This window comes from Ornithodoros turicata, chromosome 3 (assembly GCF_037126465.1).
Source record: "Ornithodoros turicata isolate Travis chromosome 3, ASM3712646v1, whole genome shotgun sequence".
In the NCBI taxonomy this organism is placed as follows: Eukaryota; Metazoa; Arthropoda; class Arachnida; order Ixodida; family Argasidae; genus Ornithodoros; species Ornithodoros turicata.
This window is the reverse complement of record NC_088203.1, coordinates 41,734,007-41,806,095: the sequence shown is the minus strand read 5'-3', so window position 1 is coordinate 41,806,095 and position 72,089 is coordinate 41,734,007. Positions and strand designations below refer to the sequence as shown.

The 72,089-nt window shown below is 45.3% G+C and overlaps 2 protein-coding genes and 1 long non-coding RNA gene across 8 annotated transcripts in view; all 3 read right to left on the bottom strand.

The window, feature by feature from the left end:
• LOC135386924 (uncharacterized) overlaps positions 1-91 on the bottom strand; it is a 1,492-nt gene extending 1,401 nt beyond the window's left edge. The window contains exon 1 of the long non-coding RNA XR_010420716.1: positions 1-91. This exon is cut by the window's left edge and continues 793 nt beyond it. This is a non-coding gene — a long non-coding RNA (uncharacterized LOC135386924).
• A 4,517-nt stretch (positions 92-4,608) lies between these two features.
• Positions 4,609-11,480, bottom strand: LOC135388441 (uncharacterized). Of its 6 annotated transcripts, XM_064618013.1 has the most exons (14): positions 11,370-11,480; positions 8,018-8,204; positions 7,804-7,959; positions 7,655-7,702; positions 7,540-7,593; positions 7,429-7,446; positions 7,184-7,222; positions 7,101-7,115; positions 6,962-7,036; positions 6,459-6,539; positions 6,189-6,385; positions 5,864-6,023; positions 5,616-5,735; positions 4,609-5,256 (listed from the first exon to the last, which is right to left on the bottom strand). In XM_064618013.1, exons 1-14 carry the CDS (start codon positions 11,388-11,390, stop codon positions 5,246-5,248), a joined length of 1,182 nt encoding a protein of 393 aa, XP_064474083.1. In that variant the 5' UTR covers positions 11,391-11,480; the 3' UTR covers positions 4,609-5,245. The 6 variants fall into 6 exon arrangements, 5 of the variants coding, with proteins under 5 accessions (XP_064474083.1, XP_064474079.1, XP_064474080.1 ...); XM_064618009.1 differs by having other exon boundaries at positions 8,018-11,480; XM_064618010.1 differs by having other exon boundaries at positions 4,609-5,253; positions 8,018-11,480.
• Positions 11,481-27,104: 15,624 nt separating this feature from the next.
• LOC135388440 (xaa-Arg dipeptidase-like) lies at positions 27,105-67,021 on the bottom strand. The gene is made up of 6 exons (XM_064618008.1): positions 66,766-67,021; positions 58,161-58,318; positions 45,779-45,928; positions 34,447-34,588; positions 33,196-33,438; positions 27,105-28,088 (listed from the first exon to the last, which is right to left on the bottom strand). Exons 1-6 carry the CDS (start codon positions 66,989-66,991, stop codon positions 27,784-27,786), a joined length of 1,224 nt encoding a protein of 407 aa, XP_064474078.1. The 5' UTR covers positions 66,992-67,021; the 3' UTR covers positions 27,105-27,783.
• Positions 67,022-72,089: the final 5,068 nt, after the last annotated feature.

Genomic DNA, 72,089 nt, shown 5'->3' with positions numbered 1-72,089 from the left:
GGTTTCGGCACCAAAATGTAGGAAAGGATGACTCCAATGCAGAACAAGTGGTTAATCCAACACGAACGAGCAACTGTACACGAGCTCGAGCTCTGACGATTAACTAAGCTGTACGCAGGTGGGGTCAGGTGATCCTCATCCTCTTCGCAATTTCTTATATCTATTATACGTACATTTAGTACGTTGGAAACAGTGGAGATCGATGGAACGTGCATTGTAGCCATGTTCTAGACGTCCCTTGTGCATCCATTTAGTAGGTGCAGTGAACCTATAATGGATGGCACAATCTTGTAAGACACTTATGAAACGTTGTTCCAACTGTCAATTTAATAGACATTTTTTCATAGACCTAAAAGCAAGCGAATATAACTTGTGAGGGCGTGAGGTATTGGGAACAAGTGAAGGAATTAAGTTTTTCCATCATTCGCGGGCTGCTCTGTGCAAAGTACTTACGTAGTAGTCTTCAAACAACACAGGAGACCTACCGGTTTTACAGCTCCGCTCAGCAGGTAACCTCATCATAGACGATAACCTGAATTAGAAACGCAGTGTTTGGCAAGAGAGGATGTCAGAAATGTTAGCAGGAAACTTGACTCGTTGCAGACCTATCAATTATTGCAGAGACGCATTCTCGTCACTGTTACAGACGTATTTGGTCCCCACAACACTTAACGAACGCGCCCAAACTATTGGTATTTTAGTATATGCTCCATCCGGAACGCCTGCAGAGGATACTGAGAAATGTTCATGCAGTTTTACCCCCACCTGCAGTGCGGTGGCGGGCGGGGGCTGTATCTGGGTATTCGCGCTGGTCACAGCGAGTTGCCGAACGACAAGCAGTGCTGCAGTTTAAGTTGGACGCTGGAAGCCCGTAGACGTGCTTACATATAATAGTACTGTATTCGTGCTCATGCAATGAAAAATATTTCCTATGTCATAATGCATGGCAACTACAGTATACAAAGGCAGACGTATACAGAACGTCCGATGGACATCCCAACTTGTGTTTCGCACGGTCATCCAATAGAGGGGAAAACATCCAGTCGGGATATCTCTGCAACGTACCAACAACGTGATCTGAACAAGTATTCGATCATCTATATATAGTACGACTTTTCAGCGTATTTTGGATATATCTGGATATCTAATAGACATACGAAATGTCCTAACTGAACCATCCTCTAGACGTCTAAAGGACATTTGCGGTTTATTGGGGAGAGGCGATGACGGGGGCCTATAGCCGCGCCGGCGAAACTGAGAAGTGGGTGCTCCGGCCCAGTAAACCATGGACGTCTAGGAGATGTCCACCTGATATCCCAAATTGGATGTTTGGATATCCCATGGATTATTGCAGAGAGCCAGTAGACGTCGCATGCACGTCCTGGCGACTATGGTTTGTCCCACTTTTTCCACATTCCACGAACATCCCAGAGACGCAACTTCGGGATATTTGGATATTCACAGGATGTTCTCAAATCTGCACATATTATTGCTATAAATGTGTTCTTTCAGAAATGTGCTATACTATGCCGTGGGGTGCCACACATTCTCATAAGATATGTAAGAATGTTTTATTTCAAGGCTACATTATGGCTAGGTTTTTGGCACTATAAGCGTATCATAGTGCGGTAAATGGCAGCCCAGGGACCTTTCGGCAATAATCCAAGACGAATGCAGACGGCGCGTTAATAAATGTGCTTTCGCCTTTCAGCATATGAGACGCAGGCTTCCTTTTTGGCCCCTCCACTGCGTACGCGGATTTCAAGAGATACCAGAGCGAGCATATACTGAAATACAAATAGTTGGAGTACGTTAATCAAGTGTAGCGTGGCGTATGACGTTTGCAACGGTGACAAAGTCTTAGCAGTTAGCTTGTGAGTCTGCAAACGACGTCAGCGTATACCCGTGAACGTTCCTGACACCCCATCCTGGCAAATGGCGTGTTTTTTAACTCAAGCTACCGTGTATAATGTGGTTACTTGGTAGTAAACCCAAAAATATTTTCCCTTTTGCTTACGTCATGCCACTAAGGGTCACGTGTCCTAGATGTCTCCGCAAAATAACGCGCGCTAATTGCTCCTTTCTTTTTACATCTATCAGATGTCCCAGAGGTATAGAAAGTAAGATATTTTTTAAAGTCACATTGTGGACGTCCAGGTAACGTCGCATAGACATGGCGGACATATGCGACGTGTGCGACCTTTGTGGGACGTACCTGGGATATTTCTGGTTTACTGGGCCAGGTGCGTGTCCATCCTTGTCGTTGTCCACCGGCCGCCACAACCCCTCCCAGTAAACAATATACGTCCCGGAGACGTCTCGGCAATATCTTGTTGTGGAGATTTGGACGTCCCATGGACTTTCGTACACAGCCCGTTCATGTCTTTTGTACGTTGAGGGGACTATGCTTTCAGTAGCCATTGTACATCCAGTAGACGTCCAGTAGATGTCACTTCCCAGACGTCTGGATATTAATGGGACGTGTACATTTCCATGCACATCCGTATTATATGTTATACTCTTTTGTATTTTTTCGTTTGCAATTTATCCCAGTTCATCCAGAACCATTAAATAAAATGATTACATGTCAAAACATTTATTTGTAACAGGTGCTTGAGCATAGTTTCACATGAGATATATGTATCACAACCTGGCTTGGCAGTGCCTTTGGTACTAGTGTTCTTCGCCTTCTCGTACAAATTCGGCTGGCGGTCCCATTCTTACATAAAATACAAAGTTGTAAAAAATACAAAAGTTTTACAGAACAGGTAAGCTTGCACTTAGACTAGTTGTATCACAGTTTGGCATGGAAATGCAATTCGTGCATAAAATTCACGTAAAAATAATTAACCATAAAATTACCTCTTTACACGCGACGGCGCTGAACAAGGCTAAGCAGGCTAAATCTTGCACAAAAACAAAAATATTTAGAAGTGTCCGCCTTTTACACTGAAGTTAGACTCTGCTAACACACCTTGCCTTATACGGGTTAGTTTTACAGTCCCTTTCTTATATGAAATACAAGTTATACAAAAGCTGTACAAAACAGGCAAACTTGCACTTATGCAAGTTGTATCACAGTTTGGCTTGAAAGTCCCATTCTTGTGTAAAATTCGCGTGAAAAAGTAATGTGAACCATAAAATTGCCCTACTACAGCAGAGCTGAGCAAGGCTATGCTGGCTAAATTTTACATCAAAACATTGAAGGTTTTACACTGGTGTTGATACCATAACACACTTAGAAACGTACAAAGTAGGTGAAAAAAAGTCAGCTTACTTAATCTGAGTTTAAATTATGCACAGTATGTATAGTACTGCCTATTTGAGCAAGAAAAATGGACCAATCTGTCTATTTCAAGAAAGAAAAAAAATGATTTCACGCTGGATCAGGCTGAGTGGTCCGGTTGACCTCCCCATTTTTTTCTTTCAAACATATATTAAAGCCTTGTCCCTAGGAGGCATATTGACGCTGAAAGTAGTTGAAAATAATTGGTGGTTATTTTTTAATGAATTATCATTCAGATGTGGGCATTTCGACCATTGTGCTTCCTACGAAGTTTGATGCCACGTATCTTAACTATTAGACATTCAGCTGAATTTTTTTCCACGTGTTGTCGGGGGTCGGTAGCATTGCATCCTTAGTTCTGAATATCCTAAGGTTTGCACTTGAGGAGATAAAAAATCATATTTGCATCATTTGTAAAATATGGTACATTTTGGGAACCTCACTTCTCGTCCCCCAGTTGCGATACCCGAAAATAATCTACATAATTGCCTTCGTCTGGAAATGCCCTTTCTTCTCGTAGCGAGTACATCGTATTGTGAATTAGGCCAACGCCCCCAACAGTCTTTGTAAGGGGTGTCTACAGAAAATGGGTAAATTTGACAGTGCGCATCTCTCGTGACATCGTTCATTTTACTCACGAAGGTTCTTCATGATGACTCAAAACAGCACATAAAAAAAAATCTGCTTCAGAGATGGTCGAAGTTACGTTCGTGACTCAACGTCATTCGCAACGTAAATTCGACCATCTCTGAAGCAAAAAGTTTTTTGATGTGCTGTTTTGAGTCGTCATGAACGTTTGTGAGTAAAATGAACGATGTCACGAGTGGGTATATACCGGGTGCGCGCTGTCGAATTTACGCATTTTCTGTAGGCACCCCTAAAAAAAAAAGACTGTTGAGGGCGTTGCCCTAATTCACAATACAATGTACTCGCTACGAGAAGAAAGGGCATTTCCAGACGAACACAATGATGTAGATTACTTTCGGGTATCGCAACTGGGGGACGAGAAGCGAGGTTCCAAAAATATACCATATTTTACAAATGAGGCAAATTTGTGATTTATCTCCTCACATGCAAACCTTAGGATGCAATGCTACCCACCCCAGACATGACGTGGAGTTTGGAGTTTTCTGGCGCAAGGATATCGAAGATTAAGCTGACATTACGTGGAAAAAAATTCAACTGAATATGTCAAATAGTTATGAAGATATGTGGAGTCAAACTGCGTAGGAAGCGCAATGGTCGAAATGCCCACATCTGAATGACAATTCATTCAAAAATAACGACCAATTATTTTCAACTACTTCCAGCGCCTATATGCCTCCTAGGGACAAGGCTTTAATATATATTTGAAAAAAAAAATGGGGAGGTCGACCATCTTATTAACACATTCAAAGGTATCCTTTGCTAGAATAAACACTGCAGTAAAAGTCCACAAGCAGATCATGCATTGGCAGTTATGTGGCACATATTGCTTTTTTCACGCAGCAGAATTATTTTGCAGTTGTAAATTATAAGGTGAGAGTTATACACTTCTAATCAGTGTTCATTCAAAAGCTTTTTGAAAAAAAAAAAAAATCAAGTACAGACAAGTTGGCGGAATTGGAGTCACCTTAGTGGTGTCTGTGAGCTGCAACTTTTCAATTGACAAGGCATTCAGGCCAATATCATTCAAAACACACAATGAGTACTAATTAGCCATATGTAACTGGTCAAAACAAGTAAGATACCACTGAATGTACTGAACCGCTGCAAACAACATTCAGCTGTGTTTTTAAGACCACTGCTTGTCCACTGTTCTTAGGGCACCACACATCCACTTATTCTTTGGTGATTTTCTCCACCTTGTCTCAGAACAGTAGGGCACCCCGCCTCTGTGGTGTGGCTAACAGTTTGTTCCTGGGGAAGTTCATGCGGTAGATTCCTGGGGCAGCCCACGCAGTAGCCTCCTGAGGCAGTTTACGCAACTGCTGGAAGGAAAGCAACGAAATTAGAAAACATTCAGTCGGAACTACCATGGGGGTCACACAAGGGGCACAAATTTGGGCTATGGTGCAGGGTAGAAGATTTGTCCTAGCACTACTCAAGGAACTGATGAAAACACAATTACACATCAGATGTTCCCCATGCATGTGGTTTTTTTCAGGATTTCGAACAAACAGACAGGCTCTGAGTCCACAACATATGAGGACACGGAAATGCAGCAAACACTGTTTTGCTAAATACAAAATTTCATTAGACAGACGTTAGTTACATAGAGGCTCAACTGTACTCGTCCAATCTAACATCTACGAAAGCAGCAAACACTTATGATTGTGTGCATCCGTACCAGACTCAATGCTTTTGGCTCTTTTACACCTGTCACCAGCATGCCTCAGCCATTCCTTGGCAACTACCTGCACCTCGAACTCTGTTACTTTCGAAAAATTTTTCTGTGCGTGAAGGGCACCTGCCAGGAAAAAGGGAAAAGAAATGATCACCCACACAATGCAGCATCTATTTATGGTGCATATATGCTACAAATAAACAGTTTGGAGGAATTGTTTAAATTTTGTACAAAGAATAAATCATACATACGCAAGATTAGACCTGGCAAAGTAAGGTCCACAAATTTAAATTTTCCTTTTCTTCCTTCCCAGCTGTAAAGCTGTGCAAGTTTGTCTGTGAACATGTGGGATAGAATCCTTTTGACTGCACATTTCAGGGAGCTTCCTCCCAGCAACATTAGCTCAGTCACCTGCAAGTAGTGTAGCAATCAACACAGTCATTGTCTCAGTGTAAGGACAATAATGCTGCCACAAGAACTGTAAAAATGGTGTGGAAGTTGCTGGAAGCAACTTTCGTTACTGCACACATTAACATAAGGTGGTCACACGGTTGCTAATGGCTGCCATATACCTACCAACTGTTTTTGACGATCAGGTGTGAGTTGCCGTTCGAAGTTGTCAACATCCTCTACAGAGTCAAGTGGCTCTGACAGGAGCAACGGAGCCTCAACGAGACTAGATTGCTGGGGAACTAGGCTTGATAGGAGTTCACCATGTTGCTGCATGGCCATACGGAGTATGTTGAGGCTCTTGAGGACCTGTCTTTGGAACTCTGTAAGCGCAAATTCAATACAAATTTCAACGCAAATTTAGGGCAGAATTGAATGAGCAATTGAGACACTCACCGCAGTCTGGCATTGCCTGCGTTTGTGAACGAGTAGTTGTACTGGCTGCCGGTAAAGTTCTTGCTCCACTATGTGCTGGTTCTGTAATATGTAAAGACCACAATATACTCGAGCTGAAACATACAAAACGCATGAGAATGTTATATCTTTAAAATAAGCGAACTCAAAAAGCAAGCTGATGGCACTGGTCTATAGCCAAGACTAGGTACACAAAAAGACATATCTTAATTATCAACGCCTCAACAGAGATGTTGGTCATGCCTTTTTTTTTTCGCCTTCCCAGTTTCAGGTCTATATTTTTACCTCAGCAAAATTACAGGATGGCACCTTTTTGAACACAAAACACATAAAACATTTGAGAACAGTCGTGCAGGGTGAAAATTTTCTTTTTTGTCCAAAATGACCATTGAACAAAACAGTTCACACAACTAACCTGAGAGCCACACACTTGATGCAAGAACAATTGAATTGAATGAATTCTCTTATCAGTTTTGTATGATTACCGGTATGTAGCTGTCGTTGTGGAACCTGGCTACTTCGTTGGTTACAAGTGATTGGTGGTGAATCGCCTGCACAACCTAAATAGCATAGCACATAAACAATACCACATAATACAAGTGAAAAATGGGGTAGAGGACTTACCAGTTCTGAACGAAGCTTCGGGTGTGCAAGAAGACGATGTCAGTGCATGGTTACATGAAACATAAAGAAAGAAGCACACATACCTCCCTCTAGTTCCGAATATTCTTCAAAGTCCGCTGGACCTGCAGTAGCAAGCAGTGATAGGATCATGTTTCATGTTTAATGGCACAACAACATCGAATGTCCAGTAGCAAGCAGTGACACCAAGGGCTATCCAACAACCCAAGCTAGACAACACTTATTTATAGCAGTGCATAACCACATACGCCATAACTTAAATATAAATACATACATACGAAAAGATACAGAAAAATTCAAGCATATTTACCTGGACAGTGCTCACGATCTGAAAAATGCAGCTTTCAGACATTAAAAAAGCTTCACCTAAAACTCTGGAAAATGGATGGCATGCTAATAATGGAAAATTAAATTCACTTACGTGTCCCTGTCATAGATGAATCCCTGTGATCAACAAGGGTAGAAGGTTCGGAGTCTAGTTGGAACGAAACCAAATATATTACATTGATGTTTCCTACGCATTAAAAATGTCATACCACCCAAGGTAACAGCATGCACTGGTGTGCGTTTGGGAAGCAACTTTTCTGTAAAATGAGAGTTCCATCTGTCAGTACCAAATACAAATAGCAAACGGGCATGGAGAGATTAATCACTCAACTAAATATGTTTTACTATTTGAATGTACCCCTGGCTGCAAAGCTTGGAGGAATCGAAGGAAAGTCGTCATCTGAAGAACTTTCGAACACCTTGGGACGTCTGATCCTCTTTGGGGGTAGTTCATCCACGAGGTCAGAGGTATATTCGGAAACGGAAAGCATCTTTCTGGCATCCTCGTAACATTCTGAAAGAAAGGAAGTTGGTAGCTGCTTTCCTTCTCATAGTAGGTTTGAAACACTTACTGAAGATTCCTTTCACTTCCACCTCAAGTTCTTGGCAGGAACTTCCAGGAGGACATCCTTTTCTTATGAGCTTTTCGACTTTGTGGCTTGGTAAGTTTGGCCACATGCATGTATTCCCGGACAGCCACGAGCACGGGATAACTTCGACTCCATTGCGCAACACAAAATGCACAATTGCAAAAGGCGGCTGCAGGTTGGAAGTAGCAAATCTTAAACCCAGGCACATATACAAAATTTGCATCATCAACACCCATCAGGTACCCCCTCCCTGTTCACTCATGCTCCCCGAGTTCTGTGGTGACTCCACTTACCGCTGCCTGTCCTCATTGTCACTCAGTTACTCATGGCCATTCAATTCCTGATCAGTTTTGCGCTGACTCACTCAAACTTACTAGTCCGCACACACTTCATTTGTCAACTCACGGTCATTCCATTGGGCTGAAATTTTTGCTCACGCACTCATGCTCATTCACTACGCCACCTGACCCACAATTTGCTCATTCATTTGTTTTCATTCACAGACTCGCACTCAGTTCATTCACTGATAGTGAGTATGAGCGAGCACAAGCGAGTGTAGTCATCAGTAAGTTTGACCAAAGCATGGCCTGCCCATTTTGTCAGCTCGGTACATTTAAATAAGGGTTAGCACACGATGACAAAATATGGCCGTACCAATCAAGTTACCAAGTTCAGTTTCTTAAATTTTGCACTCCAGGAACACTTGTTGCGGTGTGTAGCCATTCTGGTCAGACTAAAGTAAGCCACACCAAAGCTGAACCAAGCCAGTGCAAAAGCCCATCCATGCTACGTTACTAAGTGTTTTCTTTTTTTTCTCCTTTGCACTGCCCAGGGCAGAAATCAGTGAAACATAAGATGCAGAAATAGACAAATGTTATTTGAGATATTGACACTCTTATCTGCTACTCGCTTGTGCTCATTCACGCTCACTCACATTGCAAAAAAAAAAAAAAGAAATCAAACTCACTCAAGCTAGCTAGCTAGCTCACTAGCACTGTTTTCTGTATGCGCAATCACTCCGTTTGCTAACCTATACTCTAATTTCCACTGGACCTCTTGCTAACTCACATGCACTCCGTTACTCACTCATACTCACTCACATCCACACACAGGTCCTGATTACCACAATCATTCTCAGCTCACATGCATGTCCTACTGCAAGTGCAACAGGGGCATGGCAACCAATGCGGAGTTGTAGGGCAGGCAAATAGCTTTCTGTGGGTTTTGTAGTGGCCAGGCTCTCAGATTTGGTTCCTTTGACACGACATCCCAATTAATGATGAAGGAAAAGGTTTGGAGAACAAGTCATGCATAGGAGTCAGTTTTCTACCAACTGCACAGGGCTTTCCCGAGGACTGCAGTGTCGCAAAGTTTTCCACTTCAATTATGTCCCCATTGATCACGCAGTACCTGTCTGGGCCATTTGTTGTTAACAGAAAATTGGACGTTTTCAGGGTACCATACTGTGGTGAACTGCATGATTCAATTAGTGGACCATGACTGTGCGAGTTCCTAAGGCCAAGCTTTGCCTTTGCCTGTCGAACAGGTCCTATGTTTGCCAGCTGCTTTTCACTGAAGCGGTTAATGAGCTGAGTAAGTGTAGCTCCTGGTTTCCTGATCTGTCTTTTAAGAATTTTCATGTTATTTTCAAAAGGAAAAGCACTGAAGGAATCCAGGGGCCCCAGGTTTTCAACATCACGTGCCAGGTGTAGCAAACAATGCACGTTGTACGACACATATTCTTGACCATACAATTCCGCGAAGGCACGCACAAAATGAGAGAGAAGTGCCGAGGCGTACTGATTTTCCGACTGAGACAGGTACTCCCTTGCCAATATAGATATCGCAGAATGCAAGGTTAGAAAGTTTTCGAAAAGCGGTTTTGGAATCACTTGCTCCAAGATGATCGGGCCTGTGTAAAGCAAAAACAGTCTAAACTCTGTGGCTTTCCACCGGTCCACCTCATCTACTGCCCTAGGTTTGCGCGCAAACTCTCTTGGAATGCATTTTTCAATTCTTCGGGCATTCTCATTCATAATGGCTCTCTGCGATGGTCCAATGCGCACACTCAGCGGGCCTGAAACCCAAAGCAGGATCAGCTTTTTCATGACGCCTAAGCATACCAAATGCATGTAATCTAGTGGCGCTGTTTTAACAACGTCAATTGGTAATTCAGTTATTACTGAGAAGCTGCGATGGTGATCAGCATCTGACTGTGCGCGAATGGACTCATCGGTTCGCAAGGCCGAGCTAGTGGTAGAGTAATACGTGCGATGCGCGCCATAATCTCCCTCGTCTGTGCACTTGGGACATCCTGCATAACCCGTGTGACCTTTGGTTCCATATATGTAGGCACGTGCAGGGGCATCACAAATCATGGCATGAAATCCGGCAGTGACTACTGATCCCTTTACAGAAATACCTTCCTTGAGGAGGCAAGCGAGCTCATCAATAAATTTCCTGAGATACTCATTTGGCTGAAAAGGCTTTCCGCTTCCGCAGTACGTGCCAACTACAAATGGTGGGACATCTGGCAGGGACATAATCTTACACTGTATTGGCCACAATTCATTTTTCGTGCTTTTTGTGAGAGGAAGGCCATCAACGTTAAATGTCAACAAAATATGCTCTGGGACTTCATCGATTCCTTCCAGAATGTGCTGGAGACATTGAAATAAGCCAAAATGGTAGTACTGGCCAGGAGGCATATCAGTAACGTCTTTGGAGCTATTCCTGGGTGTCTGCAAGAGTGTCCGAGCATCCATGGGCAGGGTGCTGAAGCGCTCGTAACGTCGAAATATCTTTAGAAGCTTAGTCAATGACGTCTGCCTAATAGCTTCAGTAACAGCCCACTCTCGCAACTCCGCCGTGATATGAGATGCGTCTAGTTCATTTTCGCTAGCACTTGATATGTCTGAGGAACTGTCAGGCATGTACGTAGTAAAGCTTTCGTTACGTTCACTGACATATGCTACACTACCCCCGGGAGAATCACGATTTCGAATGCGTTCGCGTCTACTTGGACCGGCTGTCTCTTGGTCACTGCGGTGAGCTACCTCCCCTTCATTTCCTGGCGCGGGTACATTAGCGAGCACACGAGATAGCGTGCATTCCGTCGTATCACTTAACAAATCAATTGCAGCACGAGCTTCTGCGGAAGCCTTTTCACGCAAATATCGTTCTTTGTATTTTGGCATTGTGGACTTAGGACAAATCTTTAGGAACGCTCGACTGTTAGGCCTAACCGCAAACCCGCCCTACGCAAGAACGTTTTCCAAAAGCGCCTGAATTACAACATTGTCATTTCAAACGCACCACAGTGAGATATATTTACAGTGACAGTTGACGGCTTCATCTTGTTTTCAGACGCATGAACACGACGGACAACGTATACATTAGGTGATTTCTGCACGAAACAAAGGACAGAGCAAAGCACAACAGCCGCCAAAACCATCGCTACCGGATAGGCTTGGATATTTTATTTTCTGCAGCTTCCTTTACTTCGGCCCCCTCGTGGTGGCGCGCGGTAACACGAACAATGACGAAATCGACGAACCGTTCATAATAGCTAGCTTACACAAGCGAAGAATAAGGAGATGGGGTGGCCAAGGGTTCAAAGTAATTTTTGTGAAATAGTTGGCTTTGCTAATGTTCAGAAAGATGTCTGGTTGTGTCGGTCGATCGAGCGGCGCTCGAAAACGTGAATCATTTGTGGGGCGAAAGAATAAACGTGCGTTCATTTAAACAAATAATGTGATATGTATACCCGTGCATGACGTTTCTGAACTAGAAAATGTCATTATGCGCCGGCACGAAAAGTCTCAGATGCAATGTCTCGGGAACGTCCACGCGACGTACTGAATGTGATGAAAGCTCAACGTCATTTCCGATATATCCACTGGACATCCCCAAGACGTCTGGATATTTGTGACATTCGCGATCTTGTGTGGACGTCGCCTGGATATTACTGGTTTACTGGGCTTGTACGTCGGCGTCCCAAAAGAAGCAGCCTGAAGAACCCACAGGTATCCATGGGAGATCAAGGAGAAATGTATTGAATATCATAGAGGACGTGCGTGTAACAATTTGTGTTTCAGCATATGTTCCATCCAGCTGACAAATACGAGGGGTGTTCAAGTCAAACCGGGACTTTCTGTTTCCTGAGTGTACAAATGGCTCGCGCTACTTCTTTTTCGTCATTTTCACACGCAACAAGCCTCCGCGTTCACCACGTGGTGGTCCAAAGTTTGCGCAAAACAGAAGACACGTGCTGGACAAGATGGCCGACAACGAGGTGAGCGCGCACATCAAACAGCGAATAAACCTCTACCCGAGAAACGCCATCATGACATTGGTAGACAGACCGAAACAGGTCGGGAAGGGAGAGCTGGTTTCCACGAATGGGCACTTGTGTAGCGTCGCTCATTGCATCCCGTCTTGTTCTCGTCCACAGCTCGCATGCAGCTGTTCAGTTCTGTGCCACGCAGATTAAACCGGCCTAAGCTGACTCTCGGCCTTTGAGTCTCTTTCTCAGTAGGGCTTCAGCAACTACACTTGTTCGCTGCCTACTATTGAAAGAAAAGTTAAACCGAAGGTCGCGTCCCTTTCAGGATCATCGTAATCATCTCAGGACCGTGGTTTTCGGGCGCGGCCTTTGTTCGCCCCATAGCTTCGAGCATAGTTCAACTGTACCAAACCGGTAGCGCTGTCGAACACTAGAGAGAACAGAGAGAGTTGTCATGAAGTTTTCGTGAATGACTGCGTAAAGTCATCTGAAATTCACAGAAGACAGGCTCAGTATGGCCAGATACATTTAGCCGCAGCAAAGTGTTTGAGTGGTGCAAATGGTTCCGAGACGGCCGTACGTCAGTGCAGGACGATCCCGGCCAGGGCGGCTCAGAGCCCAGTGTCAGAGTTCCTGAGAACATCCAACTTGTGGAGCGCTGATCCTCAAGGACCGACGGATAGCATGTCTCGAACTGGCTCGAAAGACGGACCTTTTTGTGGGAACGTTGAACACTATCATTCATGAACACCTCCAGTTTTGGAAAGTTAGTGCCCGTTGGGTAACGAGGCAGCTCTCCGTGTTTGACCGGCAGAGAAGACTGGAAATCTCCCATTTGCCGGCGCAGTGAAGACAACCGTGATAACTAATGATTCCCGTGCAGGCGAGAATTCGAGTTATCCGTTCGGTTTTAGGTCTCAGAATATAGCCGCATTATCTCACGTATTTATCGCGACCATGCAACTTCACTGGACTGCTGCCTCGCACACATGTCCACTCTTGATGCGGGAAGGAACCGTTAGTGTACTAACATCCATGCCCCTGACGCGGATCCGCGTCGTCTGCTCCGCGTGCATTCGTACTGCACTTTGTATCCACCAAGTGCAGGGTAGCTGTGAACTCGTGCAGAACTAGTGCTGCACCATTACAAAACGAATACGGGAGTGCAGAGGGCGCGGCGGGCACTGCAAAAGGTATCTTCGATTTGGCCTGCACCTCCGGCACTAGTGCCGATGGGTGCCGGGGTGCCGATGTGGTGCCAGCGCTTGCGCCGCTGACTGAGACAGTGCAAGTATAAGTTCAGCATTAGCGCTGCACGGCCACTTCCAAAACGAAGAAGTGAGTGCAGGAGCATGGCTAGTCGTCTCCTGTCCGAACCGCGGCCACTGTCATGTTCCTTATGCTTGTTTTTCCTTTCGTGTATAATGTTTGTGTGTGTGTTGTGCTTCATTCGCTTTACTATATATAGTCATTGGAATATGTATTGTTATGGCATGTTACCTGTACGCGTGTAGCTAGAAAAGGAAGATCGTAATCCGGTTCCCGGCAATTACGAGAACATTGTGGGAGATACTATACGAACACTACTTCTTCCTGTTTTCCTAGTTCGTCATACATCTGTGTATATTTCTATAAAAATAATATTCCCAGCCGCTCCAAAGCTTGCGTCATTTGGCGGTGTAGCGAAGACAAGCGTGATAACTAATGTTTTACGTGCAGGCGAGAATTCGAGTTATCCTTTCGTTCTTAGGTTTCAAAATATAACCGCATTATCTCACGTATTTATCGCGACCACGCAACTTCACTAGACTGCTGCCTCGAGCACATGTCCGCTCTTGATACAGGAAGGAACCGTCAGCGTACCAACATCCATGCCGCTCACGCGGACCCGCGTCGTCTGCTCCGCGTGCACTCGTGCAGAACTAGTGTTGCGCCGAGTGCAGAGGGCACTCGTTACGAGAGTGCAGAGGGCACGAACGGCACTGCAAAACGGATACAGAAGTGCTGCACCGCCTGAACTAGTTCAACGAGTGCAGCCAAATCGAAGATACCTAAAACGAATACAGAAGTGCTGCACTGCCTGAACTAGTTGAAGAAGTGCAGCCAAATCGAAAGATCTAGACAGGCCGCACAAAGCCTCGGGAAGCCCACTGGGGCTTCGCCTCCTAGACGTGCGATCGTGCCCCACTGGTTCCCAGCGATGTGGGAACGGTGGAGGTAGAGCGCTAGAGAATACATATAAGATCGTACCCCCCCCCCCCCCCCCCCCCCAGTGCCCTGATCATTTTCCGGTCTGGTTTGGTTTTGGTCATGTGACGAATAATATAGGATCGCTCCCCGATGCTTCTCTGATAATTTCCTGGTCTGGTCTAATCTTGGTTGTGTGACCAAGAATATAGGGTCTCTCCTCTTTGTTGCTCTGATCACTTCCCGATAATCAGTCACATGACCCGGGCGCAACAACTGCAAAAAAAAAGGAAAAAAAAAGAAGCTTGCGTAGTGAATTCCGCATTAATCCGTTCGTATAATGTGACACATAATGTCAATTTATTTCGAATATTGTGAGTAAATGAAAGATACCGTGACCTTAATTCAGGATGTCACGCTGGAACATTAGCAGAGCGTGCGTAAAGAAATCAATGCCTTGGTGGAGGGTATCACTAAACCGTCCACCACATCATTTCTGCCTCAGAGCCAATGATGATGGTCAAGATGTTTCTAGCGGATCTTGTCATGCCATGCTGCCAACTCTAAGTCTAGCTATTTGCTCTGTATTCAATATTCTGTGCGTCTTGTGGTGTGGTGTACTTTTCTCAAACAGTGTAATCCTGACCTCAAGCTATCTTCCACTTTCAGAATCCACCCTGCACTTCGTTTACAACACTATGAACTTGTCGTTCTGTGATGTTGTGATGTTTGCTTGAAAGGAATACAATCTGGTATATACAGTGTTGTTTTTCTTTTAAAAATACTTCGGGTATCCATAATAAGAAGCTTTCATATAGCAAGATAGCCAATGTGTAAGAACAGCCGTCTTCTTGATACATTACTATTTTTCACAGTTCCCTTAAAGACAAAAGTCGCACTACATGTGCCACACTGGTTCCCGAATTATATGTATATTACCCCACACAACCACAAATATCCCAGGAACATCCTGTTGATATCCACATTGAGACATCTGGGCACCCTGGGGATGTTCACGAAAATCCATATGACGTCACGTGAACGTCAAATTTACTGCAAAAGTTGCATCCATGTATGTCCCTGGTTCGCCCGGTGGATGTCCTCACTGACGTTTCAGGGATGTTGTGCGGTCATGCTAGCCTATCCCCACAAATGTGATTTACAGTGACCATCCCAGCAAACCATATAATATCTAGAAAACATCTGCAGTATATCCCATTTTGGACGCTAGGATATCCCACGGACTTTGCACAGAGCCCATTTACATCCACAAGACGTTCTGTGGACTACCACTGGTTAATCATTTGGAGATCCTCTGAATATCTCGGGATTGTCTTTTTAGGATACATGGACGCATGTGGGACATCATGCAAGCAGGTCCAAACTTGCACTTACTTACTTTTAATTTATACATATCTGAGATGGCAACACCACTCTGATATATATATGTGTACCACGTTAATTTTTACATGTTTGTCATCATGTCTATGTGTGTTGAAATAAATGCCTCGAACATCAACAACAGGACAAAAATTCAGGAAATGCAGTGTGCCCCGCCAGCGTTCGACCACACTCTGACGCACGGTCCACCAAGGCTGACCATGTTACCACATGTGCTTTCACCCTAAAAAGAAGCGCAGGCTCCCTTTTTGTCCCCTCCAACGGACACGCGAGACCAGAGCATTCACAATGGTCTCTGTTGACAAAATGGCCAGAGCATATACTGAAACAAAAGCTGTTGGGCAATTCGTTACGTATATTGGGCCGTGATACACCTGTAACGGTGAGGGGGTGCTTCTTTGCAATTAACCCGTGTATCTGCAGAGCCATGGTATAACCAACAACATTTATCGCATTCCTTCCTGCCAAATAATGTGTTTTTATAAGCTATTGTCTATAATGTGATTAGCTACTGAGTGGAGCTATAAACCCAAACAACACACCGATGTCCAGGAGACGTCACATGGCGTCCAGCACGGGAGCTACAGGATGTCCTGTACAATTGTCTATGATGTCTGTGGGACGTACCCTGGTCCTCCCAGTGGCACATCCCAAGACATCCTCGTAGAGTTCACACGTCATCCCAGTTAATGTCTGGGGGACGTATGCTGGACCTGCCGGTGGCACACCCCAGTACATCCTTAGAGGGTCCACATGTCATCCTGGCTGACGTAATTTGGACAGAACTTCTACCATTCTGGTGTGCGTTGCAGATCGAGACGCCGCATGGACGTTTATTGGGAGCATGAAGTTGCTTTTATCCAGAGTTCGAGGTAAATCGTTACAAGTAACTCGTTACTGTAACTAAGTTCCTTTTTTTGGTAACTTGTAACTTAAATCGGTACTTTTGCGCCGTGGTAACTTTCAGAGGAACTCGTTCCTTTCTCAGATAACTTTGCCAAAGTAACTTAAGTTCCAAGTTACTTTTAATTCGCTTTTCACTCACGTCCACATATCTTCTTGCTTTATCTCCGGTTCCTTCATGTCATCTTTTGCATAAAACGTGATATTCAATCAATGACAGTATTCTATCCAGGAAGGACGAACCGCTGCCATTGAAATGAAGCTGAACCATTGTGCGCCCACAGGGAGTAAGATGCAAAGCGTTCGAATAGACCTCTACCAGAGAAACGTCATCATGACGTTGGTAGACAGACTGAACCCGAAACAAATCCGAAGGAGAGGGCTGGGTACCACGAACGGGCACTTGTTCGCTGCCTCACATTGAAAGAAAAGTAGGACCGAAGGTCGCGTCCCTTTCAGGGACCATCGTAATCCCCTCAAGACCGTGGCTTTCGGGTGCGACCTTGTTCACCTCTAGCTTAGCGCGTAGTTCAACTCTACCAAATTTGTGGCGCTGTCGAACACTGTGACGTCATTTGTTTACAAACAGGGAGAGGTCTATTTGTGGACATAAACGAAAACGATCTAAGCGTGTTGCACTCCTCCGCAGGCAACCCAAGGTCTACCTCAACTGCTCACGCGCGCTGCACCTGCGTAATGCTATTTTGTGTCCGAAGTAACTTGGAAGTAACTCGTTCTTTTTTACAGTAACTCAGTAACTGCGAGTTACATTTCAGGCTGAAGAACTTCGTTATTAACTTAGTTACATTTTTCACACTGTAACTCAACTCGTAACGAGTTCTTTTTGACGGGTAACTTCTCGATCTATGCTTTAACATCTTCAAATCATATTTTGACACATTTTGCGAGAGTTGTGTGTGTGTGTGTGGGGGGGGGGGTGCTGGTGTCGGCACCATTAACGGACCCGTAACTATAGAGAGTGGCCACCGTATAACTATTTCGTTCACTGTTTCCCCTCTATGCCCGTTCCTGGTATTTCCCATAACGGACACAGAGCGCGGCGGTTTAAATAAAGCAAACAGAGAAATGGAAAAGCTAACAGTCCAAGAAGCTCCGAAAGGTACTAGCATTCCCTTTCCAAGAGAAAACAAATACTATATTGCTTGTCACGCAAACTTTCGCGAATTCGAGGGTGCTGCTTGCCTCCGAAACAAAACGGAGGGTGAGCTGTCTAAGTATAATTCGATTATGCACAAAAACAACAGTCAAGTGACGAGCTGCGTGTTGTATTAACTCTGGAACAAGGTAACGCCTATGTTTCTTACTGCTCTTGGTCTGAGACACTCAGTAGGTTCATCGAAAGTCAAATTTGAGAGTGCCACAGAATTCCGCATCTCTGCCTTTTTCGCAATAAATGCTCAATGTGACTTATACCCTAGTCAGACAGCATTTCAAATGTCACTTCCGAGAAATGGTTTTCGGCCTCTCAAATGACCTTTGTTCGGGGGCGCCAGCCAGACAGGCGGGAAAGGAGTGCTCCTCAACTGACCGCCCTCACCGGCTCCCTTTTTCGGTTTCGTTTTCCCTGTCTGCTGTGGAAATTTGAAGTTGGTCTGTGCGCCACAAATCAAGATGCAGAAGCCATATGCACTAAATAGGATCTAAATACGTTTACGCAGTTTCACTCCATTATCCGCATTTTATAGGTTTTCCTACATTCAGCTGCGGAGGTAGCGAGGGTACAATGGCATAACACTGTTGTCGAGATTGCTCCTTTCTGCTCCTCAAATGTCGTTGGGGCCCTCCTTTCGCGTTGATGGTCATTTCTTAGAAAGGTCCTTCGAGCTGCCGTCTGACACTGCTGTCAGAGGTCATTTTTCGCAAATGACAATTCCCCGAAGTCCTTCGAGCATGCCGTCTGACTGGGGTAATAGACAGTCAGCTTTGGAAGGTGCAATCTTGCAATCTTGCACAGGACCGCCCTTTGTTTTTGAGAAACGCCATTCAGCCCCTGTTGGGCACGTGCTTTTTTGTTCGTGATGCGATCACCTCAGAATATCCAAATCTCGATGTACCCAGGATATCTTCTTTGGGACGTACAGAGGATATTCAGAATTGGATATCCACAAAACGAAAATATTTTTAGGAGACAGACTGGACGTCGATGTGACGTCCATGGAACATAGCTACAGTTATGACATCTGCGACATAGTTTGGATCACATCACGAATATGCATGGGACGTACATAGGATATTTCGAAGTCTTGGACGTCTGCGACACATTTTGGACATCTCCAGGATATCCGTGGTTTACTGGGCACTTCACATTTATTCGCATATCTTAAGGCGACGTCCTGCTGACGTTCATGTGACGTTCATCCAGTGCCCAAAATATCGTGTACTGGATCTTTTATGGGTATCCCAGGGACCTCCACCCAGCAAACCATATATATCCAGAAAACGTCTACAGGATATCCTATTTCGGACGTTGGGATATCCCACGGATTTTGCCACAGAGCCCATTTACATCCCCGAGACGTTCTGTGGACTGGCACTTCTTTGTCATTTGTAGATCCTGCGAATATCCCGGTAACGTCTTTTTAGGATATATGGACGTACGTGGGACATCGTGCAAGCAGGTCTAAACATGCACTCGCTTTTGTTGATACGTATCTGACATGACACCACCACCCTGATATGTATGTAAATATATATGTATTTGCATACGTATTATGTACAATGTTAATTTTTACGTGTTGTGTAGTAATAAATGCTTCGAACAGCAACAACAGGTCAAAAATTCAGGGAATGTAGTAAGCCCCGCCAGCGTTCGACCAAACTCTGACGCACAGTCCACCAAGGTTGACCATGTTGCCACACGTGCTTCCACCCTAAAAAGAGCAGGCCCCCTTTTTGTCCCCTCCACCGCGTACGCGAATTTGAAGGGAGCATTCACAACAGTTTATGCTGACAAAATGCCCAGAGCTTATACTGAAATAAAGGCCGTTGGGGCAAGTTCGTTACGTATTTGGGCCGTGATACACATGTAACGGTGAGGAGGTGCTTCTTTGCAATTAATCCGTGAATCTGCAGGGACATGGTATAACCAATAATGTTTCTCACATTCCTTCATGCCCGATACTGTGTTTTTAATTCAAGCTATTGTCTATAATGGGATTAGCTGCTAAGTGGAGCTATAAAAGTGATCAAATCCCACTGTTGATTGACGATCGTTACGAATATAGATAAATACTTTCACGGCGAGGAGCACACGAACGATAGAAATATATAACGATTTTGCTTGTTCCCCCCATCCAATTAACGTTTAACAGAAGTTTTTGCTTGCTCTCAGCAGAACAAAAATGTGGCTGTCGGAACAAGATGTTATAAACTTCACGTTCATTCGCATATCTTCAGTCAACGTCCTGGCGACGTTCCTGTGACGTTCAACCAGTGCCCAAAATCTCGTATACTGGATCTTTCATGGGTATCCAAGGGATCTCCAGGCTTTTCCTCCATTCAAATGTCCAAAGCGAGATATCCTGCAGACGTACCTAGGACATCTGTGATTTACTCGATAAAATAGAAACGCGAATGTCGTTCTGGGACATCCCACAGATATTGGATGGATGTCCAGATATTCAGGACGTTCATGACCTTGTAAGGATGTCTTAGGGATATTAGTGGTTTACTGGGCAGGCCTTTACCTCCATTCAAATATTCAAAGCGCGATATCCTGCAGACGTACCTAGGACATCTGTTATTTACTGGATAAAATCGGAACGCGAATGTCATTCTCGGACATCCCATAAATATCGCATCATTGACCAGATATTCAGGACGTTCGCGACTCTGTAGGGATGTCCTATGGATATGAATGGTTTACTGTATAGGTCACATTATGTATGGTGATGTCGAATATACTCGTGATGGTGATAGCAGAATTCCAGTAAACCATAAATATCCAAGGTACGTCCCACAAAGGTTGCACATGTCGCACATGTCCGCCACATCTATGCGACGTTACCTGTACGTCCACAATGCGACTTCGAAAAGTGTCTTACTTTTTATATCCCTGGGGCATCTGGTATATGTAAGAAGAAAGGAGCAAGCGCACGTTGTTTTTTGGGAGACATCTATGACACGCGACCTTTTGTGGCATGACGTAAGCAAACGGGGAAATTTTTTTAGTTTACTACTTTATTTGCGAAGTACTCACATTAAAGACGGTAGCTTCAGTTGTTAAAAACATATTTGCCAGGATGGGGTGTCAGAAACGTTCGCAGATATACGTTGACCTCGTTTGCAGACTCACAAGTTAACTGCAAACCCGTTGTCACCGTTGCGAACGTGATACACCAGCATGTTACACTAGATGAACGTTCTCCAACAATTTGTATTTTAGTATATGCTGGCTCTGGTATATCTTGAAATCCACGCCCACGTTGGAGGGACCAAAAAAGGAGCCTGCGTCTCATATGGTGAAAGGGAAATGCACATTTATCAACGAGCGGACTGCATTGGTCTTGGATTATGGCCGAAAGGTCGCTGGACACCCCTCCACAAATGGAGTATGCTGCCAAAATAGATGCCTTTTTGTTTAATTAGTGTATGCAGCATTCATTTGCTATAGCAATCAATCACTATCAATTCCAGATTGATTCAACACACAAATAACATACATTTTAAAATATCCAAAATAGATGTAGCCACTGGGTCATAGCCATGCGCGACAAGATCCCGTGCGAGGCGGCCCACGTTTTCGAGCAGCAAAACTTGAGTTGGTGACGGCTCGCTATTTAGAACACGAAGCGCAGTTTTCTTGGCGATTCCTCTGTTCATAAGGCCGATGTCAGCAGGTGACACTCCTCCACGCAAAGCAGGGAGAGACAGCAGGATCCGCGGAATTGGTCTGCGACGTTTCCTCCAGAAGAACGAGAGCATCGCGGAGTGGAGCCCAGCTAATACCTGGTGTGGTACGATTAACACGTGGGTCAGGTGCCATACACGCCCACAGAAAACAGCTCGCACTAAGTAGGCGCGCTCAAGCTACGAGAGGTCGAAGGGTTCAGCGGCTTGACACTTGGACTGGAACTCCTGCAAAGCCTGCAGCCAGTTGTCGTGCATGGGACCGTTCCGGTCGAATAAAACGCCAAGAATCTTGAGAGAGGAGGCACTACGCAGAGGCAGGCTTACATTAGAAGCGCTGCCACCGAGCAGCATTAATTTTGTTTTGTCCTGATTCAACCTGCCGCCGGACAGTACAGTATAGGCATCATACACGTGGAGAGCCTCTGCCACTGACGCTATGTCACTGAGAAGCACGGTAACGTCATCCACGTAGGCTGTTACTTTCCAAGCGCCGAACGCGGAAGGGGTAAACCACGAATGCGAACGTTGGTGTCAATGTTCCACAATAGGGGGTCGATTCCCAAGACGAACAATATTGGTGTAGACGGCACCCCAGTCGGACACCCCTGGCTACTGGGAACTGACGAGGAAACCTTTGTTTAGTTAGAGAGTCATCGGCTGGTGTCAGTGACAACAGTTTTTTTTATCACTAATTAACGCAAGATAAACTGCACGAGTACAGAGCACAAGAATAACAGCACGATCATTCATGAAGCTCTGGCTGAATCTCTTTTTATCTTTTTTGCTCGGGTGGCATGCGGGCCGCCACTTCGGCGCCCCTGATCTATACAGAGAAGTCTTACCCAGTGTTCTTACAGTTAAGCAGGTATGACCTCGTACATAGCTCCCCCTACACTCCGCATGGTGAATGTATTACGTCAACATATGGCCAAGAATGCATTACATATGGTCGTCTTGAGGTTGATGGTTCTTTAGCCATAATGGTCACTCCATGATGGTCACTCCATAACATAACAGAAAATGCAAAACACAAAGCCGAACACGAGTAAAGAAGGCCGGCATTGGGGATGATAATCAAGTGTCAAAGAAAAAGGCTCAAATAAGGCACGTGCCGTCGGCAAAAAAGGGATTGGTTGTCCCTGATCAGTTCATCGACCGTCACACAATTTATTCGAAATATTGACGTAGAGTTCCCCATCATTTATATGGGTGATATGTAACATTTAGGAGTTACCCTTTTGAAGCACTTTATTTTTCACAGCGGGGTCTACATATTTCATGTCAAGGAAAATTATTTTGAGGCAACTTCACCTCAGAGCTACAAAGCAAAACACAAAGCAGCAAAAGCATACTTTTCGTCACAAAGTACCGAGGGGAGTGCAGCTTTTAATCACGAATTTAGTAGCCTATTACTTAGGTACTTCTTGGGTTCAGAGCTCTTTCTTTGACTCCTCCTCCATCATTAGGGAGGCTCTTAGAAGTTTCTCTATTTTTTTTTTAGATACATGACATACTTAGAAAGGCAAAATTATATAAAGATTTGAACGTTCAGCGCATATTAAAAGCGCTATGCAGGGAATGAGCAGTAATTAATGCATGATATACATGTTTCTCTCTCTCTCTCTCATGATCTCTCCCTGTTTGTAAACACATCACGTCATAGTATTCGACAGCGCCACCAGTTTGGTAGAGTTAAACTTTGCTGGATCCTAGGGGGCGAATAAGGTCGTGCCCGAAAGCCACAGTCTTGAGGGGATTACGATGGTCCCTGAAAGGGACGCAACCTTCGGTCCTACTCTTCTTTCAATAGGATACCTCACCAGCTCCCGTGGCATAGTGGTTAGGGTGGCCGCTTTCCACGCAGAGACTGGGAGGTGACACGCGTTCGAATCCTGTCATCGGCTGTGTTGTCTGAGATTTTCCCTGGGATTTCTACAGACTTTCCAGACGAATGTCGGCACAGTTCCCCCTGAAGTCAGCCCAGGACGCATACTAACCCCCCTGTCGCCCACTCCTTCCTGCTATCCTCTCTCCACCTGTCCACGTCTGTACGCCGCTCATAGCCACAGTTGCTTCGTGGCCATCGTGCCAAGTGCCCATTCGTGGAGCCCAGCCCTCCCCTTCCGATTTGTTTCCGTTTCTGTCTGTCTATACCAACGTCATGATGACGTTTCTCGGGTAGAGACCTATTGAATCTAATAACATATCCAACAAGGTGCAACGCTGTTTTAGATCTCCTCTTGGTATCTGGCTACATTTCTGTTGTCTCCTGCTCACACATTAAATGCTCAAGCGATCACGACCTTGTCTACGCTCAGACTAATCAGTCGAGCGCAATGGAACCCAAAGTATATAAAAAGATATTTGACTACAAAAAAGCAAATATATCTGAAACTGAATAATATCTAGGACAGTTTGTTGAAAGCTTCAGAGCAACGCGTACCCTCTACTCAGTAGAGGAAAACTGGACACGAATTAAGCACACCATTCTTGATTTAAGAAACAGATTTGTTCCATCCGTTCAAATACGGAATCGTCCGTCGACTCATTGGTTTAACCGCGAGCTCAAGACACTATCTATCAAAAAGAAGAGGCTTTTTCGCAAAGCCAAACGCACGAACTCGTCCGACGTGTGGGGAGCATACTATAACTGTGCGAGAGTGTATAAATCCAAGGTTCGGAATATGTACTAAACAGGCATTTAACAAAGAAGGGCTGCGTAATATCCTGCAACCTAACCCGAGGAAGGCTTGGGCTACTATAAATCCAAAAATTCCAAGCGCCCACCTGTCATCCTGGACCACCAAGGTTTCTCATACAAAACCCATGAAACAGCAACTCTGTTTAACACTGACTTTTCCAGCGTGTTTACAGATGAGCACTTCCCTCTCCCTAAAACATGACATACTCACCAAGTCAGTGCTAGTATGGCTCCAATTTACATGGACCCCAATGGTATTTTTGCGCACATAGAGAGGCTCCCAAACTCCTGTTCCCCTCGTGCTGACGGGATTGACAATAATATACTGAAACTAACCAACAAATATTCAAGTGTCCTTCTAAGTTCCCTTTTTCAGGACTCGATAGACCTGGGAGCCCTCCCAGAAGATAGGCTCCATGCGAATGTTACCCCTGTCCATCAAGGCGGGGACTCAGAAAACGTCCAAAATTACCGTCCAATTTCCTTAACTTCTATTACATGCAAAATACTAGAGCATATTGTCACTTATCATGTTATGACATACCTCGAAGATAACAATATCCTTTTTATCAACCAGCACGGTTTTAGGAAAAATCGGTCCTGCGAGACTCAACTCTTCGATCTTCTCACAGACCTCCATGACATAACCCACTCTCTCGGCCAAACAGACGCAGTGTTCATTGATTTTAAAAAGGCGTTTGACAAGGTTCCTCACGTTCGCCTTATGCACAAATTAGCTCAGCTCAACTTCGAGTCCTAAATCCTTAAATGGACACGCGCTTTTCTAAATGGCCGGACTCAGTCAGTCGTTATTGACTCTACCATCTCCCTTCCCGTTCCAGTCTAATCTGGAGTCCCCCAAGGATCTGTCTTGGGCCCAGTTCTTTTCTTAATTTACATCAATGACCTACAGAAGTCAATTTCATCTTCCGTCAGATGATACGCGGACGACTGCGTTCTATATCGCACAATCCAAAGCTCATATGACTGTATCTCTCTGCAAAGAGACTTATACCCCTGTCAGACGGCATGCTCGAAGGACTTCGGGGAATTTTCATTTGCAAAAAATGACCTGTGTCAGACGGCAGCTCAAAGGACCTTTCTAAGAAATGACCATCAACGCGAAAGGAGGCCCCCAACGACATTTGAAGAGCAGAAAGGAGCAATCTCGACAACAGTGTTATGTCATTGTACCCTCGCTACCTTCGCAGCTGAATGTAGGAAAACCTAGAGTCACTAAATAAGTCAGTCACTAATAAGTCACTTCATCGTTAATTTCTTAGGCAAATTGAGGTTTTGTATGTATTTGTCCCTCCTATGTTGTTCCAGCCTCAGAACATCAGTTCTCTCAAGTGCATATGGCTTCTGCATCTTGATTTGTGGCGCACAGACCAACTTCAAATTTCCACAGCAGACAGGGAAAACGAAACCGAAAAAGGGAGCCGGTGCTTGCAGTCAGTTGAGGAGCACTCCTTTCCCGCCTGTCTGGCAGGCGCCCCCGAACAAAGGTCATTTGAGAGGCCGAAGGCCATTTCTCTGAATTGACTTTTGAAATATGCTGTCTGACTAGGGTATTAGAAGTTCTTTGTCAATGGTGTACCGACTGGCAGATGGAGATCAACACCGAAAAAACTAAATGTATGTCTTTTACAACTGTACAATCTCCTATATCGTTCGCATACCAGATATCGGCAATCCCACTGGAAAAAGTCTCTTCTTTTAAATACCTAGGAGTCACCTTAACGAACAACTTATCCTGGAAGAATCATTGAAAACATAACCCTAAAACCTACCAGTCGTTAGGATTTCTACGCCGTCACCTCCGTCTTGCCTCACCTGAAGTTAAATATCTCGCGTACTCCGCCCTTGTCAGGCCGCAACTAGAGTACGCCAGTATTAGTATTTGGAATCCTAAACAGAGACACCTAATCGACAAGCTGGAACGCGTACAGAATAAAGCGGCGCGTTTCATCACACGAGAGTACTCCCCTTATTGCAGTGTATCCCAAATGAAACGGGAAACTTAGCAAACCTTCACGACAGGAGAAACATTGCCAGCCTCACTTTCTTTGACAGGCTGTTGTATTCACGTCCTTTCCGACATCCAAAGTATTGTGCCGCACCGGGCCGCCAAACCTCTAGTTATACTCACTCTTGCAAAGTGCTCGCTCCACCTGTGCGTACCTGTATGTACTTACACTCACCTCACCAATACATGATCACCTTGGGAACGGTCTTCCATGTGATATTACGTGTATCCGGGAGTTAAACTTTTTTGTTCAACAGTGCACTACCTATTTCAAGATGTGAAGTATGTACTTCCCGAACCGTAATAATTGTTTAATTATTAATGTCTCTTACTGTCGCCCTTCTCATTGATTGTCGGTTATTTTGCTGCGATATACTACTATGTAACCCCCACCTTATGTAACGCCCAGTTCAGGGCACTTAAGGTTAAAATAAATGAAATTAAATTAAATTAAATGAATGAATCCGGTGAACTGTAAAGCGGCGTCTTGTAACAAAGCAATAAACAATTAAATATATTATAACTAACACAGTAATTAAATAAGCAGTTGTACAGAATAACAATTTGCTACTTGTACGACAGCTAGTTAGCCTCACCTGTTTCCATGCGTTGTAACCTCAGCGTAGGTTCCTTGAGGTCGTGCTGGCACGATCATGGGTTCCCTCGAATAACATAAATTGAGAGCCACATGTATAGAAGATTCGTTTTACTGTTTCGTGCGGCAGAGGTTTCCATAAAGATTACCGTGGTCAACTGCAATCGATGCGATGAAGAAAAGCAAGCACCGCTCTCTCTCACACACACACACTATTTCAAGAACATCCCGAGGCGTCGATATATGTTTCTACTGACGACGACACGACTAATGGTGAGGAAAGCGCTGCAGTTGCAATGTCGATAACGACGTCGGTGAGATTTTAGCGGTGGTGCTGCCCCTATATATGGTGGTGCCCATAATGTTGATAAGTAATTGGACTATTTTTATAGTTAAACAATTTAAAGTGCATTCCTGTACTGTTTCGTGGAAAAAGTTAGAAGGCTTACAATCGCAAACTCTAATTAATGTCATCTAGACCAATGAAGCGTTTAAAAATGCAGAAAAAAGCGTTCCTTTACTACGCTGTGCGTTCTTGTGCTACGCAAAACAACGTCCTGCGATTTCCCTTACTGCACATGAAGAAAGAAATAATTATTGCTTAAAAACAATTTGAACATCTGATTATCTTCGTAAAAAAAAAACAGCGTACAAAGCCTAGCCGCGAACACAAACTCTTCCACGTCGTCATGCGGTGCTACTTCCCATTAGTTTGACGCGATATGATTGCTCGCTACACCAGCCACACAAACAGACGCAGCTCGGAGATAAGTGTTCACACAGCACCGTTCACATCCCTATCTACGGAGTTCTGAAATTCTGTTCTAGCCTCCTCCAGAAGCTTCGTGTCTCGCATCACCCGAATAGCCGTGAGTGCGAGCGCCTTGGCCACCGTTCGTGTCAAGGGCTGAGACTCATCCGCTCCAGCGGCCTGCTGGAAATCCCTGGTGTGGTTACGACCGACCGAGTTTAGCCTGAAACTCGGATGGATGCAGGGAACGGTGTGCGATACGTTACCCGCATCGGTAGATGCTCCAGTGGTTAGAAGAAGGCCAGGATCAGGGTCTTCGAAGCTTACACCTGCGAGGACATTGAATGCTGTTTCAGAGTACAAAATATAGCTATTAAAAGCAATTTTATTATGAAAACGTTGTGAGAGCAGTATTGATACTGTTCCTGCATGTTGGTTACACGGCCATGTGGGCATAATCTTGAAGGGAATATGTAACTATTAGATGACTAATTACCTATTTCATTCATCAATATTTTTAAAAGACAGGAAAGCTTTCAACGAGGATTGTCTCCTTTTCTGCTGTCTGGCTAGCTTACGCCCAAAACCCAGAAAGTCTTTTGCCCGAAAGCGTTGCCTTCACCCACACTCTTACAACAGAAGTTCAGCACACAGCATGCATCTAGCCAACAATCATTCCTGATTTATATAAATCCCTGTCCCGATTTGTTGAAAATGGAAGAAGGCGCCATATCTGGGACACATTATGCATGTCCCAGATAGGCGCCTGTTTTGGTCAAATGTGAGCTGACTGACCTTACATGTCAATCTACTCCCAATTATCACCATCATTCGGGATAGTGTTTGGTCTGGAGCGTGCTATGTGGTGAAGTTCTGTTTTAACGGCGCTGGACGTCATGAACATCAGGTGTCAGTGGCTCGTAGTCGGATTGCTTTGGCGTTGACGCTTCGATGAACTGTGGCGTTGGCAGCTTGGGAAGGTCTAGAATCCTTATATGCTGCTGCGAAGTATTTCTTGATGTTCTGACAGCACGACTAGGGTTCGATATAAGGCCACAATTTAAGCCACAAGTACTCTAGGGATGAGCTCTAGGTAGTAATCTAGTAATCGCACGTCGCTGCCTCAGTTTCAATTAAGTCATCGTCTATGATTGCTGCGATTTGATTATCTACATCAGCGAGCAGGGATAACTTAGTGAGGCTGTTGGTCGAAGTGATGTCATGACGACATTCATCATCTTCTGGGAGGTACCCGGGTTCGAATTCCGCTGCCGACTGTGCTGCCTCGGGTTTCTCTTGGGTTTTTCCTCAGACGCTTTCAGGCATATGTCGGTACAGTTCCCTTAGAAGTCGGCCCAGGACACGCATTCCCCCAGGTCATCAGTCGTGACGTTGGCCTCTTCTGTGAGTCCAATAACGTTGAGCATTTTCACCCCCCCCCCCATCATCATCTTCTTCTTCTGAACACAGGAACGAAGAGGGTTACATAACGTCTGGAGTTGTTCCATGTTAATAAATCTTCCATGTTCCAGTTAATAAATTAGTCGTGTTCCTGCGGTTGTTTCGTCGTAGATAGGGAAGGCGATGCCTCCGTCCCGCAGCTATGTTGCAAGCTCGTACTCGGCCAGCTCTGCCAGGAAAACGTGCTACAAGAGGAGCCATGTGGCCCTTGAGTTACAGGATGACGCCAAGAGCATCAGATCAACTTCAGCTACAGTGTGGGATGAGGTGCACTGTTGACGATGAGCTGAAGGCAGTTGCACAATATGCTCGCGCTGCCATTTAGACTATTAATCGTCCAAGATGGAGCATCTAGCAGATGAAACCTACTACGGGGGACTGTGTCATCATCTCGATTCTGTGTATATGGCCCCTCGATTTTTCCCGAAAGCCCCTAAGTGATCAATTCATTAACGAATTTTAGGTAATGTAAGTAGTCATATAGTTGTTACACACCAGCACTCGAGAGGATGTGTGCATGGTGGTACAACTCAACTGCAAAAGCGATAACGATGCTCCTCTCATAGGTTGTTTGTAAAAGTCTCAAACGAACAAGAAGATACCCTGCATATATTGCTAACCTCCTGTCATTAAAAGTATCCTAAGGTCACCACTGTCAGAACCGCTGTCGCTGTGCAACCTCCGGCGCTGCAAAACATGCAAGCTCGTTCAGTATGTTCAAAAGCACTGCGAGCAATTACACCCATTCCGCTAACCACGCATTCACATGCACAAGCTCCAATTTCATATTCTGCATTGAATGCGGCGACTGCTCTATGCAAAACATTGGTGAAACCGGTCAACGAATGAACACCGCCTTACTGGCCACAGAACCGACCGGGTTCAGATCCATACGCGACAGACGCCACAGGGAATCTTATCTCGTATGCAGGGTGTCCCAGAAAACGTGTCATTGCCTTCTAATAAAAAAAACTACGCCACCTATGCGGTCAACGGCATTTGATCTTACAAGATTTTTGCCACGACCTGATGTGCATGTCATATAACCTAAGTTTAATTATGTGAATTCTTGAGAAGTGAACTCGAAAATTTGCCAAGTAAAGGTCACTCTTTTACCCCACGAACATGCGGAGCGTGCAGAATTTACTTAAATTCATGATAGTTGACAGTGATATTCAGATCTATCCTATCGGGAAAAATAGCCGAACATCATGGTTCTCGGGGCTCTTGAGTATAACGCGCGAGGGCTTTTTAAGCGCAATCGTTGTCAGTCCGACGAAAGGAGGTTGGAAACCCAGCCCACAGAGTGATAGTAGAAAAAGTGACAGTTCCTGGAATTGGGAGAGGGAAGGTATGGTCCCAGATCATACCTACCACCGGACGCCATAAGCTATGTCTGTGTTATCTCCTTCTCCCATGCCGGTGTGGGCTGGGTTTCCAATCTCCTTTCGTCGGACTGACAATGATTCCGCTGATAAATTCATCGCGCTATCCTCTGTGAGCTCCGTAGAGCACGATCTCCGGCTATTTTTTCAGATAACATAGCTCCTCAATATTTCTGTCAATTATCATTAATTTGAGTAAATCGGCAAGCTCTTCACATTGGTAGGGTAAAAACGTGACCTTTACTCGGCAAATTTCCGAGTTCAGTTCGCAAAAATTTACATAATTAAAGTTAGGTTACATGACATGCACATCAGGAGGTGGCAAAAACCTAGTAAGAACGGATGCCGTTGACCGATTCATTCTATGTGGCTAGTTTTTTTTATTATTAAAATTCAATGACACATTTTCTGGGACACCCTGTACAAGTGCAACGACCTTCAGCCGTTCGGTATTAACAAAATGACAAGGCACCCTAGAAGCACTTCACAAAAGAAATACGCCCAGACTTTTTTCCTCCTACTATTCTATTCCTTAATCATCTACCTACACTTATGTTCTGCATGGCCACTACTTTTTGGTTTACCAGCTCCCGTAGCATAGTGGTTAGGATGATCGCTTTCCACGCCGAGACTGGGAGGTGACACGGGTTCGAATCGTGTCACCGGCTGTGCTGTCTGAAGTTTTCCGGAGGCTTTCCAGACAAATGTCGGCACAGTTCCCCCTGAAGTCGGCCCAGGACGCATACTAACCCCCTGTCCCCCACTTCATCCTGCTGTCCTCTCCCAGCCTGTCCACATCAGTACGCTGCTCATAGCCACAGTTGCTTCGCGGCGCTAACAGAGAATTAAAAAAAACTTTTTGCTTTCCTTATTGCATGCCACAATTGTGTGTTACAAATATATATGTTACAAAAAAAAAAAAAACACTTTGCTTGCTCTGAAAATTTCCCCACGTGATCACTAACTTCCTTACCTTTTGGAATGCTGCCCATGCCTGCCTGTTGTCCCGTTAAGTCCCGTTGTTCGTGAACTTCCCATTTTTTGTAACCGGTCTGGTGCAAAGACGCCTTCATTCACATAATCCCCTCAACACCCTAACAAAGCGGCCATTCACCTCGGTCGTAAAATCCTGAACGTACCTTTTTCTTTCCCCGGGCTGTTGACCCACAATACGCATGAACCTTTAGCACGTCATACTTAACCCTTAAATACCATGCCAATGATGAGGGCGGTGCTCACAAGAAGAACTGTCTCTGTCCGAAATATCAGCGGCTCTTGTCCTCTGGCCTGCACCCACCACTCACTGTTGAAATTATGCAGTGAGTGGTATCATAGTATAAAAAAAAAAAACAAAAAAAAGACGAATAAACGAGTCAGAAATCAAAGAAAACTAGTGTATCGAACGTCAATAGCCCTCCGGGAAGAATGAAGCCTACATGCAAACCGACGAGGGGCCGCGGCTTCAAGCCCGTAAGTTAGCGCATGAGTTCGGTGACTGAAAAGCCACCGTGAACGCATCTCAGGCAATGTTTCTGGACGCCGCTGTAGTTGCCTAAAAGAGTGGCCCCTGTCAGGGTGTAAAAGCCCACATGCCAGCGAATGTATACCCTCTTTTATTCTTTTTTTAATTTTCTTCCGTATGAAAGAGTGGCCGCTGGAGACGGGTAAAGCCACAAAAGCCAGTAAATGAATGGCGATAGTCGTGGCCTAAAACCCATAAACAGTCAACATATGAGTTTTTTTACTCTTTTTAGTTCACAGAAATTTTATGTTACTTTATGTTAGTTTATGTTAGTTTATGCAGGGGCAATAGCAGTACAAAATTGCCACGAATGAATCCGTGAGCGAATGATGTATGCTTGAAAATGCGGCTTTGCCGGGTTTGCAGTCTTTGCGACGGTTTGCACATATGAACGTTGCATACAAAGAATGCATGACACTTCACTGATGTTAGTCCTTGAGATTTACTTACAGGATTGAAAATAGTGACCTGTGGCCCAACGTCATCTGCCCCCCCCCCTATTAATGATGAGTGTGAGCACGTGAGTGCATGCACACGTGATGATGATGAGAGCACATGAGCTCTATCGTTATAACGCCCGAAAATCACCTGAAATGGCGTCTCTCGTCCTCTGGCTTCATACTTGATTCCACAGTTGTGTGTCGTGACTGCGACAACGGTATAGGTTTGCGATACCCACTCGAGCTCCGAAATACAGTGTTTTTCTCTATGCAACCCTGGCATTTCCGAAGATAAGCAACGTGGAATCTCGGGATTTCGAGACATCCTATCTTTTCGCGCATAGATGTGTTCAAGTATAGCTTCTTTCCTCGCTCGATTGTTCAGTGGAACTCTTGGAACTCTATTCCTGGTATGACTAGGAACTATGTGTTAGTGATTTCTCCAGCAAAGTACGCCTACTTAAACTTACTTAACCTACTTTTAAGGCAGTAATATCTATAAATAAATAAATAAATATATTGGGTCCCAACACAAGCCTTTACCTCTAGGGTCATGGAACCGCCTTCTGTGCTACCCCAACATCCGTGCCTGTTCGGACCAGGAAAAGACGAATAGAAATATACTTACCCATCTGTTCTGCGTATCCCTGAAACACTTGAACCAGACTGATATTGTTTATCATGTGCTTGTACGTGGTTCCTCTCTCTATTTGCACGCTGCATCCTGTGGCACCGCCGGCTGAGTGAAAGCATGACTCTACTTTGGTACGTAGAATATCCAGCTCATCCAGGTTGGGAGCGCGCAGGTGGTACTTGAGCTCGCTTTCTTCGGGTATGATGTTGGGATACTTGCCAGCTCGGATAACAACACCTGCATGAAGAAAGAGATTCTAACATCAGACCACCAGCGGCACAGAAGTTGCCCTAGTCCGGACGTGAGCACAACAGAAACTCGTGACAGACTCCTTGGTTTGTTCCAGACCAGTTGTAGCTAGCCTAACGCCTTCAGTCACCAGTCTTAACAATTCAAGCTACACATGAGGTAGTTAACGGTTTGTGAACGGAAACACTCACAACAAAGCGCCACTGTCTAATGTTGATCACACGCCATTCCATTCGACACGGCGCATTCGTCACGATGCAAATCAAACGAATGACCTTGCAACGCGGATGCTGCCGCGCCGAACACTTCAACACGGTTACGTACAAACAAAGACCATTTATGTCATCACAAGGGACGCAAAGAGAATGATACGTGAACTGAGACAACAAATGTGCAACTCTTCTTTGCTGAGAGGATCTGCTCGATCTTCGCCCGACCCCGAGCTACGCTTCTAGGTACCTCCGTCGTTTCCTCGGCAAGCAGCGTGTCTCCTGCACAAGCACCTGATGAATGTCCCGTGCAGCGGTCGGTTGCTCTACAAACTGGACAACTCCCCATTTCCAAACTGCGGTGAGTGCGATGTTGTCGAGGACACAGTGCACATCCTTCTCAGGCGCTGCAATGATGCCGACAGTCGCAGGACACTAGAAATAAGTCTGGCTCGCCGGCCATTAGACCTTGTAAAGCTCCTGGGTCCTCAGCCATTCAACCATCAAGCGGCAGCATTGAAAGCGCTCCTACGTTTCGTCGAAGAAACTTATCTGATTGACATTTTGTGAGAATTTCTGATCCCTCGTTTGTGACAAGCGTTCCCACTAGGCCGGGATGTTTGTCTCCCGGCCCCCAACTACTGCGTGTTCTCCTTCTTTTTACTTATTTCGACTAAGTGCGGCTAAGTGGTCTGGGGTTGCCAGTCTGACTTGATCGTGACTTAAATCCCCCTTGTTTTCTTGTTCTATCACGTCACATCACACTTTCTTGCAGAAACAGACTTACCACTCACTTTCCACGTGGGCTTCAGTTGCTGCCTGAGCAGAGAGATGTTCATATAAGCGATGACAGCAGCGTCCAGAGCGTTCACTCCGTCCCAGGGAGACGCACCCGCGTGTGCTGTCCTCCCGGTGAATCTCACTGTCAACTGAAATATTGATCATGTTAGAAATAACCTACTATGATTAAGGGGAGACATGTGAGGTGAACCGTAATATATTTAGAGTTCATCGTGGGCACATTTCGAAGTTGTATCACGATCTGCTAGAACAGCAAAAGACACTAAGCTGAGCGCTTTAATGTGAATGATGGAAAGTAACTGTTCTGAGGCTGAAAGATACAAGGGACAACCCAACACGAGCCGCAACAAGCTCGGGAACATGAAGAGTTCAAATATGGCAGTCATTCCGCCGCTGTCTTGCTTTTTCAACGGCTACCATATTTCAATTGTTTAAAGTGCAGTTCCGTCGATAATTCATTGCTACAGATTCCATTCCAAATAATATGGTTTGCTTATAACACAGAATTGCCCCTTTCGGTTTTGAACAGAGGATACTATGTAATTACCCAGAAAATGAAACGCTCAAAGGTACCGCTCGGAAACCCGTAAACACTGTGGAATCACGTCAAGTTACGTGAGTATACTCTGCTGGTGGTGGAGGTGGAACTCAGGCAGGCAACGCCTATCGCTGGGGGGGGCTGCGTCCTAGGTCGACTTCACATGGAACTGTTCTGCCATTTGTCTTAAAGCAGCGTCCGAAAAAATCCCATTGAAAACACCCAGACAGTACAGCTGGCACCGGGATTTGAAAGCGGGTCACCTCCCAGTGCTTAGGCTGCACGACTACGGCCGTAGGTGCAGCCAAGAGGCTCCGACGCCACCCAATCCAGTGTACGTGTCGCAAGTCAAAACCGCGTTTATAATGAAGCTTTGGTTCTCAAACTTTCGTTCTGTAGACATGTGAACTGCACATGGAATAAAGCACTGCTGAACGTGCCCTGGCTGAATGCACGGTTGCTTTTCGCTGCTTGGGGAATACTGCGTGCTCAATCCGACCAGTAGGGGACGCATTCAGATATATGTCGGCACAGTTCCCTTAGAAGTCGGCCAAGGATGCACATACCCCAGGGCGTCATTCGTGACGTTGCCCACCTGCGGACAACGGCGAGCCCTTTCACCAGCACCACCACTCCACGACCAGTAAGAAAGGTCCGCACGTCGCTCTGATGAAATATGGATTCATGGTGACTGCCATTTACAGCAAATAATCCTATAGTACCGAATACAGTTGTTAGATGACCTTTTAGCGTCGATCACTCCAGGAACGCAAAGAGCCTATTGTACCCAACCGCCTAGACCAGAAGGGCCGGCAGTGGCTATGGTATAGGACCGTGCGACACTTAAAGGGGGCGTGCTGCTCTGTCGCGACAGCGCCGCTAGTGGCGGTCTTGGGAGTACCTGACGTGATAATATGTCGCCCGTTCCATGCATTCTCAAGTGGAATCGTAGCTTGCGTGGCGACCGCCGTAATTACAAGGGCTAATTAATTAGAATTAGAAGGGGTAATTTTCGAAGTGCAAATAATGTATGGAACCTTTCTGGGGCACGAACCAAGAGAATGGAGACAAACTACACAGAAGCAACCACTGTATTTATAATGTATCTAACATTGGGCTGCAACAGTACGGAAGGAGAACAGCCACTCGCGTCTGTCTACTCAAAACACCTGTAAGTGATACGTCGAGAGGATGGTTATTTGAGTCTTCACAAAATCCTGGCTTGCTAGCGAAGGCTATATACGTGTATTCCTCTGACACCAGCCATTTGTAATATCATCTTTTTTGACTGAGACTGGTATTCCTTTCGTCCTCTTCGCACACACATAGCTTCGTCACTGAAATCTACATCGTGCGTCCGTTTTATTCGTACATATAAACACGTGGGGTCACAACTTATTGTCTGAACTTGTACTGCAGTTCCAGTATCTTAAGATACAATAACGCTATAGAGATCCTCAAAGAAGAAATTATATGAGTGTTTACCAAGGCTACCGCCGTAGGCTTGCGGCCCGACAGCTGTGAAATGGTCGGTGCGTAAATACTAATCCTTTTGGACAACGTAGAACTTCCATTCTCACTGTGAGACTCGTCTTGGGTTGCATTTTCTGTTTCCTTTTAATCTTTGTTTTAATTTTCCCCCCTTATACACTTGACTGGCTTTGCACTGGGCTTTCAGAGGTGTCTTATGACACCCTGACGGGAGGCATCACGTGCCACGTGACCTTCTGACGCCATCCGCTCAAACGTTGCCGGCCTGCGTACTGCTGATGAGGCCCAAGAAGGCCGAAACAGCTGTCCAGTACTGGCATGGCGACGTTTGACTTACAAACATATATATATATATATAGGACAAATAGGTTAATATATCAGACGGCTACGAAGTTGAATAAAAGTGAAATAATAAGACTTGGACTACAGATTACAGGAACGTTAACAAAAACTAATTTATTTAATGGGGAATTTAACACATAGATTAAAAGAAAAAAAGGTCGACGTTTCGACAGTGGCACTGTCTTCGTCAGGACGTCAGTACTCCTGACGAAGACAGTGCCACTGTCGAAACGTCGACCTTTTTTTCATATATATACAATGGGAAAATAGCCGAAGCTCTGTAGCTGCACGTTGAGCAGATGTTTACAGTTTGACCGTGCACTCCCAGCCGAGTACAGCTGTTTCGTCCTATTTGGGACTCATCAGCCCGGCGTAGGGAAGTGACACGGTCTTGGGTCGGCGCTAACAGTGCGTCTCGGCGAGACGTCAATGTTCCACGGTGACGGCGTCACCTGTGGAAGCCGCAGTGCAAGCTAGCAAGTACATATACAAAGGGAAAATAGCCGAAGCATATATATATATATATATATATATATATATATATATCCAGTCCCGTCGAAGGCAGTGCTGACTGCCGAAACGTCGACCCCTATCCCTATATGTGTTAATAAACTCCCCTTTGTGTTTTCCTGTAAGCTCTTTGTCGTCTTCTGATTTTTCCTGTTTATATATATATATATATATATATCAAAGTGAAATAATAAGACTTGGACTACAGATTACAGGAACGTTAACAAAAACTAATTTATGTAATGGGCAATTTAACACATAGATTTTAAAAAAAGAAAATAAAAAAAAGAAGGGTCGACGTTTCGACAGTGGCACTGTCTTCGTCAGGACAAAAGAGGTACAAGGGTTGCATATTGCTTAAATAGGTTTCCTGGGTGACATCACAATCGGTGCAAGTATGCCACGTGGCAGTTGTCTGAGTCATATTCTGGAACATTATATCCTATAATAATTACTTATATATATATATATATATATTATATATATACATAGATTAGAAGCTTAGGAGGGCGGTTGACCACGAGAATGAAATAAGCAGGAAAAATCAGAAGACGACAAAGAGCTTACAGGAAAACACAAAGGGGAGTTTATTAACACATATAGGGATAGGGGTCGACGTTTCGGCAGTCAGCGCTGCCTTCGACGGGACTGGGGTTTGTCCCGTCGAAGGCAGCGCTGACTGCCGAAACGTCGACCCCTATCCCTATATGTGTTAATAAACTCCCCTTTGTGTTTTCCTGTAAGCTCTTTGTCGTCTTCTGATTTTTCCATATATATACATATATATACATAATATATATATATATATATATATATATATATATATATATATGGGAGACAGAAGACGAAAGTAGGGGAAGTAACAAAAAAGGGGTTTATTAAAACTTAAAAATCATAAAAGTTAGGGAGGATGTCTACGTTACGGCGGAAGCTCCGCCTTCTTCGGGACAAAAGAGCTAAATGTGTGCCCGAAGAAGGCGGAGCTTCCGCCGTAACGTAGACATCCTCCCTAACTTTTATGATTTGTAAGTTTTAATAAACCCCTTTTTTGTTACTTCCCCTACTTTCGTCTTCTGTCTCCCATTTATTTCAACTATAATTACGTAGTCGTCCGATCCAATATATATATATATATACGAAAGGTCCTGTGCCACTAAATCTAAGGCAGGCCACTTTGAAATAAATATGCGGCAGTGGCATTTCCTTTCGCAGATAAAACATATGTTATATATTGCTTGGCTTGCGAACGCCCGCATGTACGAGAGTCCTCCTACCATCTCTGTCAAAAAGAAGGGTGAGGTAGCTAAGTTTAATTAAATTTCATATATAAGCAACACTGCAGTGACGAATTCCTTGGAGTATTAGGTTACAACCGTCCGTATTTCCTACATAGTTGATTTAAAATAACCATCGAAAGTCAAGCACGCCCTATAATATGCCATCGCATTTCTGTATCTTCTACGGAAATGCTCCTTATAGCATCCCCTCAGGGACCTTGCTCGGATGTTCATGGCAACAAGAGCACAATGAAAAGTCTAGCAAGCTATATTTTATCGCATATTGAACCCAATGCATGTAGTATCCATGGAAATCATTCAATTTGTATTTGTACCCCTAAATGTTTTAGTACTTTCTCTTTGTAGTATTTTTGTAGTTTATGCATGATCACTGTTGGTTCGGTTGAATTTAGTCATGACAAATGAACCAGAACACTAATTAATGAGTGCAGGCATCGAAATGCACAATGCAGTATTAAACTAATTCACGTCTCCTAGATATGTCCTCTGGCTGACGGCCTCAGGACGTACACAAATGACTATCACTGGAGGATCCCATGATGACACTATATGGATCTCCTCCGGACATCTCATCACGGACGAGTACGCGATAACACTTTGAGGACGTCCTGCGGATCTGGATTGTTCTTGGGGGCGCGTCACAACCCAGACAGAACAAATTGATCCCATGGCGGTCCCACGGATGTCTTAAACGGAATCTCACGACATCCTGCGGAACGGGTCTAGTGGGACAAAAGACGTCCTACGGACACCGTTTTGTCAGCTCCTCGAACATCCCAGTGACTTCGCACGGCGGTCCCATTTGAAAATGCGGGATGCGTGACGGACGACGGACGGAAGTACTCTTTCATGTTGAAATTAAAATGATTTGTTTATTTTTAATCATTATATTAATTAAAGTATAGAAATCATTAAAGGACAGAATTGATTTATTTTTACGCATGATACATATACAGGGAACTTGTGTTGCAATGACAGGCAAAAAATTCATGAAAAGTTATCTCCAGTCTCAACCCAAACGGAACAAAACGTCCCGTGGTGTTCCTGGGGATATCCTTCCCCGGAAATACGGATCTCCCTAGGAGACAGACATTTTTCCGACGGACGTCCCCCACATCTCCGAGTGGCCACGGTTTGGACATCCCACAAATATCCGTCGTTTGTCCTCATAGGAAGTTATACGGAGATGCACGGACGTTGCACTGGCGTTTGCGTACGTGCTCAGGGCCCTGCATTTTCTCATTATTATTGATACTGCTTTATTGAGTTTCTGCGTAAGTGGGCAGATTCTTACTAGGGCTGTTGGCGTTCGTTTTCGCCATTTTGTTTGAGGCTCGGCCATTGCATCTTTCTTTCTCTGTTGGTCGTTTTTGTTTTGTTTCATGTATTTCTATTACAGACAACGAGCACAAAGTTAAAAAAATAGACGTACATATACAAGCTCTTGGAACCATGAAGATCACTCAGAAAGGCAGTGGCATACCTTTCAAAGCGAAAACAGTATATTGCTTGTCTCGCGAGCTTCCACAAATTGGAGAGTCCAGTCTGCCTGCGAGTCAAACTAAAGGGTGAGGTGCTTAAGTTTAATGCGCTTGCGTATACTTGTAACAGTGGACTGAAGAACTGCTTGGCGTATGAACTCACTATGACGTAACATCTGCGTTTCTTACTGCTTTTGGTGTGAGCCATTCAGTTGTTTCACCAAAAGTCGAACTCACGGCGCGAGACACCTTGCCATGTTTCTCTCTCTCCTGCAATCATGCTCCATTTAACGTCCCGTCAGGGACCTTATTCGGACAATTGTTCAAACGGCCGTTACAACATATCCTGCGGATGTACGGCTAGGAACGTCCATCCACATCGCTCCCAGGGATGTCCACCTGACATCCATTTCAGGACATAGACGTTGGGATCTATTTCGGACGTCCGCAGGAGATGCCCAAAATTGTGCCCACTCCTATGCCCAAAATTGTGGTCTCCCAGCCCGGGATACTTCAGGTAATTGAGAACATGAAATTATCACACTCTTGTGGACTTGATTCCATCAACTCTAAGGTACTTAAAAATACCAAAGAACCCTCGTCCATGTTCCTGACCTTCATCTTCACGCAATCACTTGAACAGGGGCACGTGCCCCACGACTGGCGACAGGGCAAGGTCGTCCCCTTTTTCAAAGGCGGCGATACGGCATCTCCCCTCAATTATCGTCCCATTTCCCTAACTAGTATTCCGTGCAAAATTATCGAACACGTAATTTACTCAGCTATCTCGTCTCACCTCGAAGGCAACAATTTCTTTTTTGCTCAACAACATGGTTTTCGTAAGGGCTTTTCATGCGAAACACAGCTCTCCCTATTCACCTTTGATATCCTCTCCAATATGGATCACGGAGTCCAAACAGATGCAGTCTTTCTTGATTTTAAAAAAGCATTTGATTCTGTGTCACATTCAGGTCTTGTACACAAACTTTCGCTCCTTAACCTACATTCCGACGTCTTTAACTGGATCGTGAGTTACCTTTCTAACAGAGCTCAAACAACCATTGTAAACAACTCCTCTTCGGCCTTCATCCCTGTTTCTTCAGGTGTACCCCAAGGTTCTGTTCTTGGTCCTCTTCTATTTCTTATATTTATAAATGACCTCCCGCACTCCATCTCATCCTGCATCAGGCTCTTCGCCGATGACTGCGTATTATACCGTGCTATTAAATCCCGTTCAGATCAAATAACCCTTCAGCAAGACCTTGCGTCAATTTCCAACTGGTGTTCCTTTTGGCGTCTTCCCTTAAATGCTTCCAAGTGCTGCCATGTTTCATTTTCTCGCTCTAGGTCCCCCCTCACCTATCAATACCACATTGACGAGTCGGTTGTCAACACTTCTGATAACTACAGGCATTTAGGGCTTCATTTCTCATCAAATCTTTCCTGGTCAGATCACGTTCATACCATTGTAAGGGATGCAAATCGTAAACTTGGCTTCATACGTCGTAACCTTAGGCCTGCTCCCCCGGACGTCAAACGTCTTGCTTACCTAACCCTAATTAGGCCCAAATTAGAGTATGCCTGCACCATATGGGATCCCTACCAATCAACTCTTACGGATCTTCTCGAGTCCATTCAAAATCGTGCAACCCGTTTTATTTTGTCCAACTACTCATATCCGTCTAGTATTACCTTGTAAAGTCTTCCCCCTCTTGCACTCCGTAGAAGATACTTTTGTTTGTGTCTCTTTCACAAGTTTTACATCAATCAAGCCATCCGACCTTCTTTCATTGCACCAGCACACTACGTCTCCGCCCGAACTGATCACACATGCAAAGTTGAGCATATCCATTGTCGTTCATCCCAGTTTCTCAATTCCTTCTTTCCACATTCTATTGACATTTGGAATGACCTTCCCCAATCCATTGCCACCATCTCTGATGTTTCTGCATTTCGCAGACAGTTGTGTTCTTTTTTTTTTTGAATTATAAAGTGTGTCTCATTTACTTGTATTATTTTGTTTGTGTGTTACTTCACATATGTAACCTCGCGTACTAGTTATATTAATATATTCATTATGTGATAGTGCTTGTTGTATTATTAGTTCACACCCCCCTCATGTAACGCCCCTCGCGGGCATTTGAGGTATTCCCATAAATAAATAAATAAAATAAATAAATAGATAGTGTTCTGTCTGGGAAGCGGCATACAAAATGCATTTGTCAAATGTCTCTACAGCACACAGAAGTAGTATAAGCTTTGTAGTAGAATATAAAGCATCTTTCCGCCATTTTTTCACACCTGACACCGTCGCAGGTGTTCTTTATTTTTTTCTGCTGCTCCGCTTTGTTTCCCATGTTGAAAAATAAGCGTGGCGTTTCAAAAGGAACAATCAATTAAAAATAAACAGCAACGAGAGATTGGGCCACTCCGTCGCAAAGCTTTGGAAATCAAGTGGCATTCACTTCCAAGCATTAAAACAGACACTGTACATTGGTGTTCTCGCGAGCTGGTGGTGGTGGTGGTGGGGGGGGGGTGATGTAGGGGGAAGGTGCGGTCAGCCTGCTCTAAGTGGCGGCTCGGTGCACCCAGGGGAGGGAGAAGAGGGGAGGGTGAAAGAGGGAGGGGAGAGATGATGGTGGCACAGGAGAGGGAGGGGCGTGCTAATCCTCTTGCTCTGTGATTTGGGTAGGCCAAAAGGACTACCCACGACAGAAAACATGCGAGCATCCCTCAGTAATCTTCATTGGGAAGCTCCCTGTACCACGGTAACCGCCAGGATTATTGGCGAAGTTACCCCATCGAATCTTCTTCTCGCGAGCTTCTACATGTTGGAGAGCCCTGTTCGCCCGTGAATCGAAATGAAGGGTGAGATGTCTACGTTTAATTCGATTGCGTACGCAAACAACAATGAAATGAGAAATTGCTTTGCGTATTAAGTCGCCGTGGAGGTAGTGTCTCTGTTTCTTACTCATTTGGTTTGAGAAAGTGAGTTGGTTCATAGAAAGTCGAATTTGTGCAGTGCTACATCGTCTCGCGTTTCTCTCTCTCTTGCAATACATGATCCATACAGGATCCTATCACAGAGCTGATCTGGTCAATCCATGAAACAGCCGTAACAGGATCTCCTGCGGATACACTGTTACGGGTATCCCTCCATAAATATCCCAGGGGAATCCCACGGAGGTCCGTTTTCGGATATGAACATAGAGGTCTATAGACGTCCGTGGGAGATGGTGTTCTGTCTGGGAAACGCTAGAGTCTAGTGCCCGCGGTGGTATTGGAAGCATAGAAATCACGAGAAATGAAACATCTGGTCCCTACTGAAGAGTTCTTTTAGGTACTGGCACAGTTAGCGATGCAACAGTTTCAGTGTGGCAAAAAAGCTGCCCGCACTACACATGTAAACAAAGCTGGCTGCGCGGAGGCTATCACGCAAGGTACTTTCTCCGGAGGCCGCATCGCGGCGCCACCAGTTTGTCGCACAGTCCCAATATGCAACTGCCAATAGTGACCACCTGTCAGTGTTTATGGCTGGCCACGACAATGCATGTCCTTTGACGTCCTTGTAGGCAACTTGACGACATTTGCGGGTTTCGAATTAGAACGTCCACTTTGTCTCCAAAATTAGACATGCAGGAAGAATGTACATTTCAGACATTTGTATCTTTCAGAATATCCCACTGGATTCAAAGTTTCTGAACCAACGGAGCAGCACTTATCAGTGTCATGAAGTAGAACGGGTTCAGATTCATGAAACTACAATCTCAATTTTTATTCACATTCACATCTGGCTAGTCACACAAGCAAAATGGTACATACGAGGGGTGTTCTTATAACCTAGTCTTTGCATGTGCTTTTTAAGCTAGCACTATAACTATTGTGAGGATTAAGATGGGCTCACCTCGCTAACATGCAGAACCCGGTAGTACGAGTTCCAGTGTTCAAGTCAAAACGGGACTTTTCATGTTTCGCAAAAGTAAAATGAACTTACAGGCGAGAAATTAGTTTTATTTTTCAACGTAATCTCCACCTGTACTAATGCACTTGTCCCAGCGTTTCACGAGGGCTTGGATGCCAGAAGCGTAGTAGAGCGTAGAAATCCTTACCGGCGCGTAGCGGCCATGATCGGACCGCATTCTTGACCTCCTCGTCGCAGCTGAAGTGGCGCCCCCCCCCCCCCCCCGGAACGCCTTCAGTGGCCCGAAGAGATGGAAATTGCTGGGGGCGAGGTCTGGACTGTAAGGGGGATGTGGCAGCAACTCCCAGCCAAGTTCATGTAAGGTGCGTGTCGTGACATGCGCGGTATACGGGCGTGCATTGTCCTGTAGGAGAGAACTCCTTTGGTGATGAGGCCAAGCCGCTTTTGCTTCAGCGCCTTTTGCATATCCCCGAGAACCTGACAGTGATATGCACTATTGATGGTGGTATCACTGGGCAGAAAATCAACATGAACAACGCCAGCCTTGTCCCAGGAAATCGTGGCCATGACCTTACCCGCAGGAACTTCGACACTCAGCTCTGAGCCGCCCCGACCGGGATCGTCCTGCACTGATGTACGGTCGTCTCGGAACCGTTTGCACCACTCAAACGCTTTGATGGGGCTAAGTGCATCGTGGCCATACTGAGCCCGAAGTCTTCTCTGAATTTCAGATGACTTTACGCCTTCATTCACGAGAAACTACATCACAATTCGCTGTTCGATGTGCGCGTTCACCTCGTTGTCGGCCATCTTGTCTAGCACGTGTCTTCTGTTTTGCACAAACTTTGGACCACCACGTGGTGAACGTGGAGGCCTGTCGCGTGTGAAAATGACGAAAAAGAAGTAGCGCGAGTCATTTGTACACTCAGGAGACAGAAAGTCCCGGTTTGACTTGTACACCCCTCGTATTTGTTGAATGCGTCATGTGTGAGATATAACCCCATGGACATCAGAATACGCAATGTCAGAGGAAAATAAATGTGAAACTTCACCGGTCTCGGTGACTCAGTCGGTAGCATGTTCGCCTTATGATCCCGAGATCGCGGGTTCGATCCCTGCCGAGGACGCCAGCAACTTGGTAGCATGGTACAAGTTGCTTAAACATGTCACCTTCCCCGAAGGACGTCAAATTTACGGGGTGCCGTGTGATGAGCTTTCATCGCACGTTAAATAACCGTCAACGGGCAAAGCTGTCCACAGACCGACCGATGTGGCGTCGCTTATGATCTCGGTTGTCTCGCGACGTAAACCCCCAATTATTATCAAAATGTGAAACTTCCCATTTTTACGCCACAAATGCCTTGATCTTCCTTTTGTTCATGCTTTGTATGCCACGTTTAGTCGAGAGGCTGTCAATTTTTTTTTTTACTTCGTATCAGTAACTTCACCTGGCACTTGTGGGTAGAGTATCGCTCCCAGCGAAGAAACGCCCCGATCATAATTACAAAATAAAGTCGTTGCTGTTGTTCTTCGTTTAGCCTTGCACTTGTGGAGGTGTCCGGTGTGGCTTTTTTGTCGAATAACAAGGCTTTTTATCCTTACTCTACTGCCGAAAGCTTCCGTTTCACCCATATCGTCTCACGCTGATGTCGTACATGTTAAAATATGTTACGCGGAAGTCCCTTACTCTCTGAACAAGATGTGAAGCACGAGGAAGTAGATGCAAATAACTATACCTGAAGCGTTGCCGGAAAAGCATACTTCAGGCCATTTCTCTTTCCCGGATGTGCCATCATAGCCACATGGATATCTTCGAACGCACCTTTTCGAATAAGCAGCTCTTTGCCTCCACAATTCTCTTCTGCTGGAGTGCCCAAGACAACTACCTAGAAAGATAGTGAGTATAACGTCTGTCATTTCATGTCACATCCTTTCGTTTAGCTGTTCCACGTTCGATAAAAAAACGAAACCACGAGTACGTCTGTTCTGTATCATCAAAGTAGAGCTCCGGAAACGTCAGAACAACACGAGATAGAAAAGGAGGGTGTAAAATCGTAGGAAAGTATGTAGGAAAGTAGGAAAGGACAGCCTGTGCGCATTCAAAAGCCGCGCCACTAATTGTTCCGTCTGGATGAGCGCGATATGCGTGTTTACAGTGTTGGACTTGGCATGGGTGAGCACGAGCGGTCATATGTTTGCACAAGATTTCGCTTGACCCGTCGCGCGCCAAGAGAAAACAAAAATAACACAAAAGGAAGACGTTACATCAGCGGTACCGTATTTCCAAGCAAGCGCCAAAATGTTGTGAAGCGGTGTCTGCGCGAACCATTTCGCTCGCTGCGCCATCCCTCGATTGTAGACGACGAAGTGCCGGCTCTGATGCACCGCCTTAACGTCGCGTGAACAGTATAAACCTACGTATTCACCCAGGTCGGAAAGGGCATGCTCTCTTTGCGGATTGGGTCCTTTCTTCAAATGTGACCAGTTATCTCAACGCGGAGTTGCGGCTGCAGGTAGCAAGACACTGCAAACTTAACGAGTTGAAGTCAAGCACAGTAGTAATAGGTGTGGTCCAGTACGGACCCTAGGTGCCTGGTTCGAACTCCCACAGCGTCTGAGCCGACTTCGCTCGCTCGGGTGGAGGGCTGCTCGCGCGCGTATCGGCGGGCGGCGCGTGGCTGGAGGGCTGCGCGTCCGCTTACCTTCGCCCAGTTTCAGCCTGGGCCGACTTCTTTCGCCATTTTTCCGCCTGGGGCAACTTCACTTACAATTTTTTTCCGCTACAACAGGCGTGCGGTGGGCGGTTTCGATGCAAGTATAGACATGCAAAGGGTAGCCATACACAAAAGTACAAATTAAAATATATTTATTAAAGTCATACTGCCAGGAATTATACTGTGACTCTGTGTGTGAAGGAGAAAAACCCAGCCAAAAAACCTGAAGCGAAAGAAACACAATACAATACACATAACAAAGATTATCCGCGCGTGCGCTTACCCTCGCACATTTTCCGCCTGGACCGCCTTCACTCGCAATTTTTTTCTCGCTACAACAGGTGTGCAATAGGCGGTTTACATGCAAGCATAGATGTGCAAAGGATAGCCATACACAAAAGTACAAGTGAAAATATATTTATTGAAGTCAATGCTGTAATGCCAGTCTGTAAATGGGGGAAATCTAGCCGAAAAACCTGAAGCAGAAGAAACACAATACAATACACGTAATAAAGAACATACTTATTACAGGTATGATGCAATAGCATTGAAGGGGTATCACACATCAAACACAATATTTTGTGTTAATGGTAATGATACACACAAGTTTTCAATTAATCAGAACTAAAATGGAATAGCACATTTCACCAAAGAAGATATTCTTAATCAATACGACTACAATCAAAATTACAAGTTTTATTATAAAAAGTCTCAGACGTGAGCACCATCATTGCAACAGTGGAGTTTTAATTACAAGTTCTGATAGATGTAAGAAATTTCGAGCACAATATGGAAGAAAAGTTTAATATTCCAACATGACACACATTTAATTAATCAGTTTCTTATGAAGTGAATAGCGCAGACATAAGGAAATAATTCGAATCAACACGATCAACAGAAAGCATTAATATAGAACCAAACCGACATATCATCAAACATGTAGGACAATAATAGCTAAACTGCGCCATATCAAAACGAGAAATGGACACCACATTTAATCAAAGAAGATATTCTTAATCAATATGATTACAATCAAAATTACAAGTTGTATTATAAAAGTCGAATATTCCTATACGTGTCCACGATCATTGCAATAGCGGGATTTTAATTACAATTGCCGATAGATGTATGTAATTAATTGTGAACAGTAGAGACCCTGGAATGCCATGGGACACGTACGACAAGAACGACACGAACATAAGAGGAAATAAAATCTATAACACTGCATTTAATCAAAGAATATATTATTATCAAAACAAGAGAGGAGAATAATCTATCATTTTAACTATCATAAAATCACCCTCGTGACTTCATCTAATCGAACTCTATACAATTTTCATTCTAGGAGACACTACAAACCTTCCTTTGTTTTATGAATCCAACACAGAAAATAATGAACTTCACCGCATTGCACGGTCCTAGCCAACAACCAGCTCTAATGATATCTGCCCTGGGGGCTTAATCGCTTCATCGTCGTTACAAGCTAACGAGTGGCGGGAAATTCAAAAAGGCGGGCGGGAAATTCAAAAAGGTGGGCACGTGGTAAAACACGTGCACAGCGCTCTTCGCGCGATACGTGAAGGCCGTGGTGCACGTCACGCGCAATGTGTCACGTGCCCACCTTTTTGAATCTCCCGCCACTCGTTAGCTTGTAACGACCGTAACGACGATGAAGCGATTAAAGGGGTTGTGAATCCAAATCCAAATATTACACAAAACCGTGTTTGGAATGTAGATTTATGGGTGCCAAACATTTCTGTCGAAACCCTATCACGCTGCGCTCCCGCGCCACGGAGTTATGGCGCTTTGAATATGAGGAGATACTTTCACTCTTGGCTCGCCTCCTCCTCGCCCGATCTCGGTATGACGTAGTACCGAGCGCGCCACGGAAGTGCGGAGTTCCCGTCCTCATGACGACGCCTGTAAACAGGGACGCGGCGAGCGCTGGGACGCGACGCGGCGAAGTGAAATGAGCGGAAGAGCTATGACGTAGAGCCATAGAGCAACTGGTCAAGGCGTCACTTCCCGCCCACTTCATGGAGCTGCCCGGCACCGTTTGGCGCCACGGTCGGCGGGGGCCTCAAAAATGGGAGATTTTTGAAACTCTGTAGCATAAAAAGTAATAGGAGGTGGGAGGTGAAACTTTGGGTACGGAGTGCGTGGGGAAAGGCGTACAGACTCTGCCAGAGACAAAGTTCTATCAGTGTGGTTTCTCAACCCCTTTAAGCCCCCTGATTTGTTGAAGACGGGAGGCGTACGCCTGTTTCGTGAAAGTGATGAACATTTCGCGTGCAATAGGGAATCTAAGTTTCATATTCCAACATTACACAACTTTTAATTAATCAATTTCTTATTAAGTGAATAGCATAGACATAAGGAAGTAATGAGAAGCAACACAATCAACAGCTGGCATTAAGAGAGAGCCAAACCTGCGCACCATCCAACCCGTACGGAAATAATCGCTAAACAATACCATATCAAAACAAGTAACATGACAAATTTAATAATGTGACGGTGCATGTCTAGTTTAGGTCCGCCACTCGATTTGAACCTTGAAATCTACATACCTGGATGTAATTATGCAAGGTGCATCGTAATCTGTAATTAATATGCGGCGCTCGGTTCCACAAATTCCTCTAGAGACCCGTGATTCACGGAAAGTTTCAGCAGCGGCGACCATGTCATCTCCATGCGCCCATTGTTTACCTATGACAGCTTACGCACACCTCGCACTCCTCCCACCTAGTGAGGAAAGCCAAGCTCTATGGCTGATGCGTAGGAGTACCACAAATGATATCCGTCGAGATCTAGTGCTTTCATTGTGCATTCTTGGCAACGAGCGAGAGGGAACAGGCGAAAGGCATCTGGGAAGAGTGCGACGTGTGCGTAAGCTGTCATAGGTAAACAATGGGCACATGGAGATGACATGGTCGCCGCTGCTGAAACTTTCCGTGAATCACGGGTCTCTAGAGGAATTTGTGGAACCGAGCGCCGCATATTAATTACAGATTACGATGCACCTTGCATAATTACATCCAGGTATGTAGATTTCAAGGTTCAAATCGAGTGGCGGACCTAAACTAGACATGCACCTAGATTTCAAGGTTCAAATCGAGTGGCGGACCTAAACTAGACATGCACCATTTTATTTGTGTTTGGTTAGTGCGGATGAGCCGTAAGAGTGTGCTTGGAAGATATATCATTTGAAGTTAACAGTTTGCAGGACAATACGTGTAATACCTCCTTTCTATGCAGCTGGACATCGGCTTAGGTGTTTGCGTGGACGTCAGTGTTCTGCACAGAATAGAGAGAAGCTGCAAAGGGGATAGGACAAGGTACGACTGCATAAGCATAGCTATCTCTCTTGCCCAATTCGCCAATTTTTCTCTTTTGCAAGCTTCATTGTTCCATTTCTTAACACGCTCTTTAATTCGCAGGCTGGCCCGTGCCCTCATTTGGGCAGTGTTTTCTCCTGAGATCATTGGGCGAACTTCATATGGGATACCATGCAACGCCCACTAAGGTGCTGCTCTGAAACCTCCAGTGGATGAGACACGGCGTGAAGCAGTTCTGGGTAAGGACCCCTTTCTGTCTTCATTACTGCAGGTCCATTGGCATTCAGGTTCTGCACGTGTCGAGCCAGTGACACTTTGCAACACGTTCTTGGCACCACAGATTATAGCCGTGGGTTACTTTTCATTCTTTTTAATGGTGAGGAAGGTAAATTGAACGAGAACAAACAAACACTGATCATTCCATGCCAAGCGTGCTAGACGTGAATTCGACCATCATGGATATCTTTCTTTTCAGCACCATTGTTTTTGACTAGGGTGCCTGTCCAATTTCGATGATTTCAACAGAGAATTTGAAGACAAAAAATTAAACCGTAGTGCTTTCATCTCATAACAAAATTGTGTGTATTTTTGCACCACAGTGAGGGTCGAATTGACGCCTGAGACATTTAGCATAGAATGGCCCCCTTATGTGGATCACCCCGTACTGCATATTGGGAATGCGGAGCATTTTGAACTCTTAGCTTAGGCTGTTGTAAGTAAGCTTGCTGCTCTGGAGTGTGAGGCTATTGATTCTAAAATTCATTGTTGAGTTGTGATTTCATACAGAAAATGTCCGACTGCTTTTGATTTGGCCAAACTCTGGCTTTGTCTACATGAAGTAGCTGGTTACTGCTTAATCAGTTAATTGTACTCCTGCAGTGTCAACCTCGTGATTTGGCTTGCTGGAACCATCACATTCATGTGGCACACTTTTACAATGCCATTGGCAGCAACAACCATGTTCTAAGAGTTGCAGCTGGACTGCCAGAAGTAGACCAAGATGGTAATCTGCACTTCTTTTGCACCATACAGATGCAAGAAAACAACAAGTCTGCGAGACATCAAGGAGAGCGTTGTGTCCATGCTTTCGAAAATGAAATAATCACCCGTAATAAATTATGTGTATTATCAGTAACAGATGGCTTCTTTTTCGTGAATACCAGGGGTACTGGGTGCTATTTGGGGAGCCAACGAAGTAAATTTGGGCATTATGTCGAAAGAAAATCAAATGAATGGCAAACACGTATCAAAAGAAAGACCAATTGAAGTCATAAAAGTGTCAATTGAATGGCAATTGCAGAAGTTCAAAAGAGATTATTTTGACAAATGTCAAAAGGAAATCTGTCCCAAATAACCAAATGGAGTCAAAAGAAGTTCCAAACGTTTTTCCAAATAAATTCAAAAGCAATTCTATTGAATTTCAATTGCCTCTTTTGACTTTTTTCAATTGGAATTCTAAAGCATGTCCAAAAAATTTTTTGCAAGGGATACACTCTGTACAACTTCAACACCCAAAGGACAGAATTGCCGGAGAAGGATCGGTCATTGAAATTTAGAGGCATGATACATCAGTCTTTGATTACAAAAGCGAGTCACTAATATTTTGTGAAAACTTATCATATTTCATGAATAATAATAACAAAGACGGTTAAGAGCATCAGCTGTTTACTATATACATTAAAAACAAGACTTTCGTGCAGTAGGCTGCACTTCTTCAGGTTGCCTGAAGAAGTGCAGCCTACTGCACGAAAGTCTTGTTTTTAATGTATATAGTAAACAGCTGATGCTCTTAACCGTCTTTGTTATTTTTGATTCTGCATCGCCGGAAACTTGCACATTGTTTTTCTTCACATATTTCATGAATTAAATTCCACAGTGCATTTCTCAAACAGTTGGACTAGCCCTCTTATGCATGAGCAAACGACAAATGTATAATTCAAAGTATGTGTATAACATCTTTTGACAATATATGTTGAAAGGAATCTATTATCAGATGCCACGATGCAAATGGAGGATTTTACAAGCATGACGTGCAGGCGAAGTCTACATTTCTAATCACGTAATCTTCGTAACACACAGACGTATATGAGATAAATTCTAAGTGGCAATTACATTTTGGGAGAAGCGAATAATCAGAATTATTTAACCAATATACAATGAGGATGACCACTATGCATAAACACAATGGAATATATGTAATCTCCATTATAATAAGCAGATCAGCACAGGTCACATATAAACGTAGATCCAATTCACAAAATGTACTCGAGGTTTCCCGTAGCCATACTGAAAAGCTATCACCCTATTCTTAGTGCCATAGCCTCTGGGCACTACAAATGGAAAGGTCATACTTTAATTCAATAAGTTTTTAGCTCATAATGAGGTAAAACGCAAGCTCCACACTAAAGATCATTTTCCTGTATAAATTTTCAAAGTCAAAACTGTATAATCTTTCTTGCATTTTTGTAAAGTTATATATTAGAAAGTTGTGCATATATAGTCACACATACTATACAAGATATTTGAGTGTGGCTTAAATGCTAATATTTATCGATTCACTTCCAGGAGAACTGGAGACTACCACACATCAGTAAGTGTTTAATTAAAATTTGAACGGGTGTTGCGATTTACGATCTGTGCTGTAGATTGTGTAATTTCTCAATACGCAAGCTTTAGCTCGCTCACTTTGACAAGCACTCTTTTGCCACGACAGAGAATTTCAATCGAAGAGTGTGATATTTTCCATATACAGTACAATGCAACGTGGATTCTCTGTGCCGTGGAGATTATTACGAATATTTTAAGAATTAAATTTACTTAAAACTCGAAGAAAGGGACATCCGCGTAGACGAACCCGTATCCGGAAAAAGCAACACGCTCGCGTGCGGTATCGCGTTAACGCGTCGGGCGCAGAGTGGCGTTCGGTTTCGGGTACGGCGTTGGGGAAACGTGGCACGGCGTGTTGCCGAAACGTCTTCGAGGACGCGGATGACCCTTTCTTCGAGTTGTAAGCAGCAACGATCATTTCGAGCTCTATCACAAGCAATCGCTGATACGGCTAGGCTTCATCTTCCCAACCTTAACAAATCATTTGTTGTGAAAACAAATGTAAGCGATTATGGTGTTGGCGCAGTTCTCTTGCATGACGCTATTCTTTGACGAGCATGACGCTATTCTTTGTCCAGTGGCTTTTGCAAGTCGCACGTTGAATCCGGCACAACGGCACTACTCCGTCACGGAAAATGAGTGCTTCGCGATCATCTGTGCTTTCAGGAAGTTGGACCTCTACCTGGACGACAGTACCTTCACTGTCCAGGCTGACGACCAGGCACTTTCTTGGCTGCAGCGGCTCCATAACCCGTCTGGACGACTTGCCAGGTGGGCCCTGACGCTACAAAGCTACTCCTTCATCGTGTAGTACAAGCGGGGCTCGACGAATGTGGTGGCAGACGCGCTATCACGTGCGCCTCTACCGGAGTGGGAAGAGCAAGGCACCGAGGCGCCTTCTCAACTTCTGGCAGCAGCACAAGTGGCACGAGACGCATCTTCGTCTTGGGACACGGTCGTGAGCAGAGAGCAGCTCCTAGACGCTCAGAAAGCGGACGGCCTTTTTCAGCGGGTGTCGCTGGATAGCTGAGCAAGACTCGGCGGACACCGGAACGACTGACGGACGGCACGACTCCTATCTGTTGGGCGAGGATGGCATCCTGTTCAGATACATACCCCAGGCGGATGAGGACGGCGGCTCACCCACGTTCAGAGTCGTGGCGCCACGGAAGTTTCGTGCCTCATACGTTACTTTCATGACTCGGCCTTGGCAGGTCACAGCAGCGGCAGGAAAACTTATGAAAAGTTGCGTCGTGTTGCGACAAGGCCAGGAATGAGGCAGGATGTAACAAAGTATGTTCGTACTTGTCCCGTATGCCAGAGAGCAAAACCTCGTGGTGGTTTACCCCCTGGGCACTTACAGCCTGTTCAGAGCAATAGACCCTGGCAGATAGTTGCTTGTGATGTGATGGGACCGTTTCCCCGTAGTCCTAGATGTAACCAGTATTTGCTTGCGGTTACTGATCATTTCACGAAATGGGTTGAGCTGTTTCCTCTCAACACGCTGACTTCCCAGGGAGTGTGCGAAAAACTACTCGACACCTTTTGCCTGTTCGGGTTTCCCGCACAACTGATCACTGACAACGCAACCTACTTTACAAGTAAGGTATTCTCAGATTCTTGCACTATCTTAGGCATTCGGCACAGGAAGACTTCCCCGTATCACCCTCAGGCTAACATTACCGAACGTGTTAATCGGAACCTGAAAATGATGTTGGTTGCTTTCACTTGCCAGCGCCACCGTATTTGGAATCTTGGCCCTGCTGAGCTGGCGTTCGCTACAGGGACAGGTTGACAGATCTAGGGGCTTCACCCTGGCGTTCCTGAACTTGGGACGAGAGGCCCCCTTTTCCAGTGGAGAATGATCTGGGTCTCCGGGATGGTGTTACCCAGCCTCCTTATTCAACAAAATGGCAGAGTGGGCCTGTTGGTACATGACTGAATTAAGACCGGAGCACGAAACACGGACAAGAACACACAGACGACACTTGCTCCACTATCAACAGATTTTTTAATGGCAGCAATCCTTAAATAGGAGTTGCCGAGGGGAAAGAGGGAAAACCAAACAAGTCACTTTTCATGTCCTACATCTGCCTTGTAGATACTTAAATTCTTCACGTGCCAGTGCCACAGGCGGTTCCTTTGCCCAATCTCTTGATTAAAAAGGCTTCAAACAAATCCCTTTCAGTTTTTGTTTTGAACCTACCCTTTATCTGTGTTTTTGTAAAATCGGGTGTGCAACCACACTTCATTACATGCACCCCAAGTGTACCACTAGCTGTGCCTTTGGTGTTGTAGTCATGCTCTTTAAGACGTTGATTGATGCATCTTCCCGTGTCAGGCCCTCCACATACCCGTCCAAGTATCTAGAAGGCAGATGTAGGACATGAAAAGTTATTTGTTCGGTTTTCCCCCTTTCCCCTCGGCCACTCCTATTTAAGGATTGCTGCCGTTAAAAAATCTGTTGATAGTGGAGCAAGTGTCGTCTGTGTGTTCTTGTCCGTGTTTCGTGCTCCGGTTTTAATTCACTCCTTATTCAAGGTTTGCTGAGGACCTCCGGAGTCGACAGGACAATGCAGCTCGGGCGGCTCGGGAGAACCTGGACGTCGCAAGGTTGGACCAGGCTCGTCAGTACAACCGTGGACGTCGGAACCTCACCTACAGCGTCGGTGACCTCGTCCTTCGACGGACTCACCCGCTAAGTGATGCGTTACGAGGCTTTGCAGTTTCACTTGCAGATAGGTGGGATGGCCCCTTCGACGTAAGTGCGTGCTCCTCCGGCCTCACTTACAGGCTGCGTTGCTGCGACACCGGCGAAGAGACTGGGCCGGTGCACATCTCGGACCTGAAGTCCTCCCACCTCCGTGACCCTGACGGAGAGGAGCCCGATTTGCAACCGGCCTCCCTCCGGATCCCGTTCCCGGACCTGCGTTCAGCCGCTACAACTTGCGTCCCCGCAGGCGGCGTACGTAGCTGCCACTATCTCCATCGCTAAGCATAGTGCTTGTGTTTTAGTGCTTTATTAGTGCGATTCGATTCCTGTTGCACGGTTTTCCGCTATGTCTCTTTTGGGGAGTGCCTTTTCAGGCGTTCACGGCTTGGGGGTCTCCTTCTTCCCAAGCAGCACAATGTACTGAAAGTCGAGTGCAATACGGGTGGACGGTATGTATCTTATCAGTGTTCTTTAGTCTCACGAGTCTGTTCAAGGCCCTCCACATACCCGTCCACCCCTATTGCACTCGACTTTCAGTACATCGTGCTGCTTGGGTTACCGTTTCCCTTTACTTTTCCTACTCGCAGATGCAGCAACATCGTCGACAGTGGAGGGCTCTGGGGTCTCGCGCCTCACCCAGCCGTTCCGCCTCCTGCTCTAGGGAGGACCCTATTGTGGGGACCGTCGTCTCAGTTCCGGTTCCGCTCCTGCCCCGCAGCGCCACTCAGTGGCCACTTGGACTATAATTCACAACGGACAGCCCGTTTCCTGGGCGTCGAGCTCGCGCTGGAGCAACCAGCCTCGACCACTAAGGGGTGACGACTTGGCACGGACACCAGCTCCATTTCTGGGCCACACTCTCGCCGAACGACACCCTGTCGACCCGCTTCAGCCCCTGACGGCAGAAAAAAGAAGGCTTTTATGCCCAGTCTGCTTGGTGCCCGAGGTGCACCGAACTACATATCGGCGGGGCTCCCTCCACCCAGCCCGGACCGAGGCCGCCCGCGCCACGAATTGTGTCAACGCCGCTCTCGCCACTATAAGACTGCTTAGGCCTGAGTTGCTAGCCAATCCCGGGCTGCCTCACGGACCTGCTCTACCCCAGGGTTCTGCTCCACCTCCAGGACCACCTCCTCCGCCGGCCCCAGAAGATGACCTCCTCGACGACCTCATGGACTTGTAGAGGGGGAGATTGTGCCAGATATGCGGGCATCCAGTGCTACGAACTCGGGGGACGTGACCTTTTCTTATTTAAGGCAGGTAGCCTGGCCTTGTGGGACATTCTTGGCCGTGGTAGAATCCTTCGCGTGCGGAACGGACGGGCTGACGACCCGAGGTTGTGGGAGCTTTATTCCACAGTGTTCTCGCGGGATGTGAGTATGCCTCAGCAGGGTTCAACACTTGAGAAAGCATTCTGCCCTCAAAATTCTCTGTTCTGAAAGGAGATCGATTCGTAAGCACTGCCTGGGAGATCATCCTTAGGATGTCATTTTCTCCGGCCTTTGCGGTCGATGAGGTCCACATACGTTTTTTGTCCGCACATAAGGAACCACTGAGTCCTTTCTTTGTAGCTTCCCTGTAGCGTTCAGCTGGCGGGCCATCAATATCTGTTTTGTTTATCATGTACAGCTTGGGACAAAAGTTTACGGAACACCGGGGTGTCGCATTTCTCCAATGGAGCGACAACCTAGCAGCAAAAAGGAGTGGATATACACACTGAGAGATAAATAGAATAGCCCGCCACCCGTTTCCTATTCGATCGCTTCGTGATAGCTAGCAGGGAAGCGCTCCGATGAAGAAATACGCAGGTGCCGTGTTCAGTAAACTTTTGTCCCAAGCTGTACTTGTACACCACTGAAATAGAATGGAAATAAAGAAGTGCAGTTTTGTAGTAGTTATTTGTTTCGTATTGCCATGCTGGTCTTAGTGCAAAATGACAGAACAAGCACTGTACACAGCGCGAAACTGTATGGCATTGCACTGATAAACACCAGAAATTCTTTTTTGATGGCTTTTGTAAGAGCTGGTTCGAGAAAGAGCATATTGGGTTCACTTACACCATATCGGTATCTTGAGCCATCGTCGTGTGTCGTCCACCCATTCCTTGTCCGCGCTTACAAGAGTTTATTTACATGCCGCGTACGCCTATCATGAAGAAGGCAGACGATGATTTTCGAACAAAATATAATAGAGCAAAAAGGAAGCTTGCGATCACGAGGCGGACACTCCGACAGCGAGCTTGCTGAAGGCCGGCAATAGCGGAAGGTCACATGAGACATGACCTCAATATGGCGGCGCCCAGAGATTTATGAAGAAAACGGTCTACAAGATAGGAGCATGCACGAACATCGTGCATATATTTTTTGCTTTGTTTCGTGGTATTTCTTAGTAGGACACGGGAGCGCAGCCAACAATAGCCGAATAGCCAACAGCAGTTTCTAGATGCACGATGCAATCGAAAGTAGCCAAGCTTGGCTACGTATCGCCACGTCTGTTTAGCAACCCTAGCCCACAGGTCCGGTTTATTCCCCTCTCCCTGTGCTGCTATTGACTCCCGCGCCAGCCAATGGCGGTGCTGCAAGTGGTGTGACGTCATGGGTGTGTGTGATGTGATAGGTTACATCCACCCTACTACTTGATGTGGTGACGACATCGCGCGGTGACATCATTTCGTTTCTGTTACGCTCGCCACAATCACCGCCAACTTCGCAAAACCTCCACGATACAGACATCACTGTCAAGCACATACCCTTCCAGGCAGCGTGTTGTCCTTGCGTAGCACTTCCATGATTGCGACCCCCGCAGCCACGGAGCACTCGGCGATCAGATTATGCCCGCAGGCGTGGCCGATATCTGGAAGGGCATCGTACTCGCACAGAATGGCTACTGTGGGACCGCCCTTAGTACCTGAAGAACAATTAGAAGATAAACCACTGTGAGGACCACTGAGACGAGATAATCCGCTAGGACGATAACGATAATCTGCCAAAGCGGTACAATATACTGTAAGTCGAGTGCAATAGGGTTGAACCGTGGACGTTGTGTGTCTTATCAATGTTCTTTATTTTCACGAGTCTGTTGAAGGCTTTCCACCTGCCCGTCCACCCCTGTTGCACTCGACTTTCAGTAGATTGTGCTGCCTGGGTGCGCCTGACGCTGTAAATATCGTGCGAGCCGTCTGGTTCGCCTGGAAACAGAGAAAACATATCAACACGAAATCGATAGAGTAGCATGACGCAGGGGTGGGCTATAATACTGATACTTTGTATTATAATACTATTACTGTAATACTTTGAGTATTTGTATTATGTATTATAATACTTGTTTTTGAAGTGTATTTGCATCTGTATTATATTACACAAAACGAGGTATTACATGTATTATAATATTTTTGTGTAATAGTGTAATTACTTTCCCAGAGGTCGTAAGTTTGACCTGCCAAGCGTAACCCGTGCAGTTTATCAGTAATTTTTCGTGTCCCACAAACATTTGAACACGAACAAGGCTCCTATTACAGTGTTCTCCTGCCCCAAATTATTTTAAAGCGAATGACTTCGAGGCGAGAGGTTACTGGGGGTTTCCTCAAATTCCTTCCAGTTCAGCATCCGTAAGGATGGGTCATACCAGGGCAAGCTCTTTGTCGTGTGAGAGAGTGCGTCCAGTGCAGCCAGTCACCCCTCTACGCGGTTGCACTATGGACAGGCACAGGCCTTTGAAGGGCCCACATTTTATCGTCCAGACTGGATGAAATCAGGGCTCTGCCATAGTGAGAGCAGGTTGTTCACTGCGATTTAATTGATCAGCGCTATCTGATCGCATTCAGAAAGATCAGGCAATGTGCAAAAATGTAAGCGTGAATAAAACGTCATTGGAGAATGATTGTCTCGATAAGTAATGCGCAAATTGTATATATTTCTTCTGTTCCTTTCTCCCCAAGTTAAGTACCAATGTATTACAAGTATTACTCCTGTAATACAAAGAAGTATTAGTATTATGTATTATAATACTCATTTTTGAAATGTATTTGTATCTGTATTACAATACTGATTTCTAGGAAGTATTATATATTAGTATTATAATACAAAATATCAGTATTACTGCCCATCCCTGGCATGACGTCGTCTCCATTTGCAGTGGCAAGCCTATGCGAAAAAGAAATTACATAGCCGAAACTTTTACAATTCGATTACGGAAAGTGACATTCACCGCACGCGTTGCGAAACCACCAAAGGGTAATAGAGCGTTTCAGCAGACCGTTGATAACGTGGCTGGCGTCGAACCGTATCAACCGGAACCAATCAGTGGGTAAGATTCTGAGTCACGCACCACTGCGATTGGTTCCGATAGGCACGATAACCTTATCAATGGTATACTAAAACTCAGTATATCGTACGAGATCGCCTTTGCGCATGCAAGGGATAGCGTCAGTGATTCTGCTCACACGCAAGACGTGAACAGGGATTTGCGCATTGTGCAGAACCACTACGCTACCCGAAGGAAATTGACTCGGCGGCGAAGCTTTCTGACGGAGCGACTTCGATATTTTTATTCCTCATCAGCGGAGGGTCCCAAACTATAGATTTTTTTCGCAATATGTCATGTGCAATGGCTTTCGGCATGCGTAAACAGCACGGGTCAATTATATTTTGATCTTCAATTAAAAATCGTGAAAGCCACAAAGCCACAAAATTCAGATTTTTGTCGTATTTGTCTTTGCGCTGTACTTCCCCTATACATGCCATCGAGATATATGAAGTACCGGCGTGTAGGTCGAAGCCTGCTCTTTAAACTAATGTCAAATTTGCATAGCCTACATCCCCTTTAAGCAGGGCGGTGTAGAGTACAGCTACGCTCTCAAAAATGTTTTTTTTTCTACTCTCGATTCTCAAAAATCCCACCTCCGATTTCTTTAATATTCTGTAGTTTTATAGCCCAGGCTATGACTTACATGTGTACGTAAAACGGAAGGTTCCCTCTCAGCACAACTCGGGATAGCGCGCAACAAACGTGGTGTGCGGAGCACACGATGTACATCTCGTTCACAGCCCTATCTGCCGAATTCCCACTCGCCGAATGCTGATAAGAGGATTATCCTGTGGGGGGAAGATCACTACTTTTCGGCGGAAAGGGAAGGGACGCAGCAGCTCTTCCGCGAGATGGGAAAGCCTGGAGTTGACCTGAATAGCAAGGGAACAGCGGGGTCAGTAGCACTTACGGGAAGATACGGAGTCCGTTAATGACTCAAGTTTCTTCGGGTGAACACACTTATTGTTATGCCACAGGAAGGCTCACTTCTTGTCAGGATGGCAGAGAGGCAATTTAAGTTTCTGTAGACGGAACGACGTGGCCGACATTTACTTTTGGAAGGATATATCTATCGAATTTCAAAGAAGGTGGACGTGGTGTCATATTATAAATGCGCGAAAGGATGCCGTGCCACGAAGCCCATTCTTCAAGTCTACAGGTAAGAGTGCCTTCTGTTGTATGCCATTTATTTCCGGTCAGAATGCCATTAGTTAATTTTGGTGTTAAATTAAGGTGTTTTTTTTTTCCTTCAGAGACGAGGCAGCTGCATCCGTCACAAACACCGAGACAGCCTCAACGATGCCATCCTTCAGTGCGGTCAGGTCTGTACTGTATCGTACCCGTAACAAATGCATCCCCGCTTTACCACCTTCGAGGAGCGAGATAAACCTCCAGGGACGCTGGCGAAGAACTCTAGATGGCGACAACTTTCTCCTGATTGACGATGGGGCAGACGACAAAATTCTGGTGAGAATTCGCAGTACATCACAAATGTAGTGAATGCACTAGCACCGTTATTTTATTACTTGCCATTTCAGATATTTTCAGCGAAAGCAAACTTGGAGAAGCTCTGCCGCGCAACGACAATCTTTATTGATGGAACATTTAAGGTCACGCCGCAGCTTTTCGCACAACTGTACACAATGCACGCTGAGTACCGTGGCGGAATCTTCCCATTTGTTTATGCCCTTCTGCCAGACAAGTGTCTGCAGACTTATAGAAGACTTTTCAGGCACGTCAAACAGGCGGCTGGCGTGTTTGGTTACAAATTCAACCCGGAGAGAGTCGTATGTGACTACGAAGCTGCAGCTATAGGCGCCGTTAGCGATGTCTCCCATCGAAGCGAGCTGAAAGGTTGTTTCTTCCACTACTGCCAGTGCATCTGAAGAAAGGTGCAACGCCTGGGTCAGGTATCATCCTACATGCAGAACGAAGACGCGAGGCAGTGGATAAGGAGGTGCGCGGCACTCCCGTTTGTTCCCCTCCAGTTAGTTGACGACGTCTTCCTCTGGGTGCAGGAACTGGAACAGGAACGCTGACGGTCAATTCTTGTTTCTACATTTCAGAGCCATTTAGAACCACTTCGAAAACGACGACAGAAGAACTATCAACGACGTCGAAGGTTGGCATTACAGGTTGAACAGCACCTGCCATCTTCGTCATGGCAACATATATAGGCTTGTGGAGCTCCTCCAAAGGGATCTACAAACGAATGAGCGGCAACAGCTTTTACTCGAGGCTGGCCATGTAGTCCCGCCAGCAAGAAGGAAATACAGCGTCCGGAACCAGAGGCTGGAAATCCTGAAAGCGCAACTTACAGTCGGCCAGCGCACAGTTCAGCAATATATTGATGTCATCACCTACCTTTTGCACTTGGAATAAATCGCGCATATGGAAAACTATTCTTGTTTCATGTACAGCCTTTGGGAAACGATATTTCATTTAACCCGAGGTCCCATTGGGAAACAATATTTCATTTAACCCGGGGTACCGCTATGGTTGATAGTGTCAAGGTGGCGAACTTCCTAAGCAAACGGTTCTCTATTCGGCCAACTGAGACTGGACCTTTTGGGTCATTCGGCCAGTTGGGAGTCTATGCTTCCAGGTCAGGGGATTACCGGCGTCACCCAGTTTTCAAAGCTTTCGGCGAGTTGGGATTCGGCAGATTGGGAAGTCACAGTACAGGTCGACCGGGAGAACCACAGAGATTTAACAGGATTATTGGCGCCCGCTATTGCCTACGTCTCCGGCCTTGAATAACAGAGCTCAGGATGCAGACCTACCGCAAATCCCGTACTAGCAATATATTTTGAGCCTTTCTGACTCGTATTTTCCCACAGTCGAATTTCAATTCTGTTCACGTGCCGGTCAGCGACGTTCCCAGTCGGTGGCTTCTGTTTCCGAGATGAACACCAAGTACAGTATGAATCGCGTGTACTGTGCCGACTATGCGGTGCAATGGTAGCCATCTTAAGCCAAAACTGGAGAGAAGTACGCTTTGGTATTAGAAGCAAGTTCCCTAGAAACATACCGGGCCAATGGATGGCAGTGCGAGCGGCAGTCGGATTCCATGAGTCTTGCCGCATGTGGACGGAAAAAGTGGAAGGAGATGGACGCGTACTCTTTAAATTGTAAAATATTTTACGAAAAAATCGAAAAATCCATCAAGACTCCATCAGAAATTGTAATGGTCCATTAGAATATTTTGATGGACCATCAAAGCAACTTGTCGGCACATTAACAACTCCTAGTGGTCCAACAGGGCTGTTAGCGGTCCGACAAATGCTGTCCCACAGCCCACAAAAAGGCCTGATGGTACCACGCCCCTGACGGCCCAATAAAGGGTATCTAACTGCCTATCAGGTGAGCTTAGTGGTCCCACAGGACAGGTACGTCAACGAGGCATTGCGATCGAACAGGTGATGCCTCATTCTTGTTCAGGGGCCCCTAACGGGACATCAGAGATATGGAATAGCATATAATCGCCAAAACACTCCATGCAGGACGGAACTGCAATAGCTATGACGTTACTTGCGTCCTGTCCCGTCCTACTCTTGTCCTTTAGTGTTTCCTTGTGTCGAATGTCCTAGCTGTTATAAAAAATGAGCAAAGCACCGAGACGTCAAGAGCTGGTTTATTTGTATACAATATTTTCCAGAAAAACGATAATACACATCACGTAACTTGTAAGGTATAACCTGGCTGGACCCCGCCGTTAATGTTCCTTTTCAGAAGCTACTCTGGCTGTTCCTCGAAAACTCTGGACATCTTGACAGTGACGCATCCATCTACTTCCACATGTGGCAAGGCTGGATTCCGACGGCCGCTCGCACTGCCTCCCATTCTCTCTTCTTTGAGGCCCGGTTTGTTTCTAGGGAACTTGCTTCTCAAAACAAAAGCGTAGTCCTCTCGATTTTGTGGCTTAAGTTGGCTATCATAGCACCGCATAGTCGCCACAGTACACGCGATCCATACTGTACTTAGTGTTCATGTCGGAAACACAAGCCACCGATTCAGAACGTCGCTGAACTTCACGTAAACGGCACTGAGATCAGACTGTGGGAAAAACGAGTCAGAAAGACTCAAAATATATTGCTAGGACGGGACTAGCGGTAGGTCTCCAACCTGAGCTTTGTCATTCAGGGCCGGAGACGTCGGCAGTATCAGACGCCAACAATCCTGTTAACTCTCTGGCGTGGTTCTCACGGTCGAGATGTACATCGTGTGCCCCGCACTCAACGTTTGTTGCGCGGTAGCCCGGATTGTGTTGAGACGGAACCTTCCATTTTGCGGACACATGTAGGTCATAGCCTGGGCTATGTACCTACAAAACATGAAGAAAATCGGAGGTGGGGTTTTTGAGAAACGAGAGTAAAAAAAAAACATTTTTGAGAGCATAACTGTACTCTACACCGCCTTGCTTAAAGGGGATGTAGAGTACAGCTATGCAAATTTGACATCAGTTTAAAGAGCATGCTTCGACCTACACGCCGGTACTTCATATATCTCGATGGCATGTATAGGAGGAGTACAGCACAAAGGCAAAAATAACCAAAATCAGAATTTTGTAGCAACTTTGGCAATTTTTAATTGAAGGTCAAAACATAATTGTCACGTGCTGTTTACGCAGGCTGAAAGCCGTTGTACCTGACATATTGCGCAAAAAAAAAATCAATAGTTCGGAACAGTCCGCTGGCGAGGAATAAAATGTCAAAGTCGCTCCGTCAGAAAGCTCCGCCGCCGAGTCAATTTCTTTCAATTTTTTTCTCTGGCGGAATACAACATATAGAGCCAAATTATTTAATGCTCCTGTGTACATGCGTGTGCGGTGCAACATATATTTTTTCAAAGGAAATCGGTGATGGTGTCCGGACCACCCTGCCTGAGTTGAGATGGAATCACCCAAGTACTGGATGGATGTAATGATAGAGAACTGTATTTCGACCTGTGAATGGCCAAAAAGCGGGTAGAGCTCCAGGTGTGGTCCCATTAATGGCCAGCCTCCCTTTTAATACACGGCACTGCTTACTGCCACCCAAAATGGGGATGAAAACAAACATGGTGAAGCGGAAATTTCGTGACAAAATATGTTCACAGAGTACTCTGACTTTACGCTGTACATGTACATCCTCATCTAAGTTCATCGAAAATCAGTTTCAACTGATGCTCCGCTATCGATATCAAACCCCAAAAATAAATAAAAACATTATGTCTCGGTGTAAGGCCTAGTGTATACGGCAAACACAACGAATTTATAACAAAAACGGCACGGTGCAGCACAATGTTGAAATTAATGAATTTTATGGATATAAACATTCTTTTTCTTCTAACTATTCATGTAGATAAATTAAAATCGTACCGACGACAGCGTTTGTACCAGCAGGTGGTTCTGCCAGCAGCTGTACAACGACGGAAGCAGGCGACAGTTACCGACGTGCCTTGCGCAGCCTAGGTGGCGTTCATCAAATTTGCACCGAAAATCTACAAGTTTTGCAGAGCACGAGATGTATCCATTTCAATCCCATCCAATCCACTTGCCATCCAAAATTGTACTGCCCATGTTGGATAGGGGGACAAATAATAGTGAGGATAGGTTGCGTGATAGTGCCCCATATTTCAAGACGTCCCTAATCAGAAAGCTGAAAAAGGCGGTGGGGCTCCAGGTATAGGCATGACCCATTAATGGCCAGACTCCTCTTTAATACACGACTCTGCGTCAAAACACGTTCCAGCCTCAGAACAGTTAGCTTCAAGCATGTTGAGAAATTTCGAAGTTCATTCATGTCCACATCGCTCCAGTGTTTTATCTGTGATTGTTGTCTTCAGCACCTGTGTTTGCTGTAGTGAGTTTTCCGAGTAGTGCAGCGAAGTACCAAAGAAGTGGACGTTCGTGCAGTGTGCGTCCATATGGAGCCGTTTCATAGAGTGAGTTTATTTCGTACGCATGGAATGAAGAGGAGTGGTAAATTCCGTTTACTTTAGCATCTCGCAATAAAGTTATTGTTGTTACTGTTAGATCTCGCGTGCCGATGATTAGCGCCCCTAGCGGATCGTGCGGATGGGCTCCTCATAGGGGTTGCCGATTATGACATAGTCGTTATAATCTAGTGGGTCGTTGTCCCCGACTCGCTTGCTTCTCCTGACCACCACCTGCTATTATATTGTAGGTCGTACCCCTTGCAGCTACGTAGCCGTCACGCAGTCGATTTCTTCGACGAGCAGGGCGCAGTTGGTGAGGAATACGACATAGTGTTGCCCGTAATTTTCAATTTTAATTTTCTAAAAGCTATGAGCCCAATTTGGGCGATAATTGTGACGTAGGGGTATACAGGCCTCGGGGTATAAATTTTCTGAGATCGCAGCTCTACTGCTTTACAGTACCATTAATTGCGACACTCCCTGCGATAAACCCGATTAAGTAGGTAATTACCTTCGCGATAAAGTCGCCTCACTGTGAGTGTTGTTAATGTTCGTTACATGGACTTAGCTTTCCCAGAAACAATAAATGTCGCGGCCACGAGTGCCAGGAATCTCATTTTCGTGATACGTCATTCTCTCCGTGCCGCCCCATGACACATTAAACAGTTGGCGTGCACAACCTTCGTGAGACCAAAACTTAAGTATGCCGCATCAATCTAGGACCTTCACCAGGCAGGCTCCATCGAAAGTGTTCAAAACCGCGCATCCGGATTTATACTTAACTTTCGTTCGCACCCCAGGGTGAGAAATTGAGAAATGAGAGCAAATGACAAATTCGAGACATCTTCGATAAAATTCCTCAGCAACATAGCTTCACTTTGGAAGTCCCAAACGGAGATAAAATTTTCAATTTCTAGACCTTCTCAATTCTCCATATAATAATAGGTATTGTTAGGAGTGTGAACAAAAGCAAAAAGTCAGTTTTCTTATTTATATCAAACCATTCAAAAAGTCAGCAACCCTATTAGGTGCTTTGCTCTATTGCTTTTGTTACTTCCCCTACTCATTTGTCCATATCCCATGTAGCTGTACAATATAAGTAACGGCAAATAATAGAAATGTATTATTACCTGGCTCTGCTTTGCCACAGTATTCGGCACGGAACGCTGTTGGCAGCAGGTAGTTTCTTTGCACCGAAAAGCCTTCAGATTGCAGAAAGTCTGTCAGGTAGTTGTGTGCCTTTACTTCTTCTAGGGCCAATTCCGGATTCTCCCAGAGGAACCGGCTCAATTGGTGCAGCTTCTCTCGGCGACCCTCAATGGCTTCCTCCACCGTTGCACCAAAAGCAGCATCCATCTCAGCTGACTGACGAGCGACTGGATGTAATCGAACCTGATAACGCTGTTGCGTTCTTTCTCTCAGATGGTGACATCATACTTCAGATAAACGCGGCGTTGGCTTACACTTCACGAGGCAGATATGCCTCTCTCGTACGGCCGCTCTGACTTGAGGTTGCATGCTGTGAAGGACTTGCATCGTCAGCGCACAGCGCTGAATAACAATTGCGATGTTATTCGGCAAAAGGAACTCGTTATCTACTGTGCAAGAATGTAATCAAGATACTAACGAAGTTACAGGTAATGAAAATGAACTTAAATTCCCGTGGCACTTTGGAAAAGTAACGAGTTACTTTCATGTTTCCTAATACCTAATATACACTTTTTAGTTCTTGACCTTTCTTCAGTAAATTCCGATCTTAATCTCACAATGGGTAGTGCAAGGCGTTTTATAATACTTTTGAAAAACGAAGACTATACCAATATGTTTGATATAACGAAAGAAGCGATGAAACTCCCCATGTATCATCTCACAACAAAGTTGTTGTTGTTAGGGCTAGAATTTAATGATTTTGATCTCATAAGTTTCTTCAACTTCGCACAAAGCAGGCATTGAAAGTTTGGGTTCTATGAGTGGTCCTCTACGCACATTTCGTAGAGCAGCACCAAGTTTTAATCTGGCTACATAGTGCCCTCTGGTATTATAAATACACTGCTCGTCGCTATGATGAACCTCACCTGAGTCTCCTAATGTAACAGAATTTGATAGCTTTCAGTGCGCAACAACAAGAGAGCGGAGTCAGACAAACCGTGCCCGTACGACCGGCACGCACATGTTGTCGTGTCGTCAGAGATGGAGGGTAAAGCTTGCGATTTACGCAGACCTGAATCGAACAAAAGGAACATGGAACTTGATCCAAGTTACTTTGAAAAAGATAGCTGAAAAAGGAATGAGTTCTTCAAGAAGTTACTGGTGTCCAAAAGTTACGATTTAAGTTAAAAGTTACCGGAGAAAAGTAGCTCAGTTACAGTAAGAGTTATCCCCCAACGCTACAAATTAACAACAAAAATTAAAATGTATGTTTGGTTAGGTTACATATATGTAAACGTGCGAACTCGAACACTTCCACCCGAAGACAAAACAAAAGCACGGTGCCAATACACCTCGTGATTCAGAAGAGGACAGAGCCTCCCCCGAAACACCTAACTGATGATGTAAGCAAATACCATGTACGCCATCGAAGAAGGAGAGGCACTCGGCAAATAAAGATGCCACGAGCAGTCGTACGTTTTCGATCAAGCCAGTCGAGAGAAATTGCCTAAACTGATAAGTGGGATATGACGGATTCTTGCGGTTTTAGTTTTATTGCGAGTTTGTGGCGGGACTTGACAACGGACAACGGTGTATAATGCTTGGAAAGCGGATCGTACCGAAAACGTCAGTACCGCCAAGCACATCCGTCGAGAACAAGAAGAGTGCCGTGCCAGCGCTCAGCGCCGATTCTGACATATCACCACGTCCATCCCTGTGGATGACTGGGTAGACGAGAGTCAGGACATGGGTGGTCACGAGGACCAGTCACCCAACCAGTTCATGCAAAGGTTGGACCAATATCAAGTACAGCTGGACGGCGAGGACATATTAAAATGTCCCTAAGAAAGGGCAACTTTGCGTTAAGTTGAAGCTGAGTGTCAGTGACACAACTGACGAGATAATTCGTACCCTCCATTCGACGAAAATAAGTAGCGATCTTTGCGAGACAAGGAATATGGAACTGTCGATGACCCGCTTCGCCCTACCAGAGGGCATGAAGCTTTCCGAAAGGCACGAGAAAGTCAGTTTCCAGCGAGCACAACCCGCCGTACAAGAACGTCTGCGAAAACGACTGGAACTGCTAGGACTATGGTGAAACAGTCGTCGAACGACGCTGCAGCCAGTACAAGCAAAAAGGGCAACGATCAGTCCAAGACGAAGTGCTACAATTGTCAAGGATACGGGCATCTTGCCAGTGCTTGTCCCGAACCCAAGAGACCGCAACGCTGCTCGAAATTTAACCAAGAGGGTCATGGACCGAGGAACTGCATTTCCCAGACGGCCCCCACACAGTTATACGGGCAACAGAGAACGAGTAGTGCATAATGATCTACAAGAACGTCATAGTGTGCGGCCGAGAAGTCATCGCTCTCTTCGATAGCGTGGCTGACATCAGTCTCATGAAGCTTAGTTTTGCTCCCAAGTTGAACAAGCAGCCAGGAGGAAAACAGCAGGGGAAGTTGCACCCTATACCTCCGGTACCGCGCTCATTCGAGGTTGTGCGCATGGACAACCTGGGACTATTTGTAAGGAGTAGTCACCGGAATACAGTGCTCCTCGTGTTGGCTGACGACCCGCACCAAGTTCGTCCAGATACGTGCGTACCCAAGCACAGGGGCGCATCTAGGATTTTCCCGAGGCGGGGGGCCGCTGTGGACAAGTGCCACGTGCATGGCCGACAAAACGTGTTATTTTCGGTTAGACATTGATAACGCAGCATCAGTTGAAACTGAGTTTCGAGACAGTTATATGAGGATGTACGTCTGCATCGTAAAACCAGTGGAGTCTGTGAAAATGTTTTGTCAGGAAATTACCGCTTCACCGTGTTTGTTTTTGGGTGGCAGTAGGGCGTCATGGCCACCCCCGCAGTAAAAAGCAAACCAATCAGAGTCATGGAACTCTGATTTACAGGTCGAGCCTCTTTTTGGGGCTACTCCAAATGGCCAGACCGGCTCTGTCGTGGAGCGTAGGGATGCCACTTCCCCGGATTTCACCAGAACAGCTCGGAAATTCAAGACTTGCGTTCGGTGTCGTTGTGAAGGTGTAATCCGGACATAAAATGTTGTGAAATTGCCAAGTAGGAGCAAAAACCTTACGACTTCGCGTGAGTTATGTAACGTTTCGGATTCCGCGCGACTGACTTCTGAGGTGGTGCCTTGAAGCCAGGTATCAGTAGTACTAGGTGGGGCAGAACCCAGCCCCGGGCGAATCCAGCACCCCCCCCTACCCTGAGCCCTGCGCGTATTTTTCCCTGCGCGGCGCGTGTGGGGAGGGTTGTCCGCGCGCTTTTCGGCGGGGGAGGGCTGCGCGTGCGCTCATCATAGCATATTTTTCAGCCTGGGCAGACTTCTTTGGCCGACTTCACATATTTTTCCGATACAGCAGGTGAGCGGTTTACATGCAGAGACATGCAAAGAAGGGTCATACACAAAAAGTACATGTGAAAATATATTTGTTAATGCCATTCAAGTTGATATATATTTATTAAAGCCAATAGTGCTGGGAATTGTGATGCCAATCAAGTGAAGGAGAAAAACCCAGCCGAAAAAACCTTCAACACCTGTAACAGGGCGGTGCTCGGGTGGAGGGTTGCTGTGGTGGGCGGAGCGTGGCCGGAGGGCTGCGTGCTAACCATTCCACCTTGGCTGACTTCTTTCACCATTTTCCTACTTGGGCCGATTTCCTTCCCGTGACAGGTGGGCGGAGCGTGACCGGAGGGCTGCGTGCTTACCCTTCACCTTGGGCTGACTTCTTTCACAATTTTCCTACTTGGGCGTCGCGTGGCCGGAGGGCTGCGTGCGCGTTTACCATTCAGCCTGGGCCGCCGACTTTCGTCATTTTTCAGTCTGGGTCGACTTCAATTGTAATTTTCCAGCTACAACAGGTGTGCAGTTTACATGCAAAGGATAGCCATACACAAAAGTACATGTGAAAATATATTTATTAAAGTCATTAGGAATTATGTTATGACTCTGCGTGAATGGGAAAAAACTTAGCCAAAAATCTGAAATAGACGGAACACAATACACGTAACAAAGAATATTACAGGTATGATACATTAGCATTGAATAGGTATCACAAATCAAACACAATATTTTTATTAGTGGAAGTTTTCAATGAATCAGAATTGATAGCGCATTTAAAATATTCTTAATCAATACTATTACAATCAAAATTACAAATTGTATTATAAAACGTCTAATATTCCTATACGTGAGAACCATCAGTGCAATAGCGGGAAGTTTTGATGGTTGTATGCAGTTAAATGTGAACAGCAGAGACACTGGAAGACTATGGGACACGAACACAAGATGAAATAAAATCTATACCACTACAAAGAAGATATTCCACTTCACCACATAGCACGCTCCTAGCCAACAAACAGAACGACACGAACACAAGACGAAATAAAATCCATACCACTACAAAGAAGATATTCCACTTCACCACATAGCACGCTCCTAGCCAACAAAGAATGACACGAACACAAGAGGAAAATCAGAAGAAAAAATCAAACTCATCAGAAAATAGACATGTTAAAAATGAACTTCACCACATAGCACACTCCTATAGCCAACAAACAGAACGACACGAACACAAGAGGAAATAAAATCTATACCACTACAAAGAATATATTCCACTTCACCACATAGCACGCTCCTAGCCAACAAACAGAACAAAGAACGACACGAACACAAGAGGAAAATCAGAAGAAAAAATCAAACTCATCAGAAAATAGACATGTTAAAAATGAACTTCACGACATAGCACACTCCTAGCCAACAAACAGAACGACACGAACACAAGAGGAAATAAAATCTATACCACTACAAAGAAGATATTCCTAATCAAAACAACATAGTAATCTATCATTCAGTAAATTAGAAGAAAAAATCAAACTCATCAGAAAATAGACATGTTTAAAATGAACTTCACCATATAGCGCGCTCCTAGCCAACAACCAGATCTAATGATATCTGACCTGCATGATTTGTTGAAGACGAATGCCGATAGATGTATGGAAGACCACGGAACACGAGCGACAAGAGGAAATAAAATCTATACCACTACAAAGAAGATATTCTTAATCAATAGGATTACAATCAAATTACAAATTGTATTATAAAAGTCTGAGACATGAGAACCATCTTTGCAATAGCGTGAATATTTGTCATAACATTTCGAGCGCAATAGGGAATCTCAGTTTCATATTCCAACATTACTCAACTTTTAATTTCTTATTAAGTGAACAGCATAGACGTAAGGAAATAACGAGAAACAACACAATCATCAGCTACAATTA

Coding starts and splice junctions, on each gene's coding strand:
- LOC135388441 (XM_064618009.1), bottom strand. CDS start 8,261: ATGATGCAAATTTTGTATATGTGCCTGGGTTTAAGATTTGCTACTTCC. Junction 7,960..8,017: donor GGAAGTGAAAGGAATCTTCA/GTAAGTGTTTCA, acceptor CCTTTCTTTCAG/AATGTTACGAGGATGCCAGA. Junction 7,594..7,654: donor GCATGCTGTTACCTTGGGTG/GTATGACATTTT, acceptor CGTTCCAACTAG/ACTCCGAACCTTCTACCCTT.
- LOC135388440 (XM_064618008.1), bottom strand. CDS start 66,991: ATGGATGCTGCTTTTGGTGCAACGGTGGAGGAAGCCATTGAGGGTCGC. Junction 58,319..66,765: donor CTGTGGCAAAGCAGAGCCAG/GTAATAATACAT, acceptor ATTGTTCTTCAG/GTACTAAGGGCGGTCCCACA. Junction 45,929..58,160: donor ACAACACGCTGCCTGGAAGG/GTATGTGCTTGA, acceptor CTATCTTTCTAG/GTAGTTGTCTTGGGCACTCC.